Source organism: Uloborus diversus, chromosome 1, assembly GCF_026930045.1.
Source record: "Uloborus diversus isolate 005 chromosome 1, Udiv.v.3.1, whole genome shotgun sequence".
Taxonomy (NCBI): Eukaryota; Metazoa; Arthropoda; class Arachnida; order Araneae; family Uloboridae; genus Uloborus; species Uloborus diversus.
In genome coordinates this window covers 31,699,594-31,771,682 of record NC_072731.1, presented here as the reverse complement: position 1 = coordinate 31,771,682, position 72,089 = coordinate 31,699,594, and the positions used below count along the sequence as shown (strand labels likewise).

At 34.8% G+C, this 72,089-nt stretch overlaps 1 protein-coding gene and 1 long non-coding RNA gene across 2 annotated transcripts; both read right to left on the bottom strand.

Moving 5' to 3' along the window:
• Positions 1 to 16,777: 16,777 nt before the first annotated feature.
• Positions 16,778 to 55,261, bottom strand: LOC129234528 (adult-specific rigid cuticular protein 11.9-like). Its single transcript, XM_054868541.1, has 2 exons — positions 55,201 to 55,261; positions 16,778 to 18,088 (listed from the first exon to the last, which is right to left on the bottom strand). The coding sequence occupies exons 1-2, from the start codon at positions 55,240 to 55,242 to the stop codon at positions 17,648 to 17,650; spliced, it is 483 nt and encodes a 160-aa protein (XP_054724516.1). The 5' UTR covers positions 55,243 to 55,261; the 3' UTR covers positions 16,778 to 17,647.
• Positions 43,529 to 52,981, bottom strand: LOC129234529 (uncharacterized). Its single transcript, XR_008581549.1, has 3 exons — positions 52,929 to 52,981; positions 49,989 to 50,080; positions 43,529 to 43,637 (listed from the first exon to the last, which is right to left on the bottom strand). It is a non-coding gene; the product is annotated as an uncharacterized LOC129234529 (long non-coding RNA).
• Positions 55,262 to 72,089: the final 16,828 nt, after the last annotated feature.

Below are 72,089 nucleotides of genomic sequence, written 5' to 3'. Positions count from 1 at the left end.
ATGGGGGAAATGACAGCATTAAAGATATGGATGCCAAATGTTGGAAAAAATATGGAACTGCACTAAGATCGTTAAATAAGTTAGATAACTGTTCCTCAAAATATGAAAGGATTCCCAAAAGTCAAGATCTGATGAATTGGGGCATTTTTTGATAATCTGATAAGAGTTAAAATCAAAAGAGTGATTCTAATCCCAACAATGTTGAGCAATACTAGACTTATTTAATTGTTGTTTTTTCACATAATTTTGATGCTCTTTCAAGCGAATTTTTTAAAGTTCGCCGAGTCTGTCCAATATAGGCAAGTTTACAACTACAATAAATTCTATAAATTCCACAACAATTAAGAGGGTGAATAGGATCTTTAAGAGAAGAGAATGAAAGTTTATTAATAGGAGAGAACACCACCTGGAATTGGAAACGTTTTAGAATCTTAGCAACCTGATAGCTTACAGATGGAAAGAATGGCAAAACAACCAAATTCTTTATGATGAAGGTTCGGTTAAGAACATTAGTTTGAGATTTATTTGAAAGTTTTTTATAAATGGAATCAATTAAAGTTGGCAGATAGTCTCTATCGATTGCCACAGCTTTAAGATAATTAAGTTCCACTTTAAGAAGTTCCGACAAAGAACAAATATTAATTGCGCGATAAACAAAAGAATTGAAAGCAGATTATTTTTGATTTGAGGATGAGACGATAGTCTATGAGGAGGTAAAGAAACAGCAAAAGGTTTGCGATAAACAGTAGTTTCAAAACCAATTTCAGTACGAGAAACAAGTACATCAAGAAATGAAATGCAATTATTCCGTTCTTTCTCACAAGAAAACTGAATATGAGGATCAATGGAGTTTAAAATAGATAAAACCTCATCACTCTCAAACTGATTCTGGTTTATTAGAACAAAACAGTCATCAACATACCGAACATAAAATTGAAACTGCAGTTTTTGGAACAGCTTAACCTCAAAATAATGCATGTAAATATCACTAAGAATGGGGCTAAGTATGTTTCCCATAGCCAGACCATCTAACATAATATAAAATTTCCCATTAAAAACAAAAGAACATTGCTTAAGACAAGTACGGGTAAGGAAAATTAAATCCTCAATTTCCGTATTGGTGAAATGAAATTCAGAAAGTCTTCTACGAAAGCATAACAATGATCCCTCGACGGGAACGTTCGTAAATAAAGAGTTAACATCAAAAGAAGCTATAAAAGAATTATTTGGAACGAAACTATGAATTTTTTTAACAAACTCGACAGAATTTTTAATAGTAAATAAATTGTGACTCCTAAGGGGAGAAAACACAGAGACTAAATATTTTGCAAGTTTGTACGAAGCCCTACCAATATTGGAAACAATTGGCCTGAAAGGAATACCAGCTTTATGCACCTTAGGTAAAGCATAAAATCTAGCACAATTAACAATAGATGGAACAACAGAGCGTTTAACATTTGAAGGAAGAGACTTAACAGACTTGACAGCAGATGAAATAGTTTTTAACTCTTTATCACTAGGATCTTTAGAAATTTCAGCATATGGCCCAGAAGAAATCAAATCATTAGTTTTATCAACATAAGATGATTTGTCAAGAACAACAATTTGGCTACTCTTATCAGTTTTGGTAACAACCAGATCAGAATTCGAAACTAAGTCTTTAACAGAACGGCTAACAGTATTAGCAAATACAGGTTTAGAAATTTTCGAGTTCAAGTCAATATTAGAAGCTATAAGATGCCGAATCGAATCTAATTCCATTCTCGACTTTAACATTATTGACAGAAATTCTTGGTCTAGAACCCTTCGTTCCTCTGATAAACATCAAATTGTTTTGAAAAAGAAATTAGCTATGCTTTGTAAATCTTCTCATGTCGTTCCTCTTGATAATTTACCTCTTGTTAATAAGAATGTTGTTGTTAATCTTTCTAGCGTTCCATTAAGTAATTCTCAAATTGAGGCTCTAAAATGTAATGATAATTTTGCTGTAGGCGGTAAACCTTCTTTTTCAAAGCTTATTGCTCCTGTTGAGAAAGCTTTTAAATTTAGTGCCTTAACTTCCTCTCAAAAAGAATAAAACTAGATATCTGGGTTTTTTTATAAATAGCAATGTACACAGGGTTCGTAAGAGTCATGGAAATCCTGAAAGTCATGGAAAAAAACAAACAGATTTCACACCTGGAAAAGTCATGGAAAATTAATATTTTCATTAAAAGTCATGGAAATTTATTTCAATAAGTCATGGTCTTGGGCAGTAATAAAGTAACAGAAGCTAAAAGAACATTAGAAATCTTCACTGATTTAACAGTATTGCTTGTAAAAGCTATTTACATTGAAAAACTGAACTATCCCAAAAACAAATCTGAGTTTTGGAATCCTATTGCATCCGCTTCTGTAACAGCCGTCCGCCTCTTTTTGTAATGTGGTTTTACTGCTGGGACATCACTTATTTGGAATTCCCAATTATTTTCAGCACTTTTTATATTTTTTAGAACTGGACTTGCGCGTTCTAGATTTTGCCACACCCACTCAAAAAGTATAATTCAATTGCATCCAAGTTCGTTTCCACCACTCATAAAAAATCATTATTAAACTTGTCAGAGTTAATCATAATTTGTTGAAGGCTTTAGAAAATAAACATTTAGTCAGGCGATGGAACAAAGACATAGGGAATTCTAATACTTAAAAAAAATGAATTTACATAAAAAACGAGGCTTCATTTCAATGAATGAAAATACCGTCAAGTTACATAGATTATTAGATACACTGTTGACTCCAAAGGGCAAGATATTTATGCAGTAAATTTAGTTTTGAAAACTTTTAATGACTCATTCAACTTCTGTCCATTTATTAATATTCTGCCCCATTTATTACTATTGTTCTCTGTTTAATAAACATTTATTAATTTAAACATCTATATATTGCATTCACTATATTTTTACCTTATTTAAATTAAAAAGATAAATAAGAATAATTATTAGATTCTGTACTCTCTCTCGACCTGTGGTCGAAAAACTTAGCTTCCATCTTCAATGGAAAAAAAGTTACAAGCGTTTTTAAATCAAATTCGAAAATAGTAATTTTGATTCAGGTTGTCAACCATTTTATTTTCGCGTTTCCACGGTTACGCTTTTTGAATCCATTGTTTCTTTCCTTATTTTGCATTTAATTTCTTAAACTTATTTTATTTCGTGTTTCCATGGTTCCCATTTTCGCATTTTAATTTCTTAAAAGTATTTTATTATCTGTCGTCAGTCTTTGGAAGGGTAATTTTGCATGGTGTATTTTTTTTCTTTTATTTAAGCCTGATCGTTGATATATGTCACTTGACACAATTTTTATTCTCAAGGTAGACCGGGCAAAGCCGGGCAACGCAGCTCTTAATATATAAAGATTTGAAAGCTACTGTTAATATGATTTTGTACTCTTTTGTTTGTTTGGCGAAATATTTATTATTGCCAAAGAAAAAACATCCGCTTCACTTGCAAAAGGGCTAGGTTCCGGTAGCGTGGTCGCTTGGCGCGTTAGGTGCTGAGCAGTTAATTCTAGGATTATTGTTTTAAAGCAACTGTAAATGTAATTCATTGTTTTGGCGATTTGTTTTGAAAGAAAAAAAACTTTTGAATTGTTTTTATCCGAGTGAAATGTACGACATTTTCTTCTTTTTTTCTGACAATGATTTTTGAATGTTCCACTGGATGTTTTTTTTTTCTTTTTTTCGTTAGACGGATGGATTATGATAGCGTGGTTGCTGGGCGAGTTTGGCGATAAACAATGAGGTTGCGGAACTATTTTTATATTTGAAAGATATTATTTGATGTATTTTTTTGTTTATTTGGTGAAATATTTCAAACTGCAGTAAAAACCGCTTCACTCGCTAAATAGAGTTTTAAAGCAACTGTAAATCTAATTTAATAATTTGACGAAAAGTTTTAAATTCCAAAGAAACTTTAATAGATTTTTTTTTTTTTTTTTTTTTGAAAAGGTGTGCACGCATTTTATACAAAGAAAAATGACCACTTTACATCAGAGGGGGAGGGGGCGTCAATGTTTTTTATTCAATAGACTTCCATTAAATTTTGAGCACGAGCATCGCTGTGCGGGTACTGCTAGTATATATAAAAAAAAAACAGACTAGGATGCTGTGAGAAAATTCTAATTCCTCAAAGGGTGCTGCGAATCATTAAAGTTTGGGAACACTGCGTTAGATAATAGTAGGCATGTTCAGAAAGGAGTCAGGGATTCCGTACTCCTTACTCAAGAAAAGAACGTGTCTTGGAAAAGCGAAGTTATTTCAACAAAAAGAAAAGCAAATACTGTAGGGAAAAAACTCAATTCCTTCAAAAAGAAATCTTTAAATTATTATTTTTTTTTTAAACAGATGCAGCTTATTGCTTAGCAAATTCAGTTCCCCTCTCTTTCACCCCCACTATTTTTTTTCCTAGTCTGTTCAAAAAGAAGTCTGTCTTCAAAATGTTTTCCCCCTTAACTCCCGTTCCCTGCAAGAAATTTAAAATAAGTTTTAGTTTTTCAGTTTTGGAGTAATGATGGCAATTCATATAATAAAGACGCATTTTCTTACGCGTTTTTCAGACATCAATTTCAAATCATTTCTGGAGGAGGGTCTCTGAGTCAACACGCTTTCACTAAGGTTACTACCAAAAATAGTCTGAAATTGTGGCTTTAAGATTTCAATTTTGAAAACTTTTGGAGGAAGATTCCTAAAACTTCTCCTTACCTTTGAACGTCTCCAAAAATGACCTGAAATCGCGTTTTACCTTTCAGGGAGAATTCTCGAACTCTTCCTATCATGCCTAATGTTGGGAAAAAATTTGAATTGCTTTTGAGAAGCACCTTAAAATAAAAAATTTCAAAGGTTACTGACTATTGATCCGGTAATTACGTTCAACATTTAATTTTTTTCTCCCCCCCCCCCCCCCGACCCCATTTTTTACCCTATTCCTAGTCCGTCTAAAAATAAGAAAGGATTCAAAATGCTATTTTTCGCCAGCCCCCTCGACCCACTAAAACCATTAAAGAGCTTCTCATACCTCGTTTTCAGAGCTTCAATGTCGAAAAATTTCCAGTGGACAATTATCAAACACCTTGCCTGCTTAAAGCATCGAAAAACGATTAAGATTGCTGTTATGGAGCTTCAATTTTGAAAAATGGCCGAATCCTAACGTTACAAAATATTATCCACAGACGCGCTTTTAAGACTTCAATTACGAAACAATTTCAGACGAGGATCCGACTGCTCTCGTATGAAATCTGAAAATGAAAAAACTACAATTTATTGTTTCGAAAAATTTAAGTTAGAGAGCGTTTAAATCCATCCAATCCACCTAGTGTCACTGAATATCTCTTTAAAACTTCGTTTTTTAGGACTTTAATTCCAAAATTGTTTTTGGGGAGAGCCCCAGAACCGCCCTGCCCTGCCAGTAACATCATCGAAGTTAGCCTGAAACTGCGTTTTTAAAACTTCAATTTCGAACATTTTTAGTTTCGAAGGAAGATCCCTAAAACCACCACCGCTAAACATCTCCAAAGATGACCTGAAATTGCGTTTTATCTTTCAGGGGATGATTCTCAAACTCTTCCTTTCCAAAGATTCCCTAATGTTGGGAAAAAATATGAATTGCTTTTCAAGAGAGCCATAAAATAAAAAATTTCAAAAGTTATTGACTATTGATCAGGTTATTTCGTCCAACATCTCATAACTCTTTCACCCCCCCCCCCCCCAGCCCCATCTTTTTTTTCCTAGTCGTCTTCAAAATGCTACACTTTGCAAGCCCCTCAACCTACTAAAACCGTTAAAGAGCTTCTCAAACCTCGTTTTCAGAGCTTCGGTGTCGAAAATGTTTCAGGGGACGGTACCAAACACTTTGCCTTCTGAAAGCATGGAAAATCGTTAAAAATTGCTTTTATGGAGCTTCAGTTTTGAAAAATGGCCGAACCCCTAAAATTACCAAATATGGTCCACAGTCGCGCTTTTAAGACTTCAATTACGAAAAAATTTCGGACGAGGGTCCGACTGCTCCCGTATGAGATCTGAAAATGAAAAAAAAAAAAAAAAAAAAAAAAAAAAAAAAAACTACAGTTCCGAAAATTTTAAGGTGGAGAGTGTTTAAATCCCTCCACCTAGTATCACTGAATATCTCTTTATAACTTCGTTTTTTAGGACTTAAATTTCAAAATCTTTCAGTTTTTGGGGAGAGCCCTAGAACCACTTTGCCCGTGACATCAATGACGTTAGTCTGAAACTGCGTTTTTATAACTTCAATTTCGAAAAGTTAGGCGGAGGGGGATGAATTTCGTTCTATTTTTTAAAAAAAACCAATCGAGGGCAACCTCAAAAATTCATTACACTTTCATTACACTAACGTCAACAAATATAGCCTATAGTGTCATTTTTAAGATTTCAATTTCTAATAATTTCCGCAGAAGTCCCCTCCCCCGAATTTTTCCCCCTTTTAGGATTACCAAAGACCGTCTAAAACTGCGTTCTTAGGTCTACAATTCCAAAAAATTTCCGGAGGAGAATCCCCGGACCCCCCTCCACCCCTAACCACCAGAAGCAAGAATTTTTTAAGAGTGCCCTCCTAACATTATTTTTTGGTTGCACGTCTAGGGGAAAGTATGAAGTCCTTGTTCCAAAAACTTGTGTCCTTGTTTTAAAAAAGTAAACAAAAATCAGGGCACTGTTGCTCCACCCCTCAAGAAAATTGAAATTAAAAAGAAATAGGAGGGGGGGGGCTAATCTTGGTTACATGGGCCCCCTCCAAAATAGTAACATATATCGCCACTGCACAGAGAGAATTAGTTTCGAACTCCCTGGGTTTGAGATGGGTGAAAATCGTGATGCAATACAGTGAAACCTGTGTAAGTTGACCACTCGCGGTGCAGTACTTTGGCGGTCAACTTAGACAGGTGGTCAACTTATAAAGGGCGGTAATGATTTTTTTGAGCAATCACGATTGCTTATTGCTTTCATTTGACTGTTTTTGGCGTCCTATCATTTTATTTTCCCACCGCCACCCTCCGCACCATCACCGTCGACCGGCTCCTCACGATGCTGCTCCTGTAGCGAAAGCCGTCTCCAAGTTGCATCCATGTCCTACACACACGTGCATACATACACAACTACACACACACACGCACGCATACACACAAACACATACACACACATACACAAACACATACACACACATACACAAACACATACACACATACACAAACACATACACACATGCATACATACAGACACCTACACATACACACACACAAAAACATACACACAACTACCCACACACTTATGCCAGCACACAGACACAAACGCACATGACTACACACGCATACACCTACCCCCTACACACAAACACACATACCCCACACACAAACACATACGCTTACATACACACACTCGTGATTGCAAAAAACATAGTTTGAATTCAAGATGTCAAAATTCCAATTAATTTTTTTTTTTTTTTTTTTTGCATTTCTTGCACCATGTATTCATTTTTTGACGAATTCACCCTTACTCCTTCTGTTCAACTCACTTTCATTGTTTAACATTATGAAACACTAATTAAAAATACTATTCAAATATTTTTGTCATTATTTCCTTGTTTTCAACTCTATTAGACACTAATTCTAGAAATTCCATATTTGCCCAGCTAATTTTCTCAGGTTTTCTCGCTTCTCAATTAATTTTCATTGAGTTTCAATATTTCATACTTTTTATTAATCTCAAGTTCAGTTACTTTCTTTTTGAAGCCTTTTTATATAAAACTTATAGCAACAAGTTCGACTCTCCCAGTTAATAAAGGTAAAATTAAAATATCCTATCTTTTAATCTCTTGAACCAGAAATATGTAACTTTACTCTTTAGCAGGCCCAGATCTGCGTAACCGCAGTGCGGGAATCCAGAAAATGAAAAAAAGTAGCACTAAGATTTGTTAACTTTACAAATAGACACTGCTTGCTACTAGGGAGAGGCCCTACATATTTTGCTGCCCCCCAGGGGGTCCAAAATTTATAGATCCGGGCCTGCTCTTTAGCACAATTCCAGTGTTGCGACAACATATTGCAACTGAAAGAAAATACTTTTTACTTTTGTACTGACACCTATTTTCTTTGAACAGAGAGTAGGCTATCTTAAATAGAACAACGAATGAAAAACAAGTTTGGAGAATATACAGCAGCATAAGCTTTATGCTGCGGTTTTATTTAATTAGTAAAATGCTAGTCTGTCATTAAAAGCATTAAAAATTTTCTTGGAAAGCTATCAAAAAAAAAAAAAAAAAGATAAATAAATAAATAAATAATATATAAAGTAATTGCTGAAGAAAGTTTTAAAAAATAAACCAATTGTTCAACTTACAAAGGGTTTTTTTACAATACTCCAAACTAAATTTGGTGTACATTAGTGGTCAAGATAGAGAGGTGGTCAAGTTACAGAGGTTTTCCTTTATTATATGAGATAGGGCTAATTCCCTTCTTGACAAAAGCGGTCAACATAAACAGGTGGTCAACTTCCAAGGGTGGTCAACTGAACAGGTTTTACTGTATTTGTTTTGATGTTGAATTCACGTTCCCTCGCGTAATGGATTATTCCGTGCTATTTTTTTTCAACTTTTAGCTCTACAATTGGAAAAGAAAGCAAACTGAATAAAAAATGTTGCCGTTTAAGAAATGCGTCATATGCTTCACATGCATATTGTATTTTTTTGTATTTGTTTTGAATAGAACGTATGATGTTTAAAGGAAAAAGACGATTTGATAATCATCCGATGAGAATGAATCTGATGAGGGTCAAAGATTTTCAAATAATTTGCTCACAACAACAACTGAATTATACTTAGAGAATTTTGAATTTAAATTGCCCATTGTAATATCTGTTTGATTTGAACATGTTTGTTTCCCCAAGTTGAATACATTAGCACAAGTAGAAAGGAAAATATGTTTACTTATAAAGCAAAATGAGATTTTTGTTATTAGTTTGGTTATGTTCAAGTTTAAATTCAAAAGTTAAAATCAATTTCCAGAATAGTTGCAAATAATCACATTTATAAGATACATCCAATTTTGAAATGGTGATACACAATGTGCAGAAATAAGTTCTTTTTACTTCAACTAAACACATTTTTACTGTATTTTACTTATTTTAGTTCATCTAGATCATAAAAGGTCTCTTTGATTTCGTTTAAACGGGTTTGATTGCAGTATGTCTTCTTTGTTATTAACGCAAGTCAATTGTTTTTTCATTGGTAAACTGTAAACTAATTTCTTGCTACTCTGAAAGAATTGTAGCTTCAAAAAAGAAATTTTATTCAAACACAAAATTATAAAAACTAATTACACCTACATGTACTGTAATACGAACAATGAAAGAACGTATTATGAACAGGACCAGACCCGGATATATAAATTTTAGGGCCCCTGCAAAAAATCAGTAGGGCCGCTAACTGCCTACTAAATTTTTATGTCACTAAGGGCTGGGGGCATTTTAGTGGCACGCCCCCCCCCCCTCGCTGTTCACACACACACACACTGCAGGGTCTGCGAGTACGTAGATCCAGGCCTGACCAAGGCCATACAGGGTAGGGAAGCAGGGGCAGGGTCGTCCGAAGAGACTGACCAAGACCATGTTATCTTTCCTTTTATCAAAAGAGAGAGGAATGTGTCAGTATTTTAAGAATTATTTAAGTAAACTACTTAATAAAAGGGTAAAAAAAAAAAAATACATTTTGATACAGCTAAAGCTCAGTTTAGGACGCGTTCTCATGTCTTCGCTCCCGCCCGGGGTGGATGCCCAGCTCGTCCTCCTCTTCGGACAACCCTGTGCCGAACAAAAACTCTGATGCTGGCTCACAAGGAGCCTGCTAGCCTTGGAAATGGACATACAAGAGATTTTTTTGGGCGCCGTAGCATAATGAGAAATTTTTTATGTGGAGGTGAAGGTTTGCTTATAACCGGGGTTGCAGTGTCGGACCAATTTTGGGTTGGGAGATAAGAGTTGGAAGCTTTGAAATTCTAGAATTTGGAATCATTTTCCCTCCAGACTGTTTGCTTTTGGGGTAAAGGTAGGGCAGCCGAGAGCCAAGGCGAACCTGTTGTTAGTTTATTCGCCTGCCCCCACTTTCCTCATAAAACTCTGAGCTGTGACCCCTCAAAGGAACAGACCCCTAGTTTTCGACTAGGCTGACATGGTCTCTTGTTGGCCCTGCGTAAACGAGTCTGAGATTTAAAAATACAAATGCATTGGTGTAATACAATTTTCACATCACTACCGCACATAAGGGCATACATTAGCCTTAACACCAGCCATGTACTTCATGCAGTGTTATAGAGCTACATGCTGTATAACCTGTCACAAGTCGATCCGCACCATGCTGTGGACACTCACTGTTGAGATAAATTTTATTTATCTACCAGTTTGTTGGCACTCTCAGCTCCATTGAGTTGAAATCTGCCTCCAGCTCGGTTGTTCACATCACTATTCCAGACTGATGAGTTCTAATAAGAATACTATTGCAGTCTCTGGGTGTGATAACCGGACTATCTGGTATCATTGCAGGTTATTCTCTTGTAACTCCAGTGCCGGATCTAGGGCGAAGCAAACATGTTGTAATATAACTACATGCAAAACTCAGCTGCAAGCCACTGATTGTGCGAATTTTGAAGTAAACGGGCAAAAACATAGCCAACGAAGATGCAATGCTGTTTGCATCCTATCAGAGGCTACGGCAGAAGTTGTTTGTACACATCCTGTTCCAACACTTGTCTATTTACTAAAAGGTCTCGACTACCCATGGGACTATTGAAGTTTAGAACCACTAGTTGCAGTGTTGCAAATAATAAAAGTGCCAACAAACAGTGACAATTGAGAATATTCATCTTTAAATTGTACAGAAATTACACAAGCTGCATTAAATTTAAATTTCTGTTACAAGAAGAGCACTAGCGCAGCCAGAATTTTCCCGTGGGGGAGGAGAAGAAGTTTCGATCATAAGAGTATTTTAATGTGTATGTACTAGGACTATATTTCCTTGCTAGGATTCTAAATATAACTTAAAATCAAGAATTCTGGTGGGTTTTCCCTTCCACCTCAGTGCACCTCTGCAAAGGGGGGGGGGGGTAGATCATTTCTCTCTCTCTTATTTATATTTCAACAAAGGAAAAAAAATCACATTCTTGTACTAATAATTTAAGTCTCAGATTGTATATTGACAGTAAATTTGCTTTTAACCCACAATTCACTACGATATTTTCTGTACTCTTCATTCAGAAAATACTGATTAAAAGCTTCACTCAAACCTTTCCAATATTTAGTATTTCTTGAATTAAAGGTCTCGTTAAAAAAGAGTGAGAAAGCGAAAAAAGACCAAATATTGTCAGTCCAGTATTACGGCTTGCATTGGGATTTGCACCACATAAGATTTGACGAATTTCTGAAATAATACACAATCGCAATATCTGTACCTCAGAGCCAGAGGTACATAAGTCCAAAAACTGTGATTTTCTGTTTATTAGTGCAAAGGCACCCTATGCAAAATTTTAAAGGGGGCTCAGATATTTTCCCCGTGGTTTAGCAGGATATTTTCCCCATAGAAACCGATTTCAGTACAGATTAGAGTTATTAATGTTTGACATTTTTAATAAATTATTCATTAATGGATGGAGAAGAAATGTTTTTATATTTTTGCAAAGAAAAGAGTACTAAAAGCAAGGGAGTTCCAATTTCTAAGGGGGGGGGGGGCTCGAGCCGCCTCTAGCCCCCCCCCCCTATATGGGCGCCCTTGATTGTATGTAAAAGCCTATCCCACATCGAGTCATGTTAACGTAATTTTTTAAAAAAAAAAATCCTTTTCAATTTAAAAAAGCGCGCGTCCTATCCTTTACATGTGGCAGAAAAAAGTTTTTCCTCTCTACGTACTTTAAAATTATCATAATGTGACTTACGTTCCTCTGGCGCTGAAGTGCAGATATTACTCTTTTTTTTTTTTCGGTATGTATATACACGAAATATTCATTTTTCTTCATTATTATTTATTTTTTTTAGAAGGTGACAAATTTAAAAGAAAAAAACAGGTAAAAGTTTTAAAACGATGTTTTTAAGCGTAACTTAGGGAATATCTATAGGGTAAAAGAAAAACGGTTTTGTAGTTAGCAAAATACTTTGAGAAGCAATTGTTTCGGTTCTGTTTCGAATAGCTCTCGGAATACAGAGGGCCACAAAATGACCGCTGGAACCACTTGTGGTAAAGAGGCGCGTATTTCACGCGCACTAAAAAAAAATCGTGAAATAGTAATTTTTTTCCTTTCTTCCTACCTGTTTCTCGGAATGGAATTCTGTGTTCTCCCTCTCTTCAGCCCCGCCCTGACATCGAAGAACAAGGGGGGTAGAAAAAGAATGATCTCGGAGGTCATCTTAGAATGCCTTTTCACCTGCCCTATTACCGCACAAATCCATTTCGCAGCCTGGGGTTAAAAAAATAAGGAGACGTCAGGGGGGTGGCGGAGATTAAGAAGATGCCAGAGCGAGCGTGGGAAACGTTGGGTGATGGGCGAACGATATGGAAAATGGCGAAAGCACCCGCGCCGGAATCTTGTCATTAGGACGGTCTGGAATGTTTTTTGTTCCCCTCTTCTTTTCAGCAGAGCTCATAAAATTAAACATGTCTGAGCGAAACAGCTAAAAAATAAAATAAAATAAAGACTTCGTCGCTTGAAAGTAAAGTAAGCGAATGTCTAGTTTGATAAACTAATGGGCTGTTCCGTTCAAAAGTGAGTGATAAAATGGATTGTTTTGAAATTAGGGAAATGAATTTGATGGAATTTTGGACAACTTAGCTGTGAAAAAAAAATGACTTCTTTTCTCTGTTACGAATTAGAATATGTTACAGTATATTTTAAATTTTTCTAAGAGCTACCCATTTTCCCAACAGCGATGGTGTACCCCTTTTATGCTCCACAAACATCCCTTAAGAATTAACCCGCCTAAAAACAAATATCCTCCAAAACACATTCGAAAAATTTCAACTGTGCGTCTTTGTGGACACCTCTGAATTAGGTTTTTTTTTCTTAAATCTATGTGTTTTTCTGTCACTGCAACTGCATCCTATCTAAAATTGTACAAAAGCTAGCGTTCAAAGAGGTAACTAGATCTTCAAAAAAAAAAAAAATTCTAGGGAACCCATTTTGACTAATCTTCTCGGAGGATGAGAATTGCCTGTTATGCTGTACCCAATGTTGTTTAATGGTTAGAGCCATTGTGTTTCATATCGGGGACTTGAGCTCGATCTCCGGCCTGCAAACAGCCTATCACTACTCTCATTTTATTTGGCATTCCTAATAACACTATTAAGCTAAAAGGTAGAGAGTTGTTGACGAAAAGGGCTACCCATCTTCCTGGAACTCATGAGATATCAACAAACAATTTAAAAAAGGTTTTCTCTCCATCATTCTCATTGGAGGGAAAAAATAAATGAATATACAATCTGTTTTGCTGTCATTAACTTTTGTGTTGTTGGCATAAGCACAACATATATATTTCAGGGTTAATTACCATGCAATTTCAATGCTATGCATTTAAGTTTTTTGCATTTTCACACTGTCGTAAGAAGTTTATGAGTGAACTCAGGGCTGACTAAGTAGGATCCAGGCAGACTTTAAGAAGTGACAAATTTCGTATTGTGAAAAGAGATTGAGCTCAAAAGAAAAAGAAACGCGGGCAGGGATCATGTAGAAAAAAATCAGAAAACAGGCACGAATTAATATATATATCGCTTTTCAAACGAGGCAAAGTAACCCATTTGCATGGAAATGTACTGAATGGGGATTCAGTACCCCATAGTTAAAATTGTCCACTCTTTTCTTTCTTTGTTTTTAAGAGAACTCTACATATTGGACCAATGTGTAAAAATGTGTTCCATCTTTCTCTCCTTTATTTCTCTTTTTTTATGGGGTTGGGTTTCGGTGAGGCCTGTAAATACCGCTTGTTACAGTAGAACTATTAACGCAGGTTCGAAATTTGGCACGTATTGTACTGACCGCTTCATCAGGGCCGATCCTAGGGTGTCGGCCGCCCGTGTGCAAAGACCTAATGTGCCGCCCCTCAAGAGTAATTTGCATATTTTGACTAATCTTTAACGTCTATATAAATCTTTCTTTAAATTTCTATGCCAACTTCGAATTTAAAAAAGGGGGAGGGGGAAACAGAAGAATGATCTTATAAAAAGGAAGAAATTTTTTATAGTAAGAAACTCCTTAGGTACAATTAATATCTTTGAAGAAAGTAATAGATACCAAAATTTACTAGTCGTAAAAACGCATTTTATAATCTTTCTTCGGTGACATCAGAGAAGGGACGGATTAAGGGGGAGGTGTCAGGGGTTCAGGAGAGGAGGATTCCTCCGAGAAAATTGTCGAAATTGGCGTATGAAAAATATTTTAGTTAATCTTTAGTTGTGTTTGGTTGCAAGGACAAAAGAGTCAAGTATATTCAAGGTGCATGGAGAAATTTTCGAAATTGATGTCAAATATCGCAATTTTAGGAACTTTTTCGAGACTTTAGGTGAAAGTAATGTTGCAGTTCTTTCCTAAAATTCTTTCTAATTGAATTCAATTTGAAGCTATTTTTTAAGACCGTAGCTTAGGAAGGATCGGCGTTCTTCCCGAAAAATCTCCGAAATTGAAATTTTAAACCCGCAATTTTGGGTTCCCTTTGTTGACGTTGCAAGAGGGAGGGAGATTCAATCGTCTCCCATCGGAAGATTTCGAAATATAAGTTTAAAACGCAAATTTAGGCCGTCTTTGATGACGGTAGGGGATCTGGTGGCTTTCCTCCGACAATTTCCAGGCACTATTTTTTCAAAAACCCGTTTTTGACTAGATTTGAAAACAATAGGGGAAACGTGAAAATATTCAGAACCAAAATATTTTTCGGAACTGAAATCCATTATAGGCTATTTTTGAGGAGGATTTTAGGGCACTTAAGCGGATATTTCTAAAATCGCAATTTTATATTATCTTTGGTGACGTTAACAAAACTGGGTAGCTTCTACGGATCTTTCGGATATTTTTCAACATTAATATCTGAAAAATATAACTATAGACTTTTGTCCACCTCACCTCGACGATTGATGGATATGCCCTAGCGCCATGAAAAGTTACATAAACCTAGCAGTTCTCCTCCGGAATTCTTTAGAAATATAAGTCCCAAAATCGTATTTTAAGCATTGTTTGATAACGATGGGACTAAGAGCGGGCGGGGGTTCAGTGTGCCCTCACGAACTGTGTTTTTGAAACTGAAATCAATTTCAGGCTAGTTTAGGCAGGAAGCTGTGGCTCCACGGAACCGTCTAAAAGCGAAATTTTCAGGTATAATGATTGCGTTGGAGAAAAGGGGGATCCGGGGTCTTTCCCCAAAAGTTCTTGAAACTGATGTTTGTAAAACGCAATTTTAGTTTGTTTTTCAATACGTTAAGTGAAAGGGGGTGGAATTAGGGGCTTATCTAAAGACGCTAATTGAGACTGTCTTTGGTAGTAATGTTTGTGAATGGATTTCAGGGTCCTCCACTGCAAATATTTCGAAAAATGCCAAAGCAATTTTATATGACGTTTGATGATAGGATGGGCTGTCGTCTGAAAACACGTTTTGGATTTTGGCGTCAACATTTTTAGGCTATGTTTGATTAAGTTAAGGTGGAAGAGGTGAATCAGAGACTTAATTGGGTCCTTAAGATAGATGGTTCAACCAGCGAAATTTTCCGAAATTAAAGTCCTAGAAACGCAATTTTAAGCCCTCTTTAGTTTCGTCAAGGAGGTCATGGCATCCTTTTGGATCTTCGTTTAGGAGCTATATTTAAATTTGCTTCCCGGGGCAAGGGCCCTGTCCTCCTACCTGATCTGAAACCTGGCAGTTCATTCAACATTTTAATCGGAAAAATTGTCGTAAAGGGAGAAAAGTACACTATTTTAGTTCGTCATTCATATATGTTATTCTCAAGGGAGTCCTAATTGTCCACTTTTTCTCCACGCATCCACGATTGTTAACCACAGAGTTTGTTACATAGTTTGTTGTTTGAAATGCTTGCGAGAGTATCTAATCAGTATAGCTTTTTTTTAATAAATAAAATATGTCTTCATTGTTTAGGTCTATAAAAGCTTGGGGGGTAAACATTAGTGGCCGCCCTCGGAACTCCTTTCAGACGACACCATTTCATGCTTCAGAAGGGGGCCTTTCCCCTCTTCTGTATCCATGCCTGATTACCGGTTCTGTCACAAACTTAGCAACCAAATGAAGCATGTGTTAAGAGTAGATATTAATGGACAATAAACCAACACAATGTTCCCTAACTTTCTATTTTTCTTAAACTATGTTATGCTGTCAGGAAATTGACACATACTTTGACAATTGAACATTTAAAAATCAGCATATTTATTCTGCTAATTATAAGTTATCTTGTGAGAAATTCTAGAGGAATTTTGCTTGATTATAAGAACTATGTGATGCGGCCTGCGGCCGCCCCTTGCTTTGGCCGCCCTTGTGCGGCGCACACTCTGCACACCTGCTAGGATCGGCCCTGCGCTTCATGCAGCACCATCAGCACAAAAAACATACCACTTGATAAGATCCAGTTGACTACTCGTTAAAGGGAGCGCTGATTGAATAATAACCAAAAAAGCATAAATAGTTCGAAATATTTTTAATATCACAGTTATATTGGAGTTACAATACGCATAAATTGAAGATGCTCATAGAAACCTTTGAATTTTTATGCTACACATTATGTACATAAAATTAGCACATCTGTTATTTTTAGCAACTCCCCCCGCCTGGCAGTATATTAATCAAAAAAAAATAATAAATAAAAAAAATGCTGAAATTTAGATTAAGAAGTTGCTACCATTTACAGTTGGCAAGGATGTTTTGATTTTATTGATAGTTTAACAATTAACAGTCATTTCTAGTCGCCGGCAGTAGTCTTAGTTTTCTTTATCACGGGTTCACAGGCACTAACCTCTGTGTTTCATTTCAACTCAACAATGATTCCAATTTTACATTGTGAAGTGCGACAAACAAGTTATTGCTTTCGTAAATTAATGTCAATGTAGATGTGAGGAAAAAATTCCCACAGAAAAATTTTTCAGCTTAGCTAACACTTCATTGAATGAGGAAACTGAAAAATCACTGCGATAACTTTTGATGTATCAATCAACAGCTCATCGTATAGCCGATAGATTGATGGTACAAATGCGTATGAAATGTCAGCTCAGTAGGTTCTAACACTCGACTAGCACATCATTCAAGCAAATAAGTTTTTACTTTGTATAACATAACACATAAGCCTTCATCAAATCATAACGCAACTGGAGTGTATGAAATCACATTATGAAAAGTCAATATAGCATGCTCTTATGCCTCAAAGGAAAATCACCCCACAAAATTGGTGAAGTTAGGAAACGTCACCATAACCGCTTCTCTATTTCCGTCATCCAGCTGAGTTGACGACATAACTTATCGGTATGAATGGCGGAAGAGGACCGACAAACGGAATCCTAACTTTGACGGCTGGTTTTCCAGCTACCTTGATGAAGTAAATTGCAGAAAAATTCTGCATATTAAGTTTCTGTATTTCCATCATCCAGCTAAGTTCACGACATAACTTGTCGGTATGAACGGCGGAAGAGGACCGACGAACGGAGTCCTTACTTTAACGGCTGGCTTTGGCTTCATGTCCGGCACCATTGTTCTGGTCTTGACGATGTGGAATCCGGCCGAATCGGCTGTGTATTCCACGACTCTCAGAGCACCGGAGGGTTCCACATACCCGTAGCGCCCCTTTACCATCCCGTCGGGGCCTCTTTCTTCCTGCCGGAAAGACTGGTTGGGGCCGGAACCAGTATCGTAACCGAACTTATAAGTCCCCGGTCCGGCAAAGTTCTGGATGTTGTAGTGAGCCTTCGTACCGGCTGGTATCGGGACCACACGACCGTAGATGCCAGCTGTGGTGCTGCGGCGAGTAATAGTAGCACTTCGGGACAACTGGCTCAAGAACAGCATACAAACCAGAATCCACACCTGTTTGATAGAAATAAATCAGACATTAGCACAAGGTATTACAAAAAAAATAAGTCATACAGCATAACCAGGTATATTTCGGATTTTGGTGCGGTCGCTAAATTTTGGGCAACAATGGTTTCATTCTAGAAATATCGGCAAGGCCAAAATATATTAGCGCTTAGCTTCTGGTGTCAAAAAATTTGTGACAATTGAAAATATTGACGAGAATCGAAATCTTAATAAATTTCGTTAAAGTCAAAACAGACATTGTTTATGAACTTCAAATGATTGGCGAGAGCCGGCAGGAGTGAGTCAGATTTCAGGTTTTGCTTAACTTCCCTAACTAAGACTTAAAAGGAATGCAGCACACGAATATGCAATAGCACACAAATAATCCGCTTCTGACATAGATACAAACTATGTATCTATGTATAAAATATACAAACACAGCAAAATATTTTTTACTGGGCTCGTCTGGCACCCGTCAAACATTTGTGGTTGGGGATATGGGGATAGTTTCATTATGATTTTGTATTACTCTGTTACATAAAAGTCATGTAGGGGAATGTGAGACAAAGTGAAAGAGCGGGGCAAAGTGAAATGATGAAATATTTACTCGGCTTTTAGCGCCACTTACCTAGTAATATTTTAAATATGTAGTAACACATGTAGTCTATTACAACTAAGAAAAAATTACTGCTGAAAATCGAAGAATATGATAATACCATAGATCTTTAAAGGGATAGATGGGCCTTTCTCCTACAACACAGTGTATTTCGCCCGAAGAAAGTGGGGTCATCATGATTCTTCCACAAATCACGTGATCATGGGGCATCGACGAGACTCCCTTCTCCCTTCTCTCGGGCAAGAATAATATGACAATGCAAAGCATTGTTTAAATGCCAGTGCTGTCTGAAGATGTTCTGTAAGTAATCTCTACCTGTTGGAATCTGAGCTTTTCTAGGCCTTGTAGTTGACTTTTCCCCCCAAGATGGTGATTTACTCAGGGCCGACGTCAAGGGGAGGGGGTTGGGGGGAGGGGGCTACATCCCCCCAGTTTTTCAGAAGTGAGGCCGCCAATTTCATTTTAGCGATGCAACAAACAAAGTAAAAGGCAAACTCTTCGTTGTTTAAAAAAATTAAAATAGTAGTTATATAAATGAACAATGGAAATAATAGTGACGAAAAGTATCTTTTCTTTAAAATTTGAATAGAAAATGTAATCTTAAAATACAATTTAGGAGCATCCATGATTCTTTTATTAAGATCATCTAAGTAGGGGTCGCGGAAATGTAAGCTTCAAACACATTTTAAGGCAAAAAAAGAGTATTCAGTACACTATTTCACTAGGCCGCAGAGTGGGTATGTTTGCCTAGTCGGAAACTATGAGCCCGGCTCATATTAAAAGTATTGTGCATAGAGTCAAATTACTATAATTAGAGGGGGGACCGGCAACAAAAGTAACATGGAGCACACCTTGTCTCTCGGCTGCCCTGATTATACGAAACCATGCTTCATGGTTCTTTAGTTTGAATGTTGAATATATATATATATATATATATATATATATATATATATATATATATATATATATATATATATATATATATATATATATATATATATATATATATATATATATATATATATATATATATATATATATATAATATATATATATATATATATATAATATATATATATATATATATATATATATATATATAGGACGTCTAGATAATAGGGCTTCATAGGGGCTGCCGAAATATTTCCACATGTAATTTTTTTAATGAAAAATATTGTCCTGAAAATCATTGCTCAGTGGAGAAAAGTGCATGGTTCGGCTCAATATATTTAAAATAGAGAAAAAAAAAAGAAACAGTTTAACGCAAAGAAAGATTTAAAGAATTGTTATCAGTGGTGGCGATAAGAGGGAGGCTGGGCGACTGCCCCCGCATTTTTTTCATCATCAAAGATTGCCTCAACGTTAAGATTTCAATTTCAAAACATTCTGGGTGAGATTACCCGAACATTAACGTCACTAAATATTGCTTAAAATTTCAGTTTCAAAACTTAAATCTTGAAAATTTTCCGGGAGAAAGTCCACGAACGCACTCCCTTCTTCCGTTAATTTCAAAAATTACCTAAATTTGTGCTATAACGACTCTAGTTTGAGGGGGTAATCAGGAAGAGAATCCCCCCAGATAGCTTAAAACTGCGTTTTAAGACTCCGATTTAGAAAAAAAAAATTCGGAGATCATTTTCTGAAATTCCAAAAGAAAGTTCAGGACTGAGTTCTTATGATTTCATCAGTTCAAAAATAGCTTTAAAAAAAGGATACTGGGAGAACCTCCGAACTCTTTCGTTCCTCCTAAGTCAATAAAAAAGAAGTCTGAAATAACATTTTAAAAGTCGTTTAGAAATGTTTTAAACCTTGCAAAATTTCTGGGAGAGAACCCAAACCCCTCGCTTTAGGTTTGCTAAAGATGGCTTTAATTTGCGTCTTTAAGACATCAGCTTGAGATTTTTTTCCGGGAAGAGCCTTCCTTACCCATAAGTTGCTAATGACAATTCAAACTTTTTCGTTTTTACTATGATTATTATTAATTAGACTTTATTTTAAAAAAAACCATTACGGAGACAACCCTGGAATCTCTTCTCCATTCCCCAAACAATATCGATAGTCGAAAATTTTTGAAAATTTTTAAAATTTCAATTTATTTTCCTACGTTGTATGAATCCAAATGTTGTAATAAAATATGCTATAAAACTACCTTGTAAGGACTTCAGACTTTCACCTCCGTTTAGAAAAAAAAAAAATGATTCTTTTCCATATAGAGTTAAATTACAAAATCGGTAAACATGTAGTTTTTTCAACAGAAAAATATCATCAATAAACCAGCTAAATTTTCAAAAACGATGCTTGGATAATTCATAGGTTTTAAAATGTAGAAAAGGAATTATTCCAATTGGTTAAATAGTTTTGAAGTAGAGTCCATTTCAAATCTAATGTTTCGTTCATTTTTTTTTTCAACCTGACTTCTGTAACCGGAAAAAGAAAATCTTGCAAAATCCTTTCGGAATATTTCATAAGCCCTTCAGTTGTAACTGCTGTAATGCTTTTAAAAAAAATCAGTGATAGTCATGTGACAGGCTCTGCCTGACACGAAATGGAATGGCTCAACAAATAAACTCATTTTCTGAATACTTATCAATACTACGTACTTATAAAAAGTTTATTGAAGTTGGCTAAAAATCATGAACAAACCAAAGTTATTGTTTCACTAATATATTGTAGCGTGCAACGCATGAAAATATTATTTAATTGCAAGAATTGTAGTAGATTCAAGAATACTTTCATTTGCTTTTCTAACTGACTTATGGGACATGTGGTTTCATGTATAATTATTGCACTGACTTCAAAAGTTATATTCAAACTATGCATTGAATCAATATATCTAGAAAAAGCTTGGAAGGTTTATTTATGCTTGAGATTGTTTTCTTCTTTAATTAATGTTAAATGCTTCTGTTTCTACTCAGTATTTTAAATACTGATTGAAAAAAAAAGCTTGAATAGCTTGTGCGTCTGCTTCAAAAGTTAGAATGGGAAACTATTTAATGCTTCTATTTCGCTTTTAGTTGCACAAAAGATCGCGACAAAAAAACGGTTCTCTTCGATGAGGGAAAGAGATGCTTCTGTGAGGTGTCCCATGATCACGTGATGTCCTACTTGGGATGTTGAAGCGCGCTTTGAGGAGAAAAAGAGGAGAAAGGCTCATCTACTCTCTATTTTAAGATCTATGGATAATACAAGGTATATTTCAAAAATTGATACTCATATTGTAATATTTTGCAGTAAGTCAAAAACTATTTTTGTCATTATTAATTGAAATTCTTGTTATTAACATTTTAAATATCAATTGAGACCTACTAGTACTCAGTGCAGTGTTTATCCTGATATAAATATTAGTCTATGATTGAGTAACCCGCGTGTTTCAACAATGAAACTCGCGCCATGGCATAATAATTTGATAATATGTTCTGGTAATGTTTAACATGCAGGGAAAGGCTTTATCGTGACAAGACTGAACTCGATCCGGTAACGTAACTGTTTTACTGATAAGACTTTCATTTTAGGAAAACGAAGAAACCAAAACAATTAACGCTATATACTGGAGTTTAGGGTTAATCCACTGGCGTTAGGGTTGAAATTTCAACTATCAAGTAAATTATTTTCAAATAAAAAAAAGAACCGACTTCAAAAAAGAAAGGGGAACTAAAAAGTAAAAAATAATTGGTCATACTTACATACGAGTTCCTACATAAACGTATAAATCAAATTTATTTTACAATTCCAGTACAAAAATCAACTAAACTAAACACCTAATTATAAAACAAACACTGATTTTAATTACTATACGATGAATTATTTTAATACCTAACTAATTATATATTCTCTTAATTTTTAATAACCATTTGAAGTCGGGGCCTCCTATAAACTACTACCTAACGGAACTGATTAGGTTTAGTTTTAAAGACTAATTTGGCACTTTGTTAAATTAGTGTTTGACTCAGGATTTGGTGGATTGTCAGTTCCGTTAGGTAGTAGTTTATAGGAAGCCCCGACTTTTTTTTTTTTTGGAAGGTATAAATTTACTGCTGAAAATTTAAAAAAAAAAAATACGTTTCAATGCAAGTTTTGTTATAAAATATATAGTTCTTTCTTTATGTACTGTAATTTTCAAAACAAATTTTCAGTTTGTTCATTTTGAAAAAAGTAAGTTATCTTGACTATTTCACTCTGACTCACGTTCCTCTACATTAATTTTATGCATAAAAATGCAACCAAATAAAAATTTTAAAAATATTTCTTTTTATCTTTAGCACTTTGCTTTTGCTTGTCAGTTTATTTACAACAGTGCTCCTTAATGCGTAGTGTTGCAAGATTGAGTGAAAAGTATCCGATTGGGCTGTTTTTGCCTGTGGCTGCGGATCTAAAACTTCATTGCTGGCTAATCTTTGAATGGCTTAAATTTTGACCAAAATTTAAAAAAGGAGCTCTTATTTTCCAGATAACTCAAATAATCGTGCTTTTATGACAAAAAACCCTTTAAAAGCAATGCAAATTGAAGTCAAGGCGAAGCCTAAACAGAAATGCCGTCAAACCTGGGTTTTTATAAACTTACATTTTAAGCAATTTTTGGTGGGAAACATTTCTGAACCCTGCCTCATTTAACGTACACAAACACCCGAATATCTTACTCTGACTCCAAACATCATCAAAAATGGCTTGAAATTGCATTTTTAGCCTCAAACTTGAAAATTTTCCGGGGAGACCGACGGAATCCTGATTCTTGTTCTAATGTCACGAAATATAGCGTGAAAGTGTATTTCAGGCCTTCAATTTCAAACAATATCCCTCCTCCCCTAATTTCTCCACTTATTAACCTAAAACTGCGCTTTGGAAACTTCAATACCAAAGTGTTTCTGGAGACATCCTCCCAACCCTAACCCTTTTCCTAATGTCATCAAAGTTAGCCTAAAACGCGTTCTTAGGATTCCAATTTCAAAATGATTCCAGGGAATGTGCCGCGAACCACATGCTTTCCCAAACGTTACTATCAAAAATAGCCTGAAATATTGCACCGTTAAGACTTAAATTCCAAAAATTTTCCGAGATAAATCCGAAAACACTCTCTCTCACATAAAGTCGCCAAAGATAGCCAAAATTACGCTTTAAAAGCTTCAATTTTGAAATTTTTCCGGGAGAATTATCGATCCCTTAATATCACCGAAGGTAGTCTAAAATTGACTTCAATTTTGAAAAATATTCAGGAAAGCACCTCAAAACCCCTTTATTTACAACACTACCACATCTATCCTAAAATCACACTTTTTAACGTGAAATTCAGATATTCATTCTGCTCATCTTTCCATTATGGCAGCAGTTGAAAGAACAATTTTAACTACGGGTCATCAATTTTACTGAGGGTATACTCCCATAATCCGTTACGTATAATATGCGTGTATGATCATATACATAGTATGTCATAATATGAAAATTTATGAAGCTTGAGGGTATACGCTATATGTCTACGTCGAAATGGTCTAGCTCAGCGTTCCTTAATTTGATTAATTTTAAATGTCGACTTTCTTTTGTGGAGTTCCTGTTTTGTCCTTAATAGTATAGTTTGCATGGAACATTTGGAATGGTTTATCTTTACTAATAATAAAGCTCAAAGTCTCTCTGTCTGGATGTCTGGAGGATGTCTGTGACTCGCATAGCGCACAGACCATCCGGCCGATTTTCGTGAAATTTGGCACAAAGTTAGTTTGTAGTATGAGGGTGTGCACCTCGAAGCGATTTTCAAAAAAATTGATTTTGTTTTTTTTCTATTTCAATTTTAAGAACGCTTTCCGGAGCAAAATTATCATAAGATAGACAAGTAAATTACGTGAAATTAACATGACGGGGAATGGGAGAGAGAATGAACATAGCCAATTAGCGAGAAAATCGTCATCCATTATTTGTAAATATACAGGCGAACCGAATGACCATTTAATTTTCAACTACGGGCAAAGCGGTGCGGGTACCACTAGTTTTCAATAAAAGAGCTTTTTATTTATTTATTTTCTAGTGGTACCCGCACGGCTTTGCCCGTAATAGAAAAATTAAAAGGTCTTTTGGTTCGCCTGTATATTTACAAATAATCTATGGTGAATTTTCTCGCCAATTGGCTTGTACCCATGTTACGGTTCCACATTATGATAATTTCGTATCTCGCCAATCGGCTTGTACCCATGTTACTGTTCCACGTTATGATAATTTCGTAATTTTCTCGTCCATCTTATGATATTTTTGTTCTTAAAATTGGAATAGAAAAAGAACCACATCGAATTTTCGAAAAATCGCTTCGAGGTGCACATCCCCATGCTACAAACTAACTTTGTGCCAAATGTCATGAAAATCGGTCGAACGGTCTGGGCGCTATGAGCGTCACAGACATCCTGATATCCTCCGGAGAGAAAGACTTTCAGCTTTATTATTAGTAAAGAAGATTAATTAATTTTGTTAGAAAAAAATATTTTTCGACTTTAAAAAATAATTTTAAAATTAATATAAATGTCTCTAAACATCTACAACTCGATTTAAACAAAATTTTAATTTTAATTATATGAGTGCTATTTTTACAACGACAGATACATCCTTTATATCAGGTACCATAATTTCACTGAATGACGTCATTTTAAATTTCTGGTGCAAGGAATGATCAAGTGCCATTTCAATAAAAGAGCCCTATTCTACAGTTCACATAATTGAAGGCCGTACATTGACAATGAATGGCTTTTTAATCCACTGCTGATGTTTTCTCAGCCATTCATTCGGAAAATACTGATTATGAAGCGTACTCACTTATAATTTAATCCACTGCTGATATTTTCTCAGCCATTCATTCGGAAAATACTGATTATGAAGCGTACTTCACTCATATCTTGTTTTTTTTAAGTTACTAATTCGAACGTTTTGAAAGAAAAAAAAAGCAAGTTTCGTGGAACCCTTGAGTGATTTAGGGACCGCGTTTTTCACAACTCAATTGAGCAAAAAATGAGAAACTTAATGCACAACGTTCTTCAATTCATGTTTGCAAATTGAACGAAATAGATAAGAAGTAAAAATTTTATCTTCATGCAAAAATAATCAATAAAAAATCTACCTAAAAAACGCACAACTGGGGCTAAAATTGGTGTTGGTAGTCCCTTTATCAATGCAAAAACTAGTCATTTCGGAATGAAAGAAATCATTAATTTTCAAGTTTTTTTACAATATGAGTTGCAAATTTTTTTCTCTGTTGCAATCCAAAGAGGTTCTTTGTTTACATCGAAACACGAGTCTGCAATTTCATTGTTATTTGCAGTTATTACACTGATTCCCATTTTTTTTTTTTTTTTTTTTTTAATTTGCTTGACATAAAAATGTCGTTATTTCACCGATTGTGTTTGAATCACCAATGAATAGAAATTGCTGCATACATGGAATTATTTGTTTTACAAATTTTGGAAGTCTGGAAACTTTTAGCTGTTCGGAAATGCCGAAGATGATACGCCGAATGCATTAGAACATTAGATGGAATAATCGTGACCTATCTTGCGCCCCTCAAGCAAAAGATCCAATCACGCCGGAAAAAAACTTTTTTACGGCAACCTGTTTGCGGCAAGAACTTTCAGCGACGCGGTCGATTAAAACATGTTAGTAAAAAATATTAAATTAAAATTTTTCTCCACCCTGCTTGCCGATCTCATATATTTAGATGAATTTTACGGTTCACAACACACATAAAAATTTAAATATATTTAAATTTTTCGTAGATAACGTGAGAAACACGCAAAAGGAAAGATAATCACTACTACTAAAATTTGCTAGTCGCAAAAGCAAGAATCAAGTCAGAAAATCTAAAAAAAATTTTAAAACATTTTATTTGTTGATAAATAGAAATTGGCAAAGATGAAATCGTTCCAATCACTTGAATATAAGTTCGGAATTTTATTTAAAATCTGTTTTTAAAAAAAGGTTATAATTCGAGTCCTACATAATTTAGAAATTCTCAACAAATTCCATCAGACGCCGAAAAATTCAATCTTTCGATTGAAGATAATATTTTTAATGTAAGTATGTCTTCACTACCGAAATAGTGGGGGAAAAAATTCTAATTTTCAATTAATATCATCGGTAGTTACAGTCATACAAAGATGGGACCTAAGCTAAGAACATTCGATCAAGTCGCGCCTTTCAAACGAAGAGAGAAATTTCAAAATCGGTTCATTCACTTAGAAGCTATTGTGCCACAGACAGACACGAAGATAGACAATTTAAACTTATAACCCCCTTCGTTTTTGGGTCTAGAGTTTTTTTAGCTGAGAAGGTAAATGGATTCCGTATAATTTGTCTGAAGAGAATAAATCCAACCGCTAGATTATTGCAATTTTTGAGATGGAACATCTCAACCATGAAATCTTTCTTTCATTGGATGACAACTTCCTTAAAGCCGTAATTTTCGAATGTACTTCGATACTGCGGATGAAGCAATACGTCAGAGGCAAAATATGCTCTGAATTGAAAGGGAAAAAAAGGTTGCGGTGGCCTGATTGGTAAGGCGTTGAACTCGTAGTTGGAAAGTCGCGGGTTTTTTGCCTGCCGGTCGAAAAGCCTCCGCGTATGCTAATGTGACTAGTGCAAGTTAAATCCATCATGGTCGCTAAGTCCTGCAAGTTTCCATTCCAAATCAACGCCACTGGAGTTCTGGATCAGGGGTTCTTCGATTCCTGGTCTGGATGAAGAAACAGAGTAGAATTCAATCTCCATCCAATTAGCTAAACCACGTGTAGTGGTAGGTAAGAGAACACGGGAGTGGTGAGCAGAGTTGCCAGACGTCCCGGATTTCAAGGGACAGTCCCGTATTTTGGAAAAGTGTCCCGCGTCCAGGGGAACTTCCATACGGGAGGGCTCATGTCCCGTATTCTAGCTGATTACAATATATTTTACAGAACGAGACATCATTTTAAGGGGAAAAAATAAAGTAAAACAAAAAATGTGAAATTATGAGAAATAAGAAAATTATCTGGCAGCGAATGCCAAAATTGTTTTCGTTTTGATTTGATTTGTATGTTTTGTTTTGGTGGCAGACCATGAGAAGTCGAATAGTTGCTTTTTCTTTGCTCATTGACTAATGTTGGAAATTTATCTCGGGGTTCCGCGGCTCTGAGGTAGAAGCTTCGTCTTCTAAGCCGTAGGTCGTGGGTTCGATTCCCGCCGGTGCCCTGGGTGTTATTTCCTTCTCTTGTGTTGTAAATCTTTCCCTGTGTGTGTCCGAAGGCAAGGCGCTTGGCACACAGTCCCCTATGTATGTGAAGCTATTTAGCTTCTAAATATAAATTTAAAAAAAAGCACATCTCTGCGCATGAGTCGTCAATCGCAATGAAAACGACTATTATACATAGAAAGGCGACATTTTGGGAGGTTTAATGGTTTGTTGCGATTGAATTTTTCAGATTTATCATCAACAGACGTCTCAAAAATGCCCCTCCCCCTTTTAGAAGCCTGTCCCGTATTTACTGTTTTTAAATTTGACAACCCTGATGGTGAGTATTGCATTGAGAATGGGATTCATTGTACAATCCCGAAACGCGTATAATACACAATAATTTTTTCACGCTTGTGATTCTATAACATTGATTTATCATTTTTTTAACTGCAACGGAAACATTTTACTCCTTTTGAAATCGTTTGTTCACTTGCTCACTGGAAACAAGAAGTAGTCCCATTACGATAATTGTAACCGCAAAGAACCGCAAAGCACAATGCACAATGACTTTGTCCAACGTCCGCAACTGTTTCAATCGAAACCTGCGTGACATTCGCCATGATACTATGAACTAGTTTTAATGTCTATATTTTAGCCTATTCTCGTCACATAATTAAATTTAATCCTCTACACCAGAGGTGGGGAACCTTTTTACCACTGGAGGTCACGTTTAAATAATAAAATGGGCCAAGTTGATAAACCAACAAATTCAAATTTTATGCAATTATTTTAGTTTTCATATAGTTTTATCATTATACTAGTGGTACCCGCACGGCTTTGCCCGTAATAGAAAAATTAAAAGGTCTTTTGGTTCGCCTGTATATTTACAAATGTATGGTGAATTTTCTCGCCAATTGGTTTGTACCCATGTTGCGGTTCCACGTTATGATAATTTCGTATCTCGCCAATTGGCTTGTGCCCATGTTACAGGTTCCACGTTATGATAATTTCGTAAATTACTCGTTCATCTTATAATATTTTTGTTCTTAAAATTGTAACAAAAAGAGAACCACGTCGAATTTTCAAAAAAATCGCTTCGAGGTGCACACCCCCATAACTTTGTGCCAAATGTCATGAAAATCGGCGGAACGGTTTAGGCGCTATGCGCGTCACAGACATCCTACAGACATCCTCCGGACAGAAAGACTTTCAGCTTTATTATTAGTAAAGATGACACTGAATAAAAATAATAGAGAAAAAACGTTAAGTAGTTTTGTTTAACGTAAGCATTAAGCAATTACATTAAAAAAATATTATTAAAGGTAATTTGTTCAAACTTTCATCTTTAATTGCCAGGAGTGTCCACCGAGGGGAGGTGGGCATTGTACTTGAGGGGTACACATTAATCACTTTTTTAAAAAAATCAAACTACTTCAAATTAAAATAAAGCAGTTAAAAAAATTTAATCGCTTCTTTTCAAGTATTCATAATGAGGTTTTTTTCCTTCAGTCAAAAGTACTACTTTTAGTCACTGAAATTGATAGAATAAGCAAAAAAAAAAAAAAACATAGAGCGAGAAAAAAACTTTCATTTTCCCAAAGCTTAATTTTTAATCAATTTTTTAAATTGTCCAATTTTGAAAATGAGGCGTGGTCTTTATGACGTCATAAATGATGTACTTTGGCGCATCTTTTTACGGCGTTTCTACGTTAAGACAATCAAGAAGCGAATTAAATATTGCGCTTCATGCTTGCTATCAACCATATCGTTGCCAGTACACGTGAGTAAAAAGAAGCGAATTAAATATTGTGATCTGTGAATGGAATCAGTGAATGGCATTTCAACGTTTGAGATGTCATCGGCAGAAGCGTAAACAATAAAAGGGCGCTAATTAAAATAATTTTTAAAAAATATTAAACTTCGTCAAATTATTTTGAAAATGGGGTCGTTTCCGAAATTTTAAAAGTATCCCCCTCTATATTTGGAAGCATAAAAGCAATTAGTGAACCCAAATAATTCATTGTGCAGCTGATTTTTAGCTCTCCATGTTCCTTATTTTACATCTTTGCACATTCACATTCATTCCTTCATAATAGCCTTTGATTTTTTTTTTTTCATCTACACTTTGAGACTCATTTTCATTAGTAGAACTAACATATGTAATATTTTGGCAAAACTTCGTTTACTCATCAATAGATTCCAATTTTTTTAACAATGACAACTTTCTGTCTTTTTATGGTATGACACATTTATTGTCATCAGAATAGTTATCATTTAAAAAAAAATTGTATTTATACTTTTTTCTTAATACAACTATACACTTTGTTTTCTCAATATTCTTTATAGACACTTTTTATGCCCTAGATAGGGGTGCGACATCGATGTTTTTCTTTCAATGTTTTTGGACCATCGATGTTTTGGTTTCGATGCTTTTTCGATGTTGATGTTTTTGCATTTTAATTGAAAATCATTTTTTTGCACCCATTTTATAAGATCAATTTTTCTGTGTAGAAGATGATTTTCGGGAAGATCACTGCAAGATAGTAAAATATTAACTAGAGATGAAAGAAAAGGTCAAAGCTATTAGAAGAACCTAACACTGGTAGTCTGGTGCCAGAACTTGCAGTCTATTTCAAGGCCCCAGTTCTTAAACTAAAGGGATATCCTATACGTTACTAGGGTGAAAATTATTGCAGGTAAAAGAGAGTTGGTAAAAGTTGCTTTAAAGTATTTGATAGGGATGGCAATTTCTGTTCCATCGGAAAGAGATGTTTCTCTGACTGGTGGGATAGTCTGCAAAAAAAAAAAAAAAAAAAGCCCTTTTGGGGGCAAAGTAAACAAACTTCCTTTTCTCCAAACTGTCAACACCAATATGCGAGGTTACTTATCGACTTCCCCCAACAAGTTGTCCCTCTATTACTTACAATTTGTGTTTAATTAATAACTAACAGTACAACATATAGTTCTTGCTCTTAAAAATAATTGTCAGAATTAATTTTGTATTTTTAAAATAATTAGCACGACTTTTTCTGATCATTAAACTGACGGTAAGTGCTATGATACATATTTCTTAGATTCTTTTTTGATGTAAATTTACTTTTAGTTTCATTCAGTTTGAAAATATTTCTTTATTACTATAACTACTTGAATTAATCGGTGCTTGTCTTATTATCAATTTTTGCCCTACTATAATACAAGATGTTGCGAAATTATTCTTATTAAATTATATTCATGATTTGAGGTTCAGTATTTTCAATATATTTGTCGGATACGTGATCTTTTGTATTGCTTAAATTAGTGTAGTATATTCAAAAATGTATGTTATACATTGATAAAAAGATCGATGTTTTAAAACATCGATGTTTGGAAACATCGATGTTTTGCCATCGATGTCGCACCTCTACTTAGTACTCTAACTTGGAACAGTGTCTCAAGTTTGGAGCGTATTTACAATTTCTCAAATCTATGTATAAATTAGTTAAACTGAATTCGTTAAGTGGAAATGGAAATGGATTTGCCGTAATAAGGCTCAGGTACATAGCCGAGATGAAACAAATGTGAAATAAATTCAATCTAATGTTTCTCAGTTAACGTAAGTAACCAAAGTTATTTCCATTCTTAAAAATCGCATATTTTTTCGAAATTTTCAAAATCGTTAAACTAACCCAAAATGTTGACACATCAAAGTTTAACTCACATTGCCTCAAAAGATAACTATTCATTAAATCTGAAACATCATTTATTTCTTACTGGTGAAATACCGACAGGTGTACTAGCCCTCAAAACTAAATTCGGCAAAATGTCTCAAGTTCGGGTAAGTGTCCCAAGTATGGGTACTTGACTGTATAAAAAAAAAAGGTCTGATTTTTTAATTTACTTTGCTATAACATTATGAAAAACAAATACGGGTCTCAGCAGATAATTAGCGTGTAAATATTTTGTTCGAAAGCATGTCAGAAGTTCTTTTATCTTCAAGAAGTTAGTGTGTGGGTTGAGGGGAGTGTATTTACTGCTTGCGAAAAATATCTGTGCTCGCCGAAGAAAAGTAATATTTTGGGCAACTTGCAAGCTTTCCTACGACTTTAACTGTCTTGAAACAGCAAAGAGCTTTTTAGACGGGGAAGCATTTATTCAAGAAATTATTAATAATTTCAAAGGTTTAAGAAAAGCTTTTAATCAGTAGTTTCCGAAAGAACAGCAGAAGAAAAAATATCTAACTGACTTTTAGTAGGTACATTAAAATCAATTTGTGTAAAATGCACAACCTTCGACTATGCCAGACTTTTATTGAAACAACAACACCAGACTTTTATTGAAATGACACTATATTCATCCTTGCAAGGGCGCCCATATAGGGGGACAAGAGGGGGCTCAACCCCCCCCCCCTTTGAAATTAGAACTTCCTTGCTTTCAGTACTTTTTTCTTTGCAAAAATGTAAAAACATTTATTCTCCAGCCATTTATGAATAAGTTATTAAAAATGTCAAATTTTAATGACTCTAATCTGTCCTGAAATCAGTTTCCACGGGGAAAATATCCAGCTAAACCTCAGGGGAAATATTTGAGCCCCCCCCCCTTGCAACTTTGCATATGGACGCCCATGCATCCTTGCAACATAAATTTAAATTAATACCGTTAGTGAAATTCCAATGCACTTTTAAAGGTGAATGTTCTTTATTATTCGAAAGGCATTCAAAATGTTTAAAAAAATTCAAATAATATAGGAAAACTCGATCAAGGTGACAAAATTTTATTCCACGATTTTTTATTATAATTACTACATGCTTATTTAATTAATGCGAAGTTTCCATTTGTTTTTTTAGAAACCAGTTTCTGACTAGTGAAACCTGTCTACAACGACAGTTGGAACCTAAAAAGTATTGTTATAGACTGGTTATCGTTATAGACAGTTTGATTATTTATGCTGAGAATTTGCTGGGATCATGGAAAATATTGTCATAGATAGATTTATTGTTATAAACAGCATTGTTATACACAGGTTTCACTATATTTGACTCCAAACTTACGACAGTCGTTCTTTATGCCTAACAGAGATGACAAGGGGCCATTCCACCGTCACTTGTGGGACAAAAATACACTTAAATTTCATTAACATTTCGTCATATCGCTTAATATTTTAATGAAACAGGGTAAGCAATTTTTTTAATCTTTACATTTGATACAAAGATACTCCTGATACAATTATATTTTTACCAAACAATTTTATTATTTAAATTAAAATTTACTTACATATACGTCACATGCGGGACATCCAAAGTCAACCTCTGGTAACTTGCTTACGAATAAGCTAATATTTTTGCTCTATTAATACAGCAATGACGAAACAAATTGTAGATTTTGAAAGCTATGGTTCCAACGTAAAGGAACCATATCTCATTAGTTTAGAAACAATTATTTAAACTATTGAAAAAAAAATATGTATCTGCACATTCCATTGAAAATGGTCATTTTGTCCCGCACGTGACGGTTCCTATATTTCATAAAAAAGAAATAATTTTTGAAGAAAGTTTTTGCTTAAAAAGTCACACATGCATTTGTGATTTCTTAAGCAACAAAATTTTGTTCATCATCCTTTTAAATTACTATTTTTTATGAAATATATGAAGCGTTACGTGCGGGACAAAATTACCGTTTTCTGTGGAATAGCCCTAAGTTGGTTTGGAAGTTTTCAGAACCTATTCGTAACACTGAACATATAAATGGGCTACATGGACCGGCTTCGGGAAGGGTCATATGCAAGGGGAAGTTTTTAGCAATCGAAGCGCTCCGAAAGTTTTCAAAATTATTACAAAAAAAACTAGTATGTTGTGGCCATCACGAAACTTTCTTCTATATTTTTCCTTTTTTTTTCTGATTCCTCCCCATGCTTGACAAGGAAGCAAAACTTGACGACTATCCCAATGTCTTAATTATTGCAAAAGCAAAGCAAAGAGCGAAAATTGAAAGTTATTTTAAAAGCCTTGCTTGAATTAATCACACATATTTTATTTGTTAGCAAACATAAGATGGCAACAGTTAAAAATTTTAAATCATTGAGATAATATTTCCTATCATTTCCATACAATTAAAATCACGAGAAATACGCAGACGACAATCTATTACGATTTATCTTTCTTATTGTTGCATTAATAAAAATATTTTTATTCGCAAAAAAAAAAAAAAAAAATCAACACCTCTTGGAGCGATCGGCGTCAAAATTGAACCAAAGCCTGTTTACATATGGATTCACATATATTCCAAATTTCAACCAGAACGTAGCATTACTTCTTGAGATAGGGCACTCAAAATGGAAAAAAAGAACGGGTGATTGCGCTACCCCCTTTTTAGCTGTTGACACAAAAATAAAATCAGTTCTTATACCCACTAAGGGCTACTTGCCGATAAATGTTTCTTTCATTCCGTTCATTATTTCTTGAGATACAGCAGTCACAATTAACGACAAAAAACGTTCTATAGCTCAACCCCCGTTTGAGTTATTGACACCAAAATTGAATCAGCACCTGTTCCTGTTAATACCAACATATGGACCAAATTTTGTTTGATTCCGCCAGTTACTTCCTGAGGAACAGCAAGCACGCGTAACTCGAAAAACGTCCCATTGCTCCACCCCCCTTGGAGGAATTCGCGCCAAAAACTAATGGGCACAAGTTCACATAGGGGCACATATGTGTACTAAATTTCGTTCGATTTCATGAGGTAGTTTTTGTTGTAGAGCGGCCACAAAAAACTGGTCACACACAGACGTGACACACATACACACACACACACACACACACATACACACACACACACACACAGACAGACAGACATTTTCCAAAAATGGTCGAAATGGACTCGGCACACCTCAAAACGTTCGAATCCGTCAAAATTCGAAATTCGAAAATTTGCACGAATCCAATACTTTCTTCTATATATTAGATATAGAAGAAAGTAAAAATCTGAAAAAAATATATATATATTATTATTATTTTCAATTTAATTTGAAAAATGAAATTATTGTTACTGAAAAACTATGCAGAATATTGCTGTACTTGTACTTCTTTTGTATACTCGTATGTCAGTTGTTTCATCAGTCATCACCGTGGAACATAGTGCTTACTGTTTTTTTTTTTTTTCTTTCTTATTGACATTTTCACTAATATAAGTTAAATGATTTTGTAATGGGGTTGTTTCTTTCAGTAAAAAGTACTACTTTTTAGTAACTGAAATTGATAGAATAAACAAAAATAATAACATGGAGCCAGAAAAAACTTTTCTTTTCCCAACAGTTTTTTTTTAATTTAATTTTTTTAAATGTCTGATTTCGGAAATAAGGAGTGATCTTTATGACGTCAGAAATGATGCACTTTCGCGAGCTTAATGTTTACGCTCTGCTGTCAACCGCGTTGCCAGGACATGATTTGCCAGGACATGATGGGATTGTTTCCGAAATTTTAAAAGTATTTTTTTTTTTTTCTGAAAGAAAAAAACATATTAGGATTTAACCATTTTTTAAGTAATTTGACAAAGTTTAATATTTTTTGATAACCGGTGCGCAGTTTCAATCCCAGGAATAACACTCTAACGTAACGATATATTTCACGAGATATGTGTTTGGCAAAACACAAAACCTTCCGGAAACAACAGTCTGGTTACGGCCGTGACTTCGGGTATATGGCCGCGAGCAGTGGGTTGAGCACCCCTTGCTAAGAAGACTCTCGATCAAGTCACCTCTCAAACAATGACAAAGGGTTATATATGGTCTGCCGGCCGTAGGTTTGGCACCATAGATGTAAAACGATCAAGGGGTTGGGCGAACGGTAGCAAGAAAGGGACAATAGCACAGAAGCAGGCACAGATCTAGGATTTTTGATCTGGAGGAGGCGAAACAATCCGATGGAAATTATGTAAGTAATTCAAGGGGTTGGGCGAACGGTAGCGAGAGAGGGAGAGTAGTAGGCAGGGATCCTGGGTTTTTGATTTGTTTGGGACGAGGGCTAACTGAGGTCTTTGTTTGGGACGAGGCCAACTGAGGTCTGAGAGGTTTAGAAGGCCCTCATGTAAGGTGCTACGAACTTTACAAAAAACTCTTTTTTAATTATTCTTCCCACCGTATTAGTAAAATGAATATCTTCTTAGGTTAACTGCATAAGTCACTTGCGCTAGATAATGGTGAGACAATCTGTTACGTTTTTAGAAAGTGCACTTTTTATCAAGAAACATTATCTTTCTGGCACAGCACTATCTTCAACCGTAAAGCAGTGTTTTTAAAAGTAAGGGAATTGGGGGGGGGGAGTAGTAGTAACTTACTTTTTTCAAAATGAACAATTGGAAATTTGTTCTAAAAGTTACAGTACACAAAGAACGAACAATATATTTTATAACAAACTTGCCCTGAAATATGATTTCTTATTCTTGGCAGTAAGTTTGTACCTTTTTTTACTTTCTTCTATATTTAATATATAGAAGAAAGTATTGGATTCGTGCAAATTTTCGAATTTCGAATTTTGACGGATTCGAACGTTTTGAGGTATGCTGAGTCCATTTCGACTATTTTTGAAAAATGTCTGTCTGTCTGTGTGTATGTGTGTGTGTGTCACGTCTGTGTGTGACCAGTTTTTTGTGGCCGGCTCTACAGCAAAAACTACCACATGAAATCGAACGAAATTTGGTACACATATGTGCCCCTATGTGAACTTGTGCCCATTGGTTTTTGGCGCGAATTCCTCCAAGGGGGGTGGAGCAATGGGACGTTTTTTGAGTTACGCGTGCTTGCTATTCCTCAGGAAGTAACTAGCGGAATCAAACAAAATTTGGTCCATATGTTGCCATCAACAGGAACAGGTGCTGATTCAATTTTGGTGTCAATAACTCAAACGGGAGCTATAGAACGTTTTTTGTCGTCAATTGTGACTGCTGTATCTCAAGAAATAATGAACGGAATGAAAGATCGGCAAGCAGCCCTTAGTGGGTATAAGAGCTGATTTTATTTTGGTGTCAACAGCTAGAAAGGGAGTAGCGCAATCGCCCGTTCTTTTTTTCCATTGTGAGTGCCCTATCTCAAGAAGTAATACTACGTTCTGGTTGAAATTTGGAATATATGTTAATCCATATGTAAACAGGCTTTGGTTCAATTTTGACGCCAATCGCGCCAAGAGGTGTTGATTTTTTTTTTTTTTTTTTTTTTTTTTTTGCGAATAAAAATAGCTTTATTAATGCAACAATAAGAAAGATAAATCGTAATAGATTGTCGTCTGCGTATTTCTCGTGATTTTAATTGTATGGAAATGATCGGAAATATTATCTCAATGATTTAAAATTTTTTAACTGTTGCCATCTTATGTTTGTTAACAAATAAAATATTTATAATTAATTCAAGCAAGGCTTTTGAAATAACTTTAAATTTTCGCTCTTTGCTTTGCTTTTGCAATAATTCAGACATTGGGATGGTCGTCTAGTTTTTGCATGTGTAATTTTGTTTTTGTTGGGAATATTGCATATTGTCAAGCATGGGGAGGGATCAGAAATAAAAAGAGAAAAATATAGAAGAAAGTTTCGTGATGGCCACAACATACTAGTTTTTCATGGAGCAAAATGAAGAATAAAATATTTTTCTATTAGATCAAAGATATGTTTCAACAAATGAACAATTAAATTAAAGAATTAAACAATAAATGAAGAGAAAGTGAAACAAAATAGACGAATAAATAAATAAATTACTTAATATATGAGAAACAATTAATCTTCTTTACTAATAATGAAGCTGAAAGTCTCTCTGTCCGGAGGATGTCTGTAGGATGTCTGGATGTCTGGATCTCTGTGACGCGCATAGCGCCTAGACCGTTCGGCCGATTTTCATGAAATTTGGCACAATGTTAGTTTGTAGCATGGGGGTGTGCACCTCAAAGCGATTTTTTGAAAATTCGATGTGGTTCTTTTTTTATTACAATTTTAAGAACAAAAATATTATAAGATGGACGAGTAATTTACGAAATTATCATAACGTGGAAAACGTAACATGGGCAAAAACCAATTAGCGAGATACGAAATTATCATAACGTGGAACCGTAACATGGGTATAAGCCAATTGGCGAGAAAATTCACCATACATGTGTAAATATACAGGCGAACCAAAAGACCTTTTAATTTTTCTACTACGGGCAAAGCCGTGCGGGTACCACTAGTGATTGAATAAAATAGTAAATGAAAATAAGTAAATGAATAAATAAATATAAGGGAATTATTAAAGGACGGAATGTAAATGAAATAATTAATAAATGAATACGTAAGTGATTGACTTAAATGAAAGGTGCTATTTCACTTTGCTCCATCCACTTTGCCCCGCATGCACTTCACTAACTGAACAAAAAGCAGTTAAAATACAAATTAGCTTAATATTAAACAAATAAATACTGCACCGAATATTAGTAGGTCTCAATTAATATTGAAAACGATAATGCCAAGAACTTTATCATTTAATAATAACAACAATAATTTTGACTTACAATAAAATATTACAATGCGAGTGCAGTCTAACTCGCTTATAACGAGCCCTGTTGTAACGAGAACCCGGATTTAGGGAGGAAATCAGAGATACTTGGTTGGTACAATATTAAATCTATGGGATCAAAACTCGCTTTTAACCGGCAAACTCCGCTTAAAGCGAGCAATATTTCTGTGATTCATAAAATGTATGAGACTTCCAGCTAAGTTTATCGTTTTTTTGGGAAATTTTTTTTTAACATTTCGAAGTCAACTGAAAGTTAGTGGTAAGTGATATATCCTGAGAATAAACGATGACAGCTCTTTTTTGAGCAATCACGATTGCTTATTGTTCTCATTTGACTGTTTTGAATTCCTATCATTTTATTTTCCCACCAGCACCCTGTGCCAGCACCACCGCCGCGTCGACCGGCCTCATGAAGCTGCTCCTCCTGCGAAAACCGGCTCCAGGTTGCGCCCATATCCTACACACACACACGCATACACACACATGCCTACACACACATACACACTCATGCCTGCACACAGACACATATGCCTACATACCCACACACACACACACGAACGCCTACACACACGTGTACACACACAGCACTGCATACACAACACGCACACACATGCATACATACACACACACGCACCCTCACACATGCGCCAATACAAACACACACGCGCATTCATACACACACACACGCTCGTTTTTCTTGACTGGAATAGACTGCATGCACTACTACACAGTTAAAATACTAATATTACCAGAGAGATGATGACTCTAACAGCAGAGGAAATATTTCTCTATTTCACTTTGCCCCACGTTGCCCTACTAAGTTATTTATTAACGGCAGGTTCATATCATTTTTGTAACCATTTGTATCATTTTGGTAAACATTTTTTTTTTTAAACTTTACAGAACTAACTCTCGTTTACGTTACATCGTTCAAAATGTAAGACAGACATCAGTTTTTAAAAATAGAATTTTTGCACACTCTACTATATATATATATATATGTATATATATATATATATATATATATATATATATATATATATATATATATATATATATATATATATATATATTAAAGCTAAAGTATGTTAAAGTATGTTTTACGGATTATTTACGGGGCGGGAGATAGGGCAGGGGCCGTCGCTTCCACCGCCCCTTTCTTAAATCCGTGCTTGTACAGTAGAACCATGCGCAACAATAACCTTACCTTTCACACAAAACACGATCAAGGGGCTACCTATAAATGATGACACACCTTTTCCAACATATTTGATTTCCGCCCCCCCCCCCTTTGTCGTTAAGTGTCACACTTCACTTTATACTCCCCCCCCCCCCTTCTTTGTCACGCGTCGCGCTATTTTTCAAAAATATATCCTTATTTTAAAAAATGCCAGAAGTCACACTTCTTGTTAACCCCTACCCCCTTGTCACAAACTGTCACAATAATTTTACCACCCCCTTCACCCCTCAACGTGTGACATCATTTATAGAAAGCAGTCAATCTCATGCTTTTAATATCAACAACGAATTCTATTAAAAATAAAGTTTTATGTTTCACACCGAGGAATAAGTTAAAACTAGCAAATTTTAGCTGCAACTATCTTATTGGGATAAGTTTCAGCAATGAAATGGTGATGAGCAGTACGTTATCGCTTTTTAAGCCAGACATAAGGCAGAACTACATGCAATGTACTGACAGTCTGTTTATGACACCCAGAGGCTGCAGTGTCGTCTTTGTTACAGGCTCATCAGTCTGGAATAGTCAATAATGAACTGTAGTCAGGCATTTTCAGCTTCAATGAGAAGATATCTGCTCCAGCTAGGTCATTGACTATTCCAGACTGGTGAATCCTTAACAAGGATGAAACAGCAGCAGAGCTAGATAATGTAAACGCACTTGCGCAAGCCGTGCGCGGATACATCCGCTGACGTGCGGATACATTCGCCGCGGAGTTGCACGTCGTCCGATAATCGTAAAAGTTCTTAAATAAAAGATAAGATTAGATCAATTGAAGATCAATTTGAAATGAATAAGAAGTAAAGATAATATCTTTACTTCCAATTCGTTTTAAATTGATATTGATATTATTTATTTAGATTTAAAAAAATTATTACAAGATAGTATATACCAGGGGTGCAGAAAATGTTTTTACTGCCAAATTTGCCCCAATTTATATGAGAGTTTCCCCAAAATTTTACAATATGTTTTAATGTTTCAGTTAAAAATTCATTCATTACTATAGCTATAGATAATTTTGAAAAGCCGGATCCGACATATTCTGCACCCGTGGTATAAACATCAAAGCGTTCGGTGGATGTATTCGCTGCGGGCACGCGCATCTCACGATAACCGTTCAAATTCTTACTTCTAATTTGTTTTAAACTGATATTATTTAATTAATTTGTTAAAGTTATTAATGGATAGTATATACGTAAGTGCGTAAGGTGGATACATTCGCTGTGGGCATGCGCATGTTGCGATAATCGTTCAAGTTCTTACTTTTCATTTCTAATTTATTTTAAACTGATATTATTTAAGTAATTTGTAAAAATTATTAATTGATAGTATATACGCAAGTGAATATATTCGCTGCTGTGCGGATACATTCGTTGCGGGCACGCGCATCTTGCGACAATCATTCAAGTTCTCCCTCTTTACTTCTAATTAGTTTAAAACTAATATTGCTAATGGAACGTAACGTAAAACGTAGTAATCATAGCTAGATAATATGGACGGACGCAGATACAGTCGCTGTAAAGTAAAATATTTGCTGCTTTGCGTATACATTCATAGCGGACATACGCATCTCGCCATAATCCCAAGTAATGTTCCAGTTTTCCACTTATTCTTTTTTGTCCTTCTGCTAAAAAATTACTAAAATGTTAGTTCTCCCTTTTCTCCTATGCATCAAGTGGTGACAACTGAGCAATTCTTTTCATGTGGCTTTGTATTTCCTTTTTTTCTTTTTTTTTTTTTTTTTTTTTTTTTTTTTTTGTGCTCATATCAAATACAAAAGCACCTCCGTGACTTTAAAGCTTATCATATGGGGCCAGCAAGTTCGCACTTGCCGTATTTTTGGAAGTTTGCACCGCACCCGGCTAGCGTCGCGCTTTCAGTTTAACAAACAATGTTAAAGAAAAGTTGTTTCTCTCCGGGGTTTTTTTTTTTTTTAGATATTTGGAACGCAGTTTAAACAGATTAAATATTTCAATTTAAAAAAAAAATCTGAATTACTTACTGATAGTTAATTACCCTAAATATGACAACCACGGACTTTGCCGATTTTCGGATCGCTGCCGAAAATTTTTACATTGCGCATGAAAAAAACTTTGAACGATCGTCTTTATAGATGTTTATAAAAGTTATGAACTTACTGTGAAATAACTACAGGATAAACTCGCTAAAATTTCAGCACCTTAGTCCAAAAATAGATGCTTAAAGCAGGAGATTCGGAATTTACCGCGAAATAAGAATTCCGCAAATTTCTCCGATCTTTACTCGAAAATTTGGACATTTTTCCGATTTTAGCTCAATCCTTTTAACTAAAAACTAAAGACATAAAATACATTCTGACATAATTTTAAATTAGCTTCCCGTTAATTAAAAAAGACTGAAATTTCAGTAGAAGCTAAACTGTAAGAAAAAGGCGGAACACGTCGATTATGAATTCATCAGTTTTTTGCATAGTTGTTCGCGTAGGGGAAAATAACCGTGTTTAATAATGTTACACTGTAAGAAATTTCACCGTTAGAATACGGTCAGTGACCGGCAGAAAATGGTCCGGTCACTGCCCGTAAAAATAATATTCTGCCCGTAATCTTTCATGACCGTAAAAATAATAGGTTTGCCCGTAATTTCCTCCCCGTAAAATAAAAGGGGAGTGACCGTAAATTGACAATGTGCCCGTGAAAATTATATTCCTTTTTCTACGGCCACTGCCCGTACATTGACTATGTGCCCGTAAAAGCTAGAATTTGTTTTCTACGCCCATTGACCGTAAATTGATATTGTTCCCGTAAAAGCTAAAATTTATTTTCTAGTCCTATTGCCCGTAAATTGATATTGCTCCCGTAAAAGCTAGAATTTATTCTCTACGCCTATTGCCCGTAAATTGATATTACTTCCGTAAAAGCTATAATTCGTTTTCTAGGATCACTGCCCGTAAATTGGCGTTATGCTCATAAAACTTTTCTATGGTCACTGCCTCCTGTAAATTAACATGATGTTCATAAAAAAATGTCATTCTTTATCGTCACTGCTCACAAATTATTAGGTGCTTTAAAACTTAGTTTATTGTCATATAAGAACCAAGTTATAAATAAAAGTTTTAAGAACACAATAAAATGCAAGTCATTTTTACAGTTCAATTAATGCGTAAAATAGGCTAACACTGTTAGTAATGCAGTTTGAGGACCCCACTTGCCAGAATTATAAATATTCTATTAAATGATCTCTAAAAATGAGAATGCATGTTTAAGAGAGAGAAGTATAAAAAGAAATATGGAAAAAATCCCGTGAAATAAGGGAAACTTAACTGAAAAAAAAACAAAAAACAAATTCAGTAAAGCTTTTTTACTGTATGGATTATAGTAAAATACAACACTTAATATTTTATGTAAAATGCTTACATACACAATAATTTGTTTCATCGCTAAAACACATGTTACCAACATTGGCAACTAGTGTTTTTTTAATGGTTCGTCCATTGCCTTTACTTGTTTGCTAACCTCGTTCATTCAAAGAACATAGAACATTCAAAAAAGGTATATAAATTATTAAAAAACATATTTATACTTCATATTTAAAAAGTTATTAATTAATTAAACTATACATAAATTAAAAACTTGTGCAGTCGACTTCAAAAATAGACTGCATTTTTTACTAGCTAGCATAAACTTGTGGATAAATTAATTTTTAAACACCATAAGTATCCATTAAAGGTAAGCATCTCGAAAACAATTTTATCGAGAGAAAGAATTTTAGCTCAAAAATTATTACCAAAAAAATATGTGAGCATGTCTACATAAGAAATAAGAAGAGACAATATCCAGAAGTGTCAACAATGAAAACAAAGAGTTTAAAACATCAAAAAGGTTTATTTTACACTAATTACAAGTTAAATAACAACATAATTACAAATAAGCTTTTTCGGAAGAGAAATTATGGTCAAATTTTTCAAAACTTGGTTGAATCACTTTTTCCAAATCTTTATTCCTTTTGGATCCTTTAGTTCAGTAACTTATCCAAAATATTGCCCTAAAAAGAAATCACCATAAGGAAAATTAAGAATGATTTATTTTTCACACATTTAAAGCAGAGCAGCATTCTCACTAAATAGTAGAGACATACAGAGTAGCACTTTGGCCGAGTTACTGAGTACTCGGCCTTTTATTACTCGGCCGAGTACCGAGTTACCGAGTACTCGGCCTTTTATTACTCGGCCGAGTACCGAGTTACCGAGTACTCGGCCGAGTACCGAGTACTCGGCAGAGTTTCAAGTACCAATTATGTTTTAAGAAGAACCACTGACACACATGTGATGAATTTTGAACTTATTGGAATAGTAGTATAAACTTCCTTGTCCATATAATAGTTTTTAAAACTAAATTCCTGCTGAAATTTAATTACGCATTATATATATACAATTTTGTTTGTGTCAAAAATTTTACAAAAAAATAATTTTTTAAATTAAAAATAAATAAATAAAAGGTATGATTAATCAAGTTGGAATTAAAACAAATTACAGTAAAATCCCTCTAATGCGGACACTAACAGGACAAATTTTTTTTCTGCAATATAGAGGTGTCCGCAGGACAGGGGTTTAATAATGTTATTTGCATTGGAACTGGGGAATTAAAAATTTTCCGCATAAGAGGGGTGTCCGCCTTTGAGGGGTGTCCGTTAGGAAGGGTTTCACTGTATACCAATCAATTATAGTTCTAATCTGCCAAACATAAATAATTTTTAAAAGCAGATAAAACAAATGTGCAGGAACACTCCAGACCGCGTGTTTCTGCCCCCCCCCCCCCCCGTTACAAGGAACGTCTTTTTCAGTGCATAACATGTGAGCTAAAGAATGTAAAGACATTCAACAAAAAAATACGACTTTTGTCGGATGCTTTTAAATCTACGAGCCCCCATTTTGTGCATTGAAAAAGGAATTCCTTGTAATACCAAAACACGTGTCTGCAGAGTTCCTGCACTGTACTTTTAAGGTTGTTTTATTTTTTAAGCAAAGGTATTTTTACATTTTTTATAACTAATTTTTGTTTGTAGCAAAAATCCATTTTTAATATAAAAATTCCATATTTTCTATACTTACATTTCTTGCGTAATTTTTAATAAATTAGTTTTATTAACTTTGGGGACATTAAAATAAAGATTTATTCCATTGAAGCATTACAAACTTCATTATTCTCAAAATTTAAATTTGACTTATAAATTTTAATTGTAAATGATTGCAGAATATAATGCTTGCTCTTTTTTTATAAATTTAAGTATCTGTCTTGGACAATATTCAATTTTTTGCAACTACTCGGTATTGGCCGAGTATCTGATCAGAATTTGGCCGAGTACTCGGTACTCGGCAAATTGGCCGAGTAGGCCGAGTACCGAGTAGTTACCGAGTACTCGGTACGTCTCTACTAAATAGTGAAAATCAAAATAAAGCATTTTAAAGCACCCTATTTTTTTCACCCCTTTCCCTGGTTTCATAAGGTTTTCCTCCCTAATATGATGTTCAAAGGATTTTTACATAATTTCCAGGAATCCTAGGAAAAAGCACATGCATACATAGAAATATAAGCTATAATAAAATTAAACAAAAAATTAAGGCTAGATCAAAAGACATCGTAACTGCTAAAATGTATAAATCTTAAGCTTAATGCATAAAAGCTGGTAAACATGTAAATATCGAAAAATTTGTTTCATCAAATCAAACGAATGACAAAGAAAAGCATTTTTCCGACATCAATTCAAAATATGTGGTCTGTTTTGAAAAGAAAACAAAATGAGGTTATGAATATTTAGTGAACATCAATTTCAAAAAAAGAAAAAAAATCAATTGAAAACATAAACAATAATGATGATCATTAAGAGATATAATTAAACATAAAGCACTTTGGAGTCTTGCAAAGATCTCGGGGGAAACCTGCAACTGTAGTACAAGTATAAGGGGAAATTTCAGGGAAAAAACATTTTGGCATTTTTAGTGCCAATACTGGGCTATTTCCTGACGGGCATCTACAGTATGATAAACAGATATTGAAAACACCTTTTTTCAGAGCATAAGCATCTAAGCTTTTGGACCCCATACATAAGCATGATAGCAGATTTTCTAATAGAGGGGCTAAGGGGGGCCACAAGGGATAAATAAAAATAAACTATTTTATTAGATAAATTTTCATTCATTTTCCCATACATAAATAAAACTTTTAAACAAATTTTATAAATAAAAACATAAAACATATTTGAATAAAACCACTTTTGTTCGCTATGGGAATAATATCGGATTCCGAGTCCAGTCCTAAAGGATGCATTTGTACTGGTTTAATATTTCTATTTTTTTTCCAAGTTCGAAAAGAAAAGTAAAGACAGAAAACATGTTGCATTGTTGGAAGGAAAAAGAAACTCCGGGAATCTTCAACTCCTTTACCCCAAAATAAGAGACAGCAAATTTATTAATCAAAATTTTTTTAAGTACAAAGAAGCTAACCAATGTATGACTAACCAATTTTTAATGCTTGAAAGAACTGTCATGGAAAAATTAAGTTTTTTAAATCAATTTCAATTTTTTCCTCCATACATTCAGAAAAAACTAGTTTTAAATTTTAAACTTTAAATCTTTTTGGATTTCCTTTTTAACTGAAAACTTATTTCATGCTCAAGATCCATATAGATGTTCCAATAAGTGAAAATTTTCCCTTGTGTATGTCAGTTGATCGTTAAAAAAAGATCTATATTCGGTACTTGACCCAGTAGCAAGAACTTGGGTCAAGTACTCAGTAATCATCCTAAGAACTACTCAACTACACTAAATTACTGCAATCAATAGTAGGACAATGTTTTCAACCACACATGCACACTGGGTTTTAACATGCATACCCACCAACTTTGAAAAAGCTCATCATTTAAATTAGGGATACATTGAGTATGCAGTTGATTTTTGGTATACTGATGGCTATTTGGCACACAAAACCGAATACTTGGTTTGGCTGAATACCTTAATATTTAGTCAGCAACTGAATAGTAAATAACATAAATAGTTGACAATTAGTAGGCAAACAATTTTTTATACAATGAATGTATAGTACTCTAGTACAAACTTCCAACCTGTTATTTACTAATATTATCACATTTGGGTAATTCTTCAGAAAACGTAACTTTTGAATGCAAATATTTTTCAATCTCGAAACCTTTTGTTTCCTTTTTTTTCCCGTTCTTACATGAAAGTGTTACCTACTAGAAGTAACCATAAACAATGGCCCAGCTAAGTTTTAATTATTTTACGCATAAATGAAAAATAAAATAATCCCTTGTTCGTAGAAATTTTTTTTATAAAAAGAAAAAAAAACTTTTAGTATTTAAAAAATGAGGCCAATTTAATATCAAAGTAGTAGTTTTGTTAATTGTGCAATCAATCAGCTATTTTAATTATTAGTGGGAATATAATATTAAGTTCTCTTAATTAAAGTATGGTTTAATTAGTAGTTTCAAATACATGTAAATACTACTAAAATGAACTAAACCACAATATTAAAAAGTTAAATATACTTAAACAATTATCATTTGAGGCACTTGTGAAAGGAATAATTAATAAATAAGTATATACTTTTAATTAAGTTATTAAGCAAAATAAACAGCCACACAAGGTGTGTGACATGCCACGGAAATGAAATTCACACGTTACGAACCAAAAATAAACTAAAATAAAACTTATTATTCAAAAATTGGTGGCAGGTTTAAATCGATATATTTTTGATGAAATTAAAAATCATTGTTAAATGAATTGTTCCTAAAATTTTTTACTGTAAAAGGCATGTGACAGAAAAGTTACTTTTTGAAGAATGACTCATTTAAGGTGATTTTAGTGCAAGAGAAAACATTCAGATGTTACATTTAAGTTTCGTAGCTTTTCACTTTCTTTTATATCTTACGCCACATAAACATTTTTTTTTACCGCTTATAAGTCATAAGTATGAAACTAAACTCAGTGGCGCAAAATTAGAGGCAATCCCACCGTGCCCACATCAATCTTCATGACAGAGGGCTGTGGGGTGCAAAGGCAGGTGTTCTAGTAAGGTGGTCAGCCGAACGTGGAACCTCCAGTGTTTAGTTTCCAAGCATGCTTGGTACTCATTTTATTGACCCACTTATGAGATGAAAGGTCGAATCAACTGTGCCCAACGGGGAATTAAACTCAAATCTGCAATGAGGAGGCACAAAGTGCCACTAGACTTCTTAGGTATGAAACACTAAGCAGAAAAAATCAATTTGTGAAACGTTTCTCGTCTCACAAATGTTTAAAAAAGGCAATTTATAACGTGCAAAGAAAACACTCAGAAATTAAATTTTGCAGCATTTTGATTTCAGAAGTTTTACCATTCAAAATATTATGTAATGCTTAAAACAAAATAATTAATCTACAGAAAATAGATAAGCATCCTCAATTCTGAATTGCCATAAAATACAAAAATTACATTTTTTAGCCAAATATTCAGTCTTCAGTCAAATATTTGACTAGAATTCTAATAAAATATTCGCTCAAAAACATAATTGAACTATCAAATAATCCAAAAGAAATCAATAACCAAACTCTCGACAACAAACATTCTTTTATAACACTATTTAATTAAAACACTAAAGAAACAATCATTTAAAAAACACAAAGGTATCTGTTCCACAATAGTGGAGGCTCATCCCCTAAAAGACGGTGCCTCAAAGAAGGACATTCCTAAAAAAGACACCCTTACAGTAAATTTTATTAGCAGTCTACTTTTGGTTCTTTTCAATACTAAATGAGTGTTACTGATATGATTAATATAATTCTTAGATTGCAAACATCGCAATTGGAAAACAAAATATCAAACATATCATACTATTTTGAACACGCTTAAAATGAATTTCTGCTAAGATAAACTACATTTGTGATCCCTGTCCTTTTGATTGTTAATGATTGATATTTGGATAAGATAAACTAAGGTGAAGGCCAATAGATTATAAAGGTCCCTTGGAGTTAGTTTTAATAAGGTTTGACTGTATTTTCAAAATAAATATGGAAATCTGTGCATCTTACATGCAACGATGGATACAAGGTGAGGGTCATAATTCTCTGCCGACATTATTATCCAATCACTTTGTGCTCAAATATACTTAATGAATAACCTGCAAACAATTGGAGTATTTTTTTTTTTAAATTCACTTAATATTTTTTAAAGTAAAAATCTGGAATACAACTTCTTTTCATTGCTTTTAAAATTAATTAGTATTGTTTATGTCCCACAAGGTGCTTTATTTCTGGATAAGTTATTGCTTTAATTGACACCCAAGTATTTTCAGAATTTTTTATGCACCTTAAAAATATTCTTCAGCATGATCAGCCCTAAAATAGCAGTATCTAACCCCCTGATATCAACCTTTTCATCATTTATAAGTTGTACCACAAAAGATGGCTAATGCACTTCTTTTGTCATAAGTAGGATCAGGCCCGGCATTTTAACTACTGTGAATGCGTTAGGCATTAGGATCGGCAATGGGGTTAAAACCAAGGATTCTGGGAGGAATTGAGCCCCTAAAACCTCCTAACTGGCAGCGTCCGTGCATACCCTAGCCATGCTCATATTTTTTTCTTGGAAGAAAGGGAGGGGGGAAATCCCCCCCTCCAATGATGAGCATGGATGGGTATGCAGTGGGACAGCCAGGGTTGAGATTTTAACTGTTGAAAGCTGCCCAAGTATCCTTGGTTGTAGCACATGTTGCCAATCCGAAATACAGTAGTTTATGTACGTATAAGGCAAGGGGGCCCATATAGGGGTGAAGGGGGGCTAGAGCCCCCCCCTTGAAATTAGAATTTCCTTGCTTTTAGTACTTTTTTCCTTGCAAAAATGTAAAAACATTTCTCCAGCCATTAATGAATAAGTTATTAAAAATGTCAAATTTTAATGACTCTAATCTGTCCTGAAATCAGTTTCCATGGGGAAAACATATAGCTAAACCACAGGGAAAATATTTGAGCCCCCCCCCCCCTGCAACTTTGCATATGGGCGCCCTGCCTATACAATACAATACAAATAGGACGTGTTCTCATACCTATACAATACAAATAGACTACCTAAGATTACAAAATGAAGAGTTCTGTTTTCGTGTCCAGTTCATCGGACATCACTCTGTGGCACAATTATACTGAACATTTTATATTCTTTTAAATTTATTATAAAATTTTATTATTTCATATCGATAACATTTAAATACAACAGCGACCAGAAATAAAAGCACTGAATACAAGTAACAAGTAGAAAAATTAAAATTGTTAGTTTAAGAGCAAAGAAACTGATCATCGCTCAATAGAGTTTAGAAAAACATTTCTTAAAATAAAATATTAATACATACCTCTAAATAAATTCCGATGAAACACTTCTTGATCCAGAAGTTATTTTTCATCCAATTGTGCAAACTGGATCAAACTTTAAAGCAAGGATTGTCTGGGTGAAAGAAAATTCAACTAAGTATATGGAACAAAATAAAAACTGGTAGGTATGATTATGCATCATTTATATAAAAAAACTCCAGATTAAATAAAAAATTATTAAATAAAAACAAAAAACCCGACTGCGTAAAAACCAAAAAAACTAAAAAGAAAAATGTATAAGCCCAGTAGTTTAGAATGTATTCAGTACTACTAAATAACTACACCGTTGAAATAGTTTTATAACCGTACACACATAAGACAAAGCATAAATTCAAAAGCAGAACAGAAGGATCAACAGTAACGGCCCATTCCTTTCTGATTCAAGAACCCCGTAAAGTTTGAATGAACGACATTTTCGAAAACGTTTTCGATTTCGGGTAGTTTTTTGAAATTGAAGATCGAAAGATTCAAAACTTTTGGCGATCTTTGATGACATTGGAGAGAGGGGGTTGAGGACTCTCCCCTGAAAAAATTTTGGAACTAAAGTCGTAAAAATACAGTTGGCGATTTTTTGTGATGAGTTTGGGGGGGGGGGGAGGTTTGGAGACCTTTTCCGGAAATTTTTCGAATTTACAAATTTAAATTTGCAAAGGTAAATTTAGGTTTGTGAATTCGGGGGGGGGGGGGGGATCACCCCAATTGCTCCCTCTGTGGATCCACCACTGCCCCTCCCCCACTTCAAGGACCTGCAACCATGACTCCTATAAACCTGCCATTATGATTAAAACACATTCCAGTCAAAAACATTCATACCAGAACCAAATCATTCAAAAGAATAATATGAAACGCGCCTTTGACAACAAACATTCGATTATAACACTATTTGAAGGAAACACTTCAAAAAACAGCAGTACAACCAGGGGGAGCGTTCATGGATCTAGACCCAAATTGAAATGACCAAGAAAATTCAAAAATGAAAATATTTGTGTTTCGCATATAATTTCATTAGTCGTATATAAGAAAACTTGAAGTAAGCACGATTTAAACGTTTTTGAAAGTACTGCATGAAACAAGCCTATTAAATGAAAAAAGTATAATAGGTATTCGTTATTATGTATTGAACTCAGCAGTGACAAATTTTAAAAATGCATAAATGATAAAAACGTATACAAGAGAAACTTATAAACTGTGCTTCACTGTATAATACACAGAGTGGTCCGAAAGCGGGAGTAACCCTTTTTTAATTTTACTATGGTTGAATGTTTGCTGTAAAGTTCAGGCTCCGATCAGAGTACCTACAGTTCGGGGGGGGGGGGGACACATCCTTAAGAGATCCACGGCCCAAGAAATTGAGGGGAAAAAAAAACTAGTACTGAGACTTATTTACGTAAACATTATACACTGCTGGTCTAGGAGAGGACCCACTGAGTTTTTGCAAGGGGGCAAAAATTTATCGAGCTGGGCTTAACAGTTACTTTGAAGTCTTAAGAACTTCAGTTGAACAAGATCCATGTTGCAACACAGCTGAATTCTGCACCATATTCCACTTAATTTGGGCGTTTAGAACATTGCGTTTAAAATTCTGCTCCGAACCCAGCAAAACATCTGCAATAACATGGAGCAGAATTCCGCTGTGTTACGACATAGATGGTGCTCTGCCGATTTTTACTACTTTCAAGACTGTAAAGTGACTGCGTAACGAACATAACACTGAATATACGATGGGGGAGGGGGGTCACCCCGTTGAACCACTCTGTATTCTGTATATTAGACCCTTAAAGAAATGAAATCCTGGCTATGCAACCCCCAATAAAAAGTTATTTGATTTTATAAGTCACATGAACGACTCTCTGAAAAAGGCATACCCACAGTAAATTTCAATAGCACAATCTCACCACTTTAATCACCTCCTCCCCCCTCCCCCCCAAAAAAACCTATACACACCTATGCAAACACAGCCTAAATTTCCTACTAGAAAGACATGGCTTCTCGTCCGCTCAGATTGAGCAAATTGAAAACTGCTTCAATTTCATAGAGACCTGCGATTCAGACAATACAGCAGTTAATGATGTGAACATTCTTCTTACAGTAATTATTATACAAAATATTATATTTTAAGTTATGAATAGTTGTAAGTTATAGTAAAACATAGTATTATTATAGAAATTTACATTTAATTTATAAGTTTAGGCACATTGAACCAGAAACAATTCAGTAATTAATTAAGTGTTGAAAGTTGATAAGAAATACATGTTACATCACATTATTTTTGGTTTATAATAATTGTATGAATAACTGTTTAAAGATTTAGCTACAAAAAAAAAATGTATGAAACATGTTTTAAACATTTATAGCTGTGAAACTAATGAAAACAATGATGTCATTATTTATATTTTGTACTAAAAACGAATCTGTCGTTAAGAGGTAGCCTAAAGCAATTTATTTTCAACTACGTACCTATGTTTTATTTCATTGGTTTAAATGTAACATTTGAGTTCATTAAAAACAATCTAAAAAATGTAACCAATTCCTATTAGTCATTGATCATGGTTATTGAAAACCAGGAATATAAAGCATGCAGAGAATTAGTAAATAATTCATTTTGTCCTCATGCACAACATCTTTAATTAATTACATTAATTTAGAAAAATACTGCAGAAATTTTTGAATGAAACTATGGAAATTAAAACACATGGAGCATAATATGATATTCATTTGTGCGTTTATATTGCATCACGTTTGCATGCATTGTACTATGTAAGTATGTCTCGATATCAATGCTAAATTTCAACGTTACAGCGACGCTTCGGTACTCGCCATCAATCAATGCTCACAAATTATTGTTATCAAAATAGCTAATAAAAAAAGAACAGTGGATTAAAATTACACTTAAACAATAGTATAGAAAAAAAACCACTTACTTAATATTTTGAATCCAGACATTGGAATCACATGGCGAGGCGACGAAGCACGAAGACAACATCTTTCTTTCGATGCCTAGGCGCAATACTTAGATGAGAGCCTGTATGTCAGAGTCCCTACTCTCCAATACGTATATTTCGTTCAGATATTGTGGGACTTATATCATACATTACATATTTAAAAGGTTAAGTTCTTGGAAGGGACTCTAGTTGGAAGACAACATTCGTTCAACACAGGCCATCCATCTTGATTTTTCTCCTTCCCGCTTCTTTGCGTAGAAACACGTGACAACGACACGTGATCTTTATCAGCTAGCATATTACGGGGAATGACCGTATTCTGCACAGATTAAGGGACTGGACGACTGCCCCGTAATTTTACGGTCAACGCAACTTAAATTTACTGTAGTTTTTTTACAATTACGGTCACTGCCCTGTTTCCTCGAAGAAGGGCACTTACCGTATAATTTTATGGCCAATGCGCCTAAATTTACGGAAATTTTTTAGAGTGTACCGGAAATTCAAAAGAAAAATTTTGTTACTTTTTATTCAAATTACATTTTGAACACATTTCCGATTATTTCGAAGAAAGTTCCAAACATTTCATTTTCTTTCTTTTCAAAATAGTTTTATTTCCTGTAAAATGTTGTGAACTGAAAAGAAAAAAAAACACACTATATGCACCGCCCCTGCTGTATCCGCCGCATCGGCAATTTATAAACTTTTTTTTTCCTCGTAAGTGCCGCGGCTTTTACGTCCGAAAATACGGTATAGTTTTGGAATCCTATGTAGATTGGGTTATTAAGGATCCAAAGGCAGATGGGGGACAAGCTCCTAGTGGTATATCTCATCTTCATAAATAGCGCTTTTGCTACTTGATTTATTGCACCTGTTTTTCTCGCCTCCCTCATCAGAGCATTTCCAAGAAGTAGCGAATTGTTAGATTTTTTCTTCATTCTCTGAAATTTGGGTATCCTATTGATTTCTTGACTTGACAGCGTAAGAAAAGAAAGGTCCCACCAATGTATGATCTGCAGTGGAGATATAATTCCCAAAAATATGTGATTTTACGAATGTAAAGATATCGGCTAAAAGAAGCTTAGTTTTAAAATTTTGAAATTTAGCTTAGGTCATTGCATCTATAGGCTCACTTTATTTCTTATGATTAAAAATGTTTTTTCTTTTTTTTAATCCGGGCAATCCCCCCCCCCCGTTTTACGTGATAGGCAATGATTAGCTTGCAGGTACTTTTGAGTTGCGTGCGCAGATATTTTATATTTTTATCTGACTGAACTGCAGTCTCTGAGTATCATAACCGGGCAGTTGGTATAATGCATGTAATATAGTGGTGCATTCAAAAAGCACCCATGTATAAGTCACTATAACACTCTTGAAACTTATCACCAAAAAAGATGGTTACTGCTAAATGTTGCCAGATTTTATCAATTTCTGACTCGCGTGGTTCATTTTAATATAAAGAGAGACAGTCGGGGGTAGGGTTTTTTCTTTTAATTTTTTATTTAATATTAGTTTTTTCTTCTTAATAAATACATAATTGAGTTTTACAATCATTTTCAGACAAGTAAGTGGTGAAAAAAAAATCTTTTAAAACCGCCTTTAAACTGGAGGCAAATCGAAGAAAATCTCGAAAACCTGTGTTAAAAGTTTCATAAGTCCAAAATCCAAAAATCTGTGCTTGCGTAACATCATTTTGAAATTAATTTGTTAACTAACAAAGTTAACGTCATTATTGTTATTATTCTTGTTAATTCTGACAATGATGAGCAAATATAATAAAAACTAATGAAATGAACTCTTAACAGAGAACTGCTGGATAAACTTTTGCTCCGTCGAAAGCTGTTCATGTTATGTAAGTTATCACACGTAGTTGAGGCGCTAAGAATTTCATAAGAGACTCTGCTGTGGGTAAGTGAAGGGCAGTAACTGCGAATTTTTAAATTTCCATTTTATTGCATTTTTTTTTTTTTTCAATTGTACGCTAGCGTTATTGCACAAACTTGCTTATTTGGTTCCCACTGAAAAAAAAAAACGAAAAAAAACGTCTGATTCTAATATTTTCCTGTTGTTGGTTATTGAATCCATTACGCGTTTCTTCAAACATCTCGACAACTCATTTCTGCCTATACTGCCGTTTACCTGCCCAATGAGCTCACTCAATTTTTTCCGAAATATCCAACACATTGGAATAATTAATTAAAAAGTTCACCGAAGCATAAATATATACATTTCAAAGTAAACACAAAGCACTCACCATGCTAATGAGACGATTTGCATCCATTGTCGACCACACCATCCTTCAAGCAATCTTCGCCACCACAAAAATCATCGCTGTCGAAACCAGAAACAATGCACGACTTTGCTAAATCGAAACTTGCCTGCGAAATGCGCGCACCCCGTGACGTACTGATCTCGACCATGGGGGAGCATCAGGCTTTTTGTACTTGAACCCGTGGTTTGCGGGGTCACGCATTTGAACGTGAGAAGCCCTTTGTTTTGTTTTTTTTTATATCGCTTGGGACTTTTGTCTGAGCATCCCGCCTTTAACCTGCGAGTTCACCTCCCTCAGTCGTGAGCATTGCCTTCCCCCACCATTTCTTTTCCTCTTTAAAGATCACCGCTGTTGGTCAGATTCTTTATTTTTAAGAACCCAGGGTCACATTGGATTAGAAGGAAGAGGGGGGCGTTGGACCCCCCTTCGAGAGCGAGAGTATGCAGGGAATATTTCGGAGGAAAAGTGCATTTTTTTAGGGACAGGTGAATGGGGAGGTCAGAAGTCACCAATTATGGAGTTTTATGGCTTTTAAAAATGATGCATTCTTTCTCCCTCGGCAACGAAAAATAGCTCGCGTTTTGGAAGTATAGTGGCAGATGCTGATGTCTTCGATTAAGAACGATCGTCTGGATGCGGGGGTTGCCAAATTCAAGCCATGAACAAAACCAAATCATCAAACTTTTTTTTTCCAGAAAACTGGCGTTTTCGGAATATGAAAATTTGATTGTAAAGATGTCGCTGAGCAGCAGGCGCGATGGAAAACTTTTTTGCAGCACCCCATCCTCAGGGCTTAGTCACCGAACTGGCCAATTAGGCAGCATCTTAGGGCCCATCGATTTTTTTAGGGGCCTCCAAATGACTAAAATGTATTCTCGTGCAACTGCTATTTATAAAACTTTTAGATTATAAAATCAGCCGCTTTTTAAAATCAAATCTGGTAGAACAGAATCATTACAGTATCAAAACATGTTAAAGCCATCCTTTAATAAAATCATTATCGCCGTTTTATAAAGGCAAGCTTACGTAGAGCAGGGTAGGTTAAAAATTGAAAATGGCAGTTATAATATGATAAAAGTTGCAACAGACATAATAAATTTCAGTTAGGTCGCACCAAGAAGCAGAAGAATCGATTTTGGGCAATGAGGATTCTGCCCAATTTTCTCTGCAAGTGATGTGAGAAAAGCGCTGGATATGATCCGATGCATTTTACGACAAAGAGGACGTAATGTTGAAAGCATGGGTGCCCATATGCAAAAATTTTGAGAAGGAGGGATGAGATATAGGGGGGGGGGGGGCTAGGATATCCTGCTAAGCCATGGGGTTTAGCAAGATATTTTCCTCATGGAAAACGATTTCAGTACAGATTAGAGACATTGAAAATTTGATATTTTTAATACCTTATTCACTAATTCACTAATTGCTGGAAAAGAAATTATTTTCATTTTTACAAAGAAAAAGTATTAAAAGCAAGAAATGTCTTAGGGGAGAGCTTGAGCCCCACTTGCTTCCTTATATGGGCGCCCATGGTTGAAAGTCAAAAAAACTTTTATTCACTTTCGATCAATGTTGAATTCTTTACTTCCAAATTCTGTTAATCAAACAACAATGTGCAATTATTTAAACACCTTGTGTAAATAATGAAACATATGGGGTGATTCTTCAAAAACCTGACATTTTCCAATCACATTTAAAAAAAAAATTGAAATGCTGAAAAAAATCATACTTACTCTTTGCTAGGAACTTATTAAGAAAAAACTAGAGGGAACTCACTTTAACTATGTTACACCCTCAAAAGAGGGGTCAAATTTTCATACAGCAGGAGACTGACAATCAGTATCAGGAGAGTAACAAAATGAATTTCTTTATGGGTTATCTAAAATCTAACGATAGTAATAAAGAAATAACTGAAGCCTAAATCAAAAAGTGTGGTAATTAAGTGACAAAACAAAATTTATGTAAAACCTCACTTAACGGACACTCCTAATTTCTTCGAGTACAAGTCCCCCATAGTTTTTCCATATTATTCACTCTGAATAGCTTACACTTCCAATAACGAACATTCATTTAAACGAAGAAAAAATCGATTGCTACATTAAAACTTTCTTTAAGTTAGTCATACACAGTATGATAACATTTACGAAAAGAAAAGTTACCTTCTCATTACCTGCGAATTGTTTTATGGTTCAGGAAATACAAACATAGAATAAAAAGAGAATCAGCAATATTAATAACATATATTTTACTTTTAATTTCAACTACGAAATTTATAGCAACTTCACTAATCTATTCGAGCAACATTTAGATAAACAAATGTCTAACCAATAAATCTCTTTTGGAACGATTCGTCTGAACAACAATAACAAAAAAATTAAATAAATAGATTTTTTCCACTGATACAATTTTTTATTTATGTTTTGCTGAATTTAACTTTTTTTTTCAATCAATTTTATTTTTTAACTAATGTATTGGAAATAAATCTTTCTATTCTACGGGATGCATGACCAATGCTTGAGAAATAATGCTAGGAGAGTGATTTTTTTAGGACAGGAGTATGACATTTTCGATACAATTTGCCTGTTGCGTAAGCCCAGGATTATAATTAAGGTAACTAATGTTATTTTTCGATTCTAATTTCTTAATTCAACTACACACTATATGAGTAGAGTTATTATTTTCCTTTTATTTACCAACAAAATTGTGTCTAGGAGAATGACAGTAAAAATGTTTCATGCCCATTTTTGAACTTCAAAGTTCTAGTAAGAACAGCAGACAAATCATATGAACTTAATACTTAAGGAATCTAACAAAATGGTGAGAATAAACAGTATTGTATCACAGCAAATCTAAAATTCCTTTTTTTAATCTATAATAATTGAACTCATTCCTAGGACAGGAGAATGACATGAAACCTGGGGACAAAGTTTAAAACGATGCAACTTGATGATTTAAATAATTTAATTTATTTAAAGAATGCTATTTTACACCTTTAAATATGTTTAATTTTTTACTACAGATTGAATTTATGAAATGTTGCTATAATTTTTTTAAATAATTTAAGTCCATTTGAAAAACGGTTTGGGACACGCCAAAAGTGTGACTTTCTGGTTATTTAAAAAAATTTGTAGAAAAATCTAAATGAGTTATTGTTTTAATAAGAGTAGAATAACATCAGATAAGTTATTTCTAACTATTAAAAAAATGAAAAAACTTTCTGAGTTAAACAATTTTTGTGCTTGGCTACTGGGACATAATATTGTTAGAATTTTGGAGAATCACCCATTTACCTCGTGTTTCGTAAAATGTCGATTGTTTTGAAACTCTTACCAAACGTCCTTAGAACGAATGTGATTTTAATAAGATGGCAGTGTATTTTTTAAAGATAAAGGAAGAATATTCATTCTGGTATTATTTATTATTATGATATTACTTCTGGTTTCTCAAGAAATAATTTCAATTTCTTGTGTATATATATATATATATATATATATATATATATATATATATATATATATATATATATATATATATATATATATATATATATATATATATATATATATATATATATATATATATATCTATTGGTGCCCTTAAAATTATGGTTCCCAGGTCCACAGACCCATACGACCGTGCGTTAATCAGGCCTTGACTACAACAAGTAATTAGAGTAAATAGTTGAGCAATGCAGCATCCATGAAGTCGGCACTCCAAGTTCCCCAAGGTCTCCCCATATGGCCCCGAAAAAGAGCTTGGCCTAAAGCCCCCGAATACCTTTATCGGACCCTGCCCATCTCATTTATATAGTTCTACTTCTCCTCTTTCAAATAGCTAAACTAATCCTTTTTAATATTGATCCAGCTTTGAGAAATTTTGTTTTTTAAATATGAGCGTTAAACTGGGGATCATGGGGCAAAGTGAAGCAGCGGGGCAAAGTGAAATGGTGAAGTATTTACTCTTCTATTAGCTGCACCTATTTGGTAATGTTTTAACTTTGTAGTATCATATGTATTTTATTCCAGTCAGGAAAACAAATACCGCTGAAGATTAAAGAAATTTGGTAATTTATACTCATATTGTAATCTTTTGTTGGTTGGAAGTCAAAAATTATTTTTGTTACTATAAAATGATAAAATTCTTGTTATTAATATTTTAAATATTAATTTAGAACTCCTAATGTTCAATGCAGTATTAATTTAGTTAATATTAAACTTATTTGCATTTTAAATAATTTGTACATGTAGCCAAGTACATGTGGGGCAAAGTGGATAAGGCAAAGTCAAATAGATTATTTCATTAACCCACATAATCATATAATAAATCACTTACGTTTTCATTTATCAATCAAGTCATTTACATAGTAATTCACTTATTTACACTCATTCATTCACTTATTTTCTTATTCATTCATTCTTTAACTCGCTCCTTCATTTTTCTTCATACACTGGTAGACAAAATTAAGAGAGGGAAGGCATTTTCACATATTTCTCGGAAAATGTCACATAAAACCCGGACAGTTGGTTGCTATATAATGACACTACGGCTACGGCGCTGGTGTCGCCCAAATGATTTTACATATTCTTATTAGCCCGGTCAATTTAGACATAAAAATAGTGATCAAATGACAAAAATTCCGGGAAAGCTAAAATTTTGTAGGGACCTTGGGCTTACTATTACAAATAAGGTGCCAAAAGTCCCCATCGATCCCATGTGCGCTAAAAAAGTTATTCGGGGTCAAAGGTCAAAATTTTAGGTTTTTTGGATTTTTCTCAAAAACGGTAAATTTTATCGAAAAGTACCGCAGGCTAAAGTTATAGATCACAAAATTCTCTATAAAAATGGTCCTTATGATTTTTTTCTCCAAGACCAAACCTTCCTAGATATTGCGTACTCTCAAAAGACAGCCAGTCATTTACAGAATCCCTTCTACTTGCATGGTCTTGAATAACAACTGGCTATTCTAGTCCGTGTGGCATCGTTCACGTACCCAAAGGGGTCGGACCTACTAAGGGCATGGGCGCACCCCTCAATATCGCAGAGCCCCCCCCCCCCCCGTAAAAAGCAAGAGTCCCCCTCCAAAAACTGAGCAAAATATCCCTCAAAGCAACCCCCCTTTTAAATGTTTTTTGAGCTCTCAAACTGTAACCACATTTCATACAATAAAACATAGTTTGGCTGGCGAGTCACATTATTATCTTGGCTTCTGACAATGTTTGGCCTTAGTGATACATTGTGAGTAAAATTTCTGGATTCTAATCTGACTCTAAGAAATCCATCTCTCTTGGTTAGACAACAAACTGTGTTTGACGCTTCTTTGTCTAATTTTACGCATCGTCTCACTGCTTTAGTATAACGTAAGGTATTGGAAATCATATAATTCAGTAGTTACGCATTCAAGCACCATTTCTTTTGAAGTTTTATCTGATATTCCTTTTTTTAAGAAGATGATCCGAGTTTTGCCACTTCTGCTTATCAAAGAACTCAAGTTGAAATCTGAAATTGTAAATTTTCGCTATACAATCGAATTTTTTAAACTTGTTATCGTACTATGTCTGGATCATCAGCTCTTGTTCTGCAAACTAGTTACTTTAAGAATCTAAAAAATATAACACTAGGCACTGCGGATGACCATCATCAGAGAACTTGTTTCAAGACGGATTACGACGATCAGTTCGAAGATGGACAATGAACATGTATAATTCCAGATTTCAATTTTGAAGCAGAGAAACTGCTATGAGCTCATCGATAAGCAGAACTGGTAAAACTCGGCAGCTCCCTCTTTCAAAAAAGGGATTCCCGATAAAACTTCGAAAGAAATTGCTTGGTGGCGTACCTACTTAGTAGTATGGTTTTCAAAACTTCACGTCATACTAAAGCAGCGAGACGATAGGTAAAATAAGAAAAATAAATATCAGGTACAGTTTACTGCCTAACCAAAAGGGATGGATTTATTCGAGTTAGATTAGAATCTAGAAATATTAAGCCACAATACCATCAAGCCACAATTTCAACCAAGACTGAAAATTATGAGAAGTAAAATAGCTCAACTCGCATAGCAAACTTATGTTTTATTGTAATCAATGTGGTTTCAGTTTGAGGGCTCAAAACCCATTAAAATTTCTTTAGCAACGTATTTTGTTTCAAAGGGTGACTGATGTGGGCTGTTGCAAGCCACATTATTTTAAAATTTTTATACTTAACCTTTGTTCAATATCATAGGTAAATTTGACATTTTGAGCCAAAGTTATCTGCTAAGTGGAGAATTAAACATTTTTTTTACTAGATAAGAAATGCTTTTATTACTTTTTTTTTCATATCTATGTAAGAATTAATTAATATGAAAGCAAACTTTTACAAATCATAACTTCTAATTTTTTTTCCTCTAAGTACGGAGCAACACGATGTTATTCGATTCTGACTATATTGGTCAAATTCAAGACTCAACGCATGTGTGGAACTTTAAAATACAGTTTATTATTAAAATGATCTTATGCAATGTGTAATCTACACAAAAGGCCTGCTCTTAAGAGCGATAACATCAAATTTCTCAAATTTTGATATTTGATGAAATTATTTCAACTTTTTCCAGTTTTTATGCATTTATGGTCAACTTCGAGGCGCGAGCGACACCTCAAGATATTTTTTGCGGTCAAAATCCTTTTGTTGAACCAAATATCTCTACAAAAGGCAACTTTTCCGGCTATTACTTAACGTTTATCAGATTTTGATTTTTTTCAATCCACCCTAATGAGCATGGCCAGTACTTCAAAAGTAAGTTCACCTCGAACAAGAGCGGGATTAAGTGAATCTAAATCCAGCTTTTGTTGTAAAAAACACTGCTTATTTTGTGGCGAGGAAGAGGATGAAGAGGCTGAGAAGAACAAAACGCTGAATTGTCGCAGAAAAATTTATAAAGTTTCCACATTTACATTCAAAGAATCCCTTTTAAAATTAGCTAAAGATCGTTCTGAGGTGTGTCAAAAGCTGCTCTTGCACGTTTTAATGTTCAGTATGATTTAGTCGCTGCTTTATGAATTTTTCTTTCATTATTCTGCGTTTTCTTCTTGTCAGCCTCCTCATCCGCTTTACAGCCACAAAATAAGCAGTGTTTTTAAAAACAAAAGCTGGATTCAAATTCACTTAATCGCGCTACAGTACGAGGAGGACTTACTTTTGAAGTGCTAGCCTCTTTATCCTCACTTTGCTGCAGAGATTGAATTTTTCCGGGTGTATGATTTTCTGCAATTCACGCGAATTGTAACGGACTTTTGACTTCTTAAATAATCAGCATTCTTTTCATTTCTCCCGAGACTTGCATCGATTAAAGTTGGCATTCCATAACTGCCCAGCACAACAGTTTCACCTTCAGTCAAAAGTTTATTGCAAATAAAGCGAAATTGTGACATTTTTCTTGAATATTGATCAGCACAAACAACAGTAGACGATTGTGATAAATACGTTTATTCACTCGAACTGCACGTTTAACTCTAAAAGAAGCAGGTAGGTCAGGGGTGCCCCCCCCCTAGGAGGGGTCATGGCCCAGACTGCGCCATCGAAATTTTTAGGGGGATTGTTTTGAGGGGTATTTTTTATTTGGGGGGGAGGCATGATTTTGAGGGGGATTTCCGCGAAAATAAGGGGGGTGCGCCTTTGCTCTTAGTGGTTTTAGTGGGTTATGCACCTCTGGGTACGTGAACGATGCCACACGGACTAGAATAGCCAGATGTTATTCAAGGCCATGCGAGTAGAGGGGATTCTGTAAATGACTGGCTGTCTTTTGAGAGTACGCAATACCTAGGAAGGTTTGGTCTTGGAGAAAAAAATCATAAGAACCATTTTTATACAGACTTTTGAGATCTACAACTTTGGTCAGAGGTACTTTTCGATAAAACTTACTGTTTTTGAGAAAAATCGATAAAACCTAAAATTTTGACCTTTGACCCCGAATAACTTTTTTAGCGCACATGGGATCGATGGGGGCTTTTGGCACTTTATTTGTAATGCTAAACCCAAGGTCTCTACAAAAATTTAGCTTTCCCGGAATTTTTGTTATTTCCATTGTCTAAATTGACCGGACTATATGGGCATTGCTGAGGCAGCAGGAGGTGTAAAAGTCTGTAGTCAGCTGCTCAGCTAATTCCACTCTACATTACAGTAGCGATTTGTATTGTGTTTCTTGAATAATTTTGTTGTTTTTTGTTGATTTTTATGTGAAATGACTGAAAATCATCGTTTAGACGAAGGTATGAGGTGGATAATTGTAGATAGACTTGAGGCAGGACAGTCCTAAGCTCAGGTTGCTGGGTAATTGGGTGTAACTGCAAGCGTTGCTTGGAATTTTTGGAGTCAGTCTAAAAGCAGTGGGGTAGTGTCCAGGAGACCCGGACAAGGTTGTCCGAGAGCAACAACGCCCAATAAAGACCAGTATTTTTTACTTAAAGCAGAGAGCCAGAGGACGTCTACGCGACACAGCTGTCTAGGGACCTCACTGTTGCCACATGAACATTGGTTTCAAGGAAGACAGTTGCTAGGAGTCTCGGTGAAAGAGGGTTGCATGACAGGAATCCCGCCCTTTGCATCCCATTCACTCACTCACTCCCACAAAAGAGAGTGTGTACAATGGTGCAGACATCACCAGCGCTGGACACAGCTCCAATAGGGTAATGTTCTTTACAAAGATGAGTCCAGATTCAGTCTACAACCTGATTCTCGGCGAATATTCATATGGAGGGAACCTGGGACTCGATATTATCTTAGTGACATTTAGCTAAAGGGACCATTATGCTGGTGAAGGAGTGATGGTTTGGGCAAGAATCATGCAAGATACCCGCACACTACTCCATGTATTTGTTACTGGTTCCGTGAATACCCAGAGGTACAGGCCGAGGATCCTAGAACCCTATGTGAGGCTTTTCAGGGATGCCGTTTACCCTGAATTCGTTTTTATGGACGCACAACGCCCGACCACATACGGCTGTCCTGGTTAAGGACTATCTGGAAAGCGAAGATATTCATCAAATGGATTGGCCAGCCAAATATCCTGACCTTTAACCCTATTGAACATGCCTGGGATGCTCTTGGGAGGGCTATTGCGATACGCCCGCCCCATCTAGAACTACTCCGGAGTTAAAAACTGCTCTGGTGGACGAGTGGGAGGGTCTATCCCAAGCACTCCTTAACTCTCTTATTAGCAGCATACATACTCGTTGTGCATGATGTATATCTGTCAGAGGGGACCACACAACATACTAGAGGCGGCCACACACCATACAAGTCTCACTTTCATTGCCATCTTTCATCATAAAGCTCCGTCCATATTGAACTGTTGGCAGTAACTCTTGCCAATGACTGGCAATTTTATTTTTGCTTTGCGCACATTATTGTCATACTATAAGCTATATCCATACCAAATTTCATTTACTTTTATCCAGTATTTCTCGAGATATTTGGAAAAATGCCTTCCATCTCTTAGTTTTGTCCACCAGTGTATATTAATTAATTTATTCATTTAATTATTCACTTGTTTTTTCATTTATACATTCAACTTTTTATTTACTGATCGAAAATATGTTTTATAACCAAATAGAAAATATTTCGTTTTTCATTTTGCCCCATGGAAAAAAAAGGAAAATTTTCCACTTTTTTCAAGACTCAAATTTACTGCAAAGATAAAAAGCACTGTTTCAACGCAAGCTTTATTTTAAAATACAACGTTCTTTTTTTATGTAGTGTAATTTTCAAAAAACAAATTTCCAATTTGTTCATTTAAAAAAAAAAACTCAGTCATCTTAACCATTTCACTTTGCCCCACATTCACCTACTTTTATACCATCAACATTATTTGTCAGTTTTAAACTCACCATCCTCTCGGGGGAGCCTGTAACCCCTAGAGAGCGCGTCCCCGGGTGGCGGATAGGAGAATGCCTTCAGTGGTCTCCACTGGTGGTAGAAGGGAAATCAAATACCTTCCGCGGACCAACAGGTAGAAGTCCAACCTTTCGAGGCTCTGGCAACCCTCCTTTCCATGGATAGTGCAATTTTGATTTCTAATCTCCAAATATGCTGCCCCAATCTGGTGTCCGGCATCCGCCACTTCCAAACTTAAATTAGATTCAATAATACACCGAGCATCAAAAATTATTATTAGCGCAGTCTCTTCCACTAATAACGAAAAAGCTGAACAAGAATGTGGTCTGTCTCCTCTGGAGTGTAGGCGCAATCTTACCACCATTAAGTTCACTAACAAACTACATTGCTACAATAAAGACCATATCTCCACCAGAGTGTTCAACGAATGGAAAGACAGGAAAAGGCTTAAAAAATCATCAACGCTCCAACTTGATGGAGACATCAGGAGCCAAATAAAGTTAGAGCATTCCACCTTGAACTTTTTGCAAGAGCCTCTATTTCCCAGAAAGCCACCAAATGAAACAAAGATTAATTTGAACCTCTTACAACCATGCTCGAAAAAAGAAGACCCACAAACACTCAGACAAAAAGGCCTTGAGACGATTGAAAAGTTCTCCCAGGGTAACTTTGTGACTGTCTATACGGACGGCTCATCTGACATATCCCTCAACAAAGGAGGTGCTGGCATTCTCTTCCTCCTTCCAAATGGAGATAAATATACACATAAAATCAACACAGGCATAATTGCTTCTAACTTCACCAGCGAACTTCTTGCGATTAAGGAGGCACTCACTTTTTACATGACCAATCAAGAGATCTCAGTCCCAACTGATGGATTGGCAATCTTCTCTGACTCAAAAGCGGCCTTAGAAGCAATCAAAAACGGAGCAACCAACATCACCTCTGCCATAAATGCCCTACTCGAAGACTTGCACGGCAATGGAAAATCCTGCATGCTGCAATGGATACCGGCACACGTGAATATTGAAGGGAATGAGTGTGCGGATTCCCTAGCAAAAGAAGGCAGAAACATTGGCAAACCTTGCACCACCATCACGCTAGCAGACTCAAATGCTGTCGCAAAACATAGACTTCTGCCACATACCTTTAAGAAGCCCCTCATCACCGACTTTGATTGCCCCAGAATCCTAACATCTACAATTGCAAGATTAAGAACAAACCACTATAAAGGGATGAAAATTCTTCCCGACAAAACGAGAACTTATATTCCCTGCAAGAACTGCACCGATGCCCAACTGACTCCGGATCACATTCTTGAGTGCCCGGCCATCATCCCACATGTTCTGCAGCTGGGTATAGTGCCACTGGCTTCAGAACTTCGAGAGGTTATCTACAGCACAGATGCGTTGCATCTTGCGGGCGTAGTCTTGAAGACACACGGAGCCATTTAATTGTCCATGGACACGACAAAAAAAAAAAAAAAAAACTCACCATACTCACATAGCAGGGTTTTACTGTCGTGGGCAGGTAACGGGCAGAAAATGCAAATTTTTCATTTTTCATCTTCTTACATTTTTGTCATCTATTGCACGTTAAAACTGGAGTACAATTTTTGACTAAAATTCAAAAAAAAAAAAAACATTTGCAGTTACTACCCTTTATCTTCCCGCGGCAGGTTTGGTCATTCATTTTGAATAATACATAGAAAAGGCGCTGTAGAAATTAATCTGGCTAGGTATGAGACACCGTTCTTTTTTGCCATTCCATAGACGAAATTTTGCAATAAAACTCGAAAAAAATACCATTTTGCAAATCTGCTGGCCTGATCCGTTTCCCCGAAAGAGTACCGGCAAATTATTCATGTCTGAGAACAAAGGAAGGCAAGAGACAATAAGAATTTTTATTGCGAATACTTGAAATAAATTAACTTATGTTAATTGGAAGATAAAAGGTAACTAATATAATGAATTAAGACTTAATTTTGTAAGTGAATCTGGTTGCAATTAAGATTTTTAGCGTGAATTTGAACAAAGCAGCACCTGGACTAAGACAATGAAACGGCCATTGTCTTTTAATGCTTTGTTCTTTCTTGACTCGTGATGTACACAGCATTCTTATGAAGGTAGTTTAACGATAAATGATTTGAATTTTCGTGACATTTTCAGCAATTAGAAGAAGCAGTTTGGTGATTTGTTTTTCTTTTTTGTATAAATGTAAACCAAACCCACAAATATACTAACGCAATAAAGAGTTGTGCGTGTGTGTTTTAAGTTCTAAGAAAAAGTTATGCTCGATGCTTTAAGACATATTTTAGAAAGATTGCTGTAACTGCAGGGATGCTTAAAATTAATACCGGATGAGGTTTTTTTTAAAGCTACGCCTCGTTCCGTAAAAGAACTTTTTGTTTTCTCATCTTTTTAAATTTTTACTTGTTTTCCCAGAATGCAAAATAGAATCCTTTAAGATGGCTCGATTATTAAAGGAGGATACAGCCAACATTTTAGAGCAGTATTTTCCAACCCGGATTTCGCGAATAGTCGCCATAAACAGGGCCCGATTTTAAATTCGGGTTCCCCTGAGCAAAGCTAACACTGGGATTGGGGGTTCCCATGATATTTTACATTGTAATCAATCCCCCCCCCCACCCACGCATCCACATACACTGCACATATCGGCATTTTACAATGTAATAAAAAAAGGACAATTTTACGTTTGATAAATAAAAATTAGGTACATTGTAGTGAAGGCAAGTGATTTTCTGCTTCCCGCATGATACTCCTGAATCTTTATGATTTCACAAGCTTAATTTATAAGTCAACTTTTAGGTGTGTGTTCGATTTGACCTTGATATTTTTGATGAGTTGAATAAAACACGATGTAAAATGCGTACTAAAGTGTGGATGAAAATGAAATGCTTAAGAGTAACTTAATCGATAAATAACAACGCGACTTCGTACTTGGAAACATCCCTTACTGTAAAATAGTAAGCAAACACAGCACAAAAACTGCTTTTTAGCCTACTTTCCCGTAAAAGTCAAAGAAAGACAAGAAAAGCTTGAGAAAAGGCTTTATGCTTCTTGCAGATATCGCTATAAAAAATAATAATAAAAAAAAAAAAAATAATAAAAATAAATGAAAAAAAAAATCAAAAATGAAAAAAAAAAAAAAAAGAGCAAAATTTAAAGTTAAAAATTGTAATGTAGAGTTGATGGATTGGAATGTAGGGAGAGATGGGGAAAAGGAGTTTCGATCGGTCTGTCTGCCCTCCTCCCCCTCCCCCACTCTTCGCACAATAACTTTTGTGTGAAAAGACCGATTCGAACTAACTTTTGTGTTTTGCTTGAAAAAAATCAGCAAGGACATCTTATTCCCATATTTCCTCTCTGAGTTAAACAATTTTTCGTCCAATTTTGAACAGTTCAAAAAAACGTAACATTAGCTATTACGGGGAAAGTCAAAGCAAATATCGATGCTGAATTTAAAGACGGATTTGCTTCAAACTATGTTGGAAAGCTCCTAATGAAGATTTTTTGGATTTTGCTACTTTAAGGGTCATTTTTGAACCATTCAAAATTTTTTAACATTAACAGCTGCACAAAAAATTATTTTTTGGTAAAAAAAAAATTGAAAAAATTGTCCAGATTCTGAAAAAGTTCTCAATTTTTGGTGTCAAAACAAATAATTAAAAAAAGTGCTTTGTAAAAATCGTACCATATTCTGTGGACTTAACATTGACGCAAGGCTAAGATAATACTGAATCAAGATGAAATGAATTCAAAGCGTAACTGCTTTTACTTAGGGCTGCGAAATGAGAAAATGACTCCCGACTCCGACTCTTAGTATTCCTTATCTAGGGTAGGGCCTTCAACTTCGATTTCTGAAGCCAAAAAAGAAAAAAAACGGACCCCGGAATTTTCGAGCCTTCTACTCCCGATTTCGATTCTTTTTCTCCAAAATCAGTCCGACTCTAAAATCCTGGAAACCTCAATTTTAAACGATCGTCAGTGAATTTTATGGAGACAAGCGGAGGAGTGACGAAAGAATGATTTAAATTTGGAGGGCACCAACATGACTAAATTTAGCTGCCTTTGCCCCTCCTTTTTTCGAAATCAGAAGTTTATGTAGGGTAAGCACCAGTGATATATTTTCAATTTTTCCCGAGATGGAGCAAACTTGAAACTGTCGCCATACTTGTCTTTCTTCCAGATTTTATTACTTTTTTTAAGGCAGAAAAAGAAAGGAATTCATAAAACGTATGATAAGTTTAGCACTGGAGAAATTCTTTATGTGCAATTTATAGCTTTGAAGGAAAGTTAAATATGTTAACTGTTACCACTCTTAAAAAAGAAATTTTAAGATGTCATTGATTACGTCAGAGGAAAAACAGGGGTGGGGAAGTCCCCGGGAATATTTTCAAAATTGAAGTTTTAAAAACACTCTTTAGTTAATCTTCTGTGGTATAGTGGTATAGGATAAGGGAAGGGTGTAATTTGAAAAAAAAAAAAAAAAAATCGAAATTGAAGTAAAAAAAATTGTGATTTTTCTTTTCGGTTTTTCAACAGAAAGTTCCGTCTAGAACTAAACGAGCCTACTTTCTCGTGTACCCATTTCTACTTTCTAGTACCTGATCAATATTCTTAAAAATAGCTAAAATCGCAAACTGTTTCAAACATATTTTTTTTTAAATATTTTAAGCCGATTTCTAGGTATAAAATATGATTCACTCATCTAAAGAATAAGATGCGTAAAAAAATAAATAAATAAACGACAAATAAAATAGCAGCACCTTTTAAACAAAGCAGGTAATACACTTTTTTCCATTAAAAAAAAAATTCTTTAACCGCTTTCAAAAAGAAAAAATTAAAATTAATATGCTTATTAATCTAAATACATGTTTTCAAAAAAAAAAGTTTGTTTTTTCCCCTGTTGCCAAAAAATATTTTTTTAAATGAATTAACATACTTTCCAAAATAAATAAAAACAATAAAACGTCAACTTAAAGAAACAATCATCATTGTCAAAAAAAAAAGAAAGAAATCGTCTGCGCATAAGGGTCATTCTTCAAAAAGTGTAACTTTTCACTCACACTCATTTTGCAGTAGAAACTTTAAGGAACAATTCATTTAACAATGATTTTTAATTTCATCAAAAATATATCAATTTAGACCTGCCAACAATTTTTTAAAAATAATATTTATTTCAGTGTATTTTTGGTTCATAACATGTGAATTCTCACCTCCGTGGCATGTCACACACCTAGTGTGACTGTTTATGTTGCTTAATAACTTGTTTAATTAAAAGTATATACTTATTTATGTATTATTCCTTTCACAAGTGTCTCAAATACTAATTGTTTAAATATATGTATTTATTTTTTTAATATTGTGTTTTAGTTCGTTTTAGTAAGACAAGGAGTTATGTCACACAATAAATTCTCACTTTTCGTTACCTAAACACAAAATGCCAATCCTCATTAATAGTCCAGTAAATTTAGGCCAAAAATAGGGTCGATACGCCACAAATTCATAATTAGCTGAATTTTTCAGGATAAGTTCCTGAGCATGTGTAGAACAAATCTTAAAAAGTCCCCTAAGTTCCCGTGTGAGCTTCTATACAGAATGGCGGATCAAAGATGGCCGTTTGGTGCATTTTGACTACCTTATATTTAAGTCAAAAATGAAACTTTTTCAGTTCTGAAAAAACCTGTAGGTTCTAGAAGTAATATTGTTTCGCTACATAACTTAAAATAACCAATAAAAAATTTCAAACATTTGTTTTGATACCAAAAACTGAAATTTCTGTGTTCTACATAATATGCTGCCGAACACATAAGCTACTAAAATAAATATTTTTTGTGGTATTTTTTAAAAAATATTTTCACTCGTATCTTAGTCATTAGTTTTGATTCGATTTTGAAAACGCTACGTACTCTGTTCGAATTGATGCTTGTGTTTTACCGATATGTCCCCATAAAAAACTATACACATATATGATCTGCAAGTTGTGTTTTTTTTTTTCTGCAATGCTGATCTGCCTACTTCTTAATACTACCATAAATCGTAAAATAATTCCAAATTCCGTTTTTGAAATTAAGTTAAAAAAAAAAAACACTCACGGTAACGATAAAAATTTGTCAAAAATGGTTCAACACCTCTATTTTTAATTAAAAAGGTCATTGTTATCTCAAAATCGTATTTTTTTTTTTATTTTTTATTTTTTTGTGCACTTTCAGAAGCAAGTAGTTACTTAGGAATGATTTTTTAAAAATATATTTCCATATAATTATGTGACAATGGAAAAAAAAGTCAGTGAAAAATTACTGCCTTCAACGTTAGGAAATTTGGAGAGTTGGAAGTTAAACTTCGGAAAAAAGGGTTATTATTCAAAAATGAGTTCTGCACAGTCTTCCACAGCTTTTCGCCAGGATTACAGCTGTTCTCAAATAAAGCAATAATTTACGAGATCATCTCTAACATGAATTTGCCCCTCAAATTCCCTCGCTTTTTGATTGGATTTGTATAAGAAAGGATAAATAATAATGTGTGGCAGCTATCATTAAATCAGTACAGCCCTCTGTTAAGTCACCAAAAATCTATTCGTGCATTATAGAAGAAGGATTTCTTATGCACACGTTGGCATGGGAATGGGTCGAGACACATAAAAAGACATATGCCTCAAATACGCCAGGTTTCATCAGGGAAAACTTTTCTTTAGGAGGGGCTTTGGTTTTCAATGAATACACTGATGCATCACCAATATACAGTGGCGGAGCTAGGCGTCGTCGGCGACGTCGGCAACTGCCGACGGCCTCGCGCAGATTGGGCCTCGCAAAATTCTCAGAAGTAAATTCTCGGAAGTTTTAAAAGATATTTCCATGTTTTTGATTGAAGCTCTTATTAAATACAACAGACGCAAAAGTAAGCAAAATAGTGTGTGCAGGGGAGACTGCACAGAGCCCAGCCTTAGCAAATGTTTGACCCAATTCTGTCGGGGCCTGAGTT

What these genes read in the sequence shown, in the direction of transcription:
- LOC129234528 (XM_054868541.1), bottom strand. Translation starts at nt 55,242, where the DNA reads ATGGTGTGGTCGACAATGGATGCAAATCGTCTCATTAGCATG. An exon ending in CAAATCGTCTCATTAGCATG is followed by an intron (nt 18,089 to 55,200) that starts GTGAGTGCTTTG and finishes TCTATCAAACAG; the next exon opens with GTGTGGATTCTGGTTTGTAT.